The sequence below is a fragment of the Bombina bombina genome, chromosome 6, assembly GCF_027579735.1.
Source record: "Bombina bombina isolate aBomBom1 chromosome 6, aBomBom1.pri, whole genome shotgun sequence".
Lineage (NCBI taxonomy): Eukaryota > Metazoa > Chordata > Amphibia > Anura > Bombinatoridae > Bombina > Bombina bombina.
The window spans coordinates 1,096,107,512-1,096,179,600 of NC_069504.1; positions in this window are offsets into that span (position 1 = coordinate 1,096,107,512).

Below are 72,089 nucleotides of genomic sequence, written 5' to 3' on the forward strand. Positions count from 1 at the left end.
GCAGGAAGTGGCAAAGAGCACCACAGCAGAGCTGTATATATAGCTCCTCCCTTCCCTCCCAACCCAGTCATTCTCTTTGCATGTGTTAGTGATAGGAAGAGGTAAAGTGAGGTGTTAGTTTAGATTCTTCAATCAAGAAGTTTTTTATTTTAAAATGGTGCCAGTGAGTACTATTTTTCTCAGGAAAAAACACCAGTCTATTACTTCCTAAGAGGAGTGGAGACATCTTATTTTCTGCCCTGATGTTGATGATCTTAGCAAACGTTACTAAGATCCATGATGGTTCCCACAGCGCAACTGAAGGTAGTGTAAGAAAAATCTTCAGTGTGGAGAACGGTGCCTTGCTACAAGCAGCATTGAGGTATGTTTAGTCTTTTTTTTCTGGGGAGACTTGTTACATCAGAACAGGCTGACATTATCCCCTATATGGGGAGGGGTAAGCAGTATGCACTATATGTAAGGAAATGGTGTACCTGAAATCCCTTTATATTAATTGCCAAAGTATGTAAAATATATCTTTGAGGCTTATTCATGGGCTAGCTAGACGCTGGGAGCTGCGGTTTGCTTAAGAGCTGTAAAAAAATGTATCACTGACCTGAGGGAGTGCAGTGTTTTTTTTTTTATGATATTACCCTTGATATTTGTGGTGTATGCAAGAGGGGCACATGGGTTATTTCTTATTTGGATCGACATGTTTGTTTTTTATTGCGACCCATGCGGGTCTTAGTCAGGCTAGATTTACGCCCGCGATGGGCGGGGCCTATTTTTGCACGCTCAGACGCGCAGTATCACCCGGATCACATAGGCAGCAGAATCCTGGGCTCCGGTGGGGCCTAAGTTGTCTTGACTTTCGAAGGGTCTTAAAAGCTTCTCAAGCAGCAGCGGTGTATTCCGGGGGCAGGTAGCCTGAATAAATAAAAAGTTTTTTTTCAATAACTGTTTAATCGATTATATTGCTTTTTTACACATCTAAATAAGCAGATGCAATACTGTTAGAGTATTTGGGCACATTAAAATAATTTTTATTGCCACAAACGCTGTTTTGAAGATAACATAAAAATTGTTGCGCTTTTATTATTTAAAGGCGCAGTACACTTTTTTGTATTAACATTTTTGTCTATATAATTGAATTCAGAGCTCAATATTTTAAATAAAGAACAACTATTATTGCTATTGCTAGTCTGTTTAACATGTCTGAAACTGAGGGAACTCCTTGTTCTATGTGTTTAGGTGCCACTGTGGAACCCCCTCTGATTTTTTGTCCCTTGTGTGCCGAGAGGGCCTTTCAATGTAAAGCACAGATTTTATGTAAAGAAAATGTGTCTAAAGATGATTCTCAGTCTGAGGAGAATCAGGGTATACCGCCAAATTCTTCCCAAGCGTCACAACCTTTAACGCCCACCCAAGCGAAGCCTGGTTCTTCAACCGCGTCTAATTCATTTACTCTGCAGGATATGGCTCCAGTTATGTCAACTACCCTTACAGAGGTATTATCTAAATTGCCAGTGTTACAGGGCAAAGACAGCAGGACAGAAGTCAATGTGAATACTGAGTCTTCTGATGCTTTGTTAGCTATTTCCGATGTACCCTCACAGGGATCTGAATTGGGGGTCAGGGAATTTCTGTCTGAGGGGGAACTTTCCGATTCGGGAAGTTTGTTACCTCAGATGGACTTGGACGCCATGTCCTTTTAGATATAAGCTTGAACACCTCCATCTGTTATTTCAGGAGGTTTTAGCGACTCTATATGACTGTGACTCTATTGTGGTACCACCAGAGAAATTGTGTAAAATGGACAAATACTTAGAGGTACCTGCTTACACTGATGTTTTTCCGGTTCCTAAGAGAATTTCGGAGATTATTAAGAGGGAATGGGACAGACCGGGTATCTCGTTCTCACCTTCTTTTAATTTTAAGAAAATGTATCCCATATCTGACACTGTTCGGGACTCTTGGCAAACAGTCCCTAAGGTGGAGGGAGCTATATCTACCCTAGCTAAGCGTACAACTATTCCTATTGAGGACAGTTGTGCTTTCAAAGACCCTATGGATAAGAAATTGGAGGGTCTTCTAAAGAAACTGTTTATTCATCAGGGTTTCCTTTTACAACCGACGGCCTGAATTGTACCATTTACCACTGCGGCGGCCTTCTGGTTTGATGCATTAGAAGAGTCTCTTAAGACTGAGACTCCTTTAGAGGATATCTTAGATAGAATTAAGGCTCTTAAGCTAGCTAATTCTTTTATTACAGATGCCGCTTTTCAGATTGCCAAATTGACGGCTAAGAATGCCGGATTTGCCATTTTAGCGCGTAGATGTGTCATCTAAGTCAAAGCTTTTGGCTTTTCCTTTCAAAGGAAAAACCCTATTGGGGCCTGATTTGAAAGAAATCATCTCTGACATTACGGAAGGTAAGGGTCATCTCCTACCTCAGGATAGAACTGCTAAGCTGAGGGGTAAACAAAATAATTTTTGTTCCTTTCGGAACTTTAAAGGAGTCCCCTCTTCTTCCTCTTCCTCCAACAAACAGGAAGGGAATTTTGCTCAGACCAAGTTCGTCCGGAGACCCAACCAGGCTTTGAACAAGCTTAAACAACCCAAGAAGCCCGCTGCTGCTACCAAGACAACATGAAGGGGCGGCCCCCGAACCGGGACCGGATCTGTTAGGGGGCAGACTCTCTCTCTTTGCCCAGGCTTGGGTAAGAGATGTTCAGGATCCTTGGACACTGGAAATCGTGTCCCAAGGGTGTCAACTGGAATTAAAAAATTCTCCCCCAAGGGGGAGGTTTCTTCTTTCACGATTGTCTGTAGACCAGATAAAAAGAGAGGCGTTCTTACGTTGTGTAAAAGACCTCTCTACTATGGGAGTTATGTGTCCCGTTCCAATACTGGAAAAAGAGCAGGGATTTTACTCAAATCTTTTTGTGGTCCCCGAGAAAGAGGGCACGTTTCGTCCTATTTTAGATCTAAAAAGTCTAAACTAGTTTCTCAGAGTCCCATCCTTCAAGATGGAGACTATTCGAACAATTCTGCTATTGATCCAGGAGGGTCAATATATGACTACCGTGGACTTGAAAGATGCATATCTTCATATTCCTATCCACAAGGATCATCATCAGTTCCTAAGGTTTGCCTTCCTGGACAATCATTTTCAGTTTGTGGCTCTTCCCTTCGGGTTGGCCACAGCACCCAGTATCTTCACAAAGGTTCTAGGGTCCCTTCTGGCGGTTCTCAGGCCGCGGGGCATTGCCGTGGCGCCTTATCTGGATGATATTCTGATCTAGGTGTCGTCTTACCATCTGACAAAATCTCATACAGACTTGGTGTTGTCCTTTCTGAGGACTCACTGATGGAAGGTGAATTTAGAAAAGAGTTCACTAATTCCACAGACAAAGGTTCCTTTCTTTGGAACCCTGATAGACTCTATATCCATGAAAATTTTCCTGACAGAGTTCAGAAAGTCAAAGATTCTGAATACATGCCGAGCCCTTCAGTCTAATCCTCGCCCATCAGTGGCTCAGTGCATGGAAGTAATTGGATTGATGGTGGCAGCAATGGACATCATTCCGTTTGCTCGGTTTCATCTCAGACTACTGCAACTGCGCATGCTCGGACAGTGGAATGGGGATTATGCAAATTTATCTCCTCAGATAGATCTGGATCAGGAGACCAGAGACTCTCTTCTTTGGTGGTTGTCGCCGGATCATCTGTCCCAAGGGACGTGTTTCCGCAGACCCACTTGGGTCATAGTGACAACGGACGCCAGTCTACTAGGCTGGTTTGCAGTCTGGAATTCCCTGAAGGCTCAAGGTGTGTGGACTCAGGTGGAGTCTCTACTTCCAATCAATATTCTGGAACTGAGAGCAATATTCAATGCACTTCAGGCGTGGCCTCAGTTGGCTTCGGCCAAATTTATCCGTTTCCAGCCGGACAACATCACGACTGTGGCTTACATCAATCATCAGGGAGGAACAAGGAGTTCCTTAGCGATGACAGAAGTATCCAAGATAATTCGATGGGCGGAGGCTCACTCTTGTTATCTGTAAGGAATCTACATCCCAGGAGTGGACAACTGGGAAGCGGACTTTTTAAGTCGACAGACATTTCATCCGGGGGAGTGGGAACTCCATCCGGAGGTCTTTGCCGCTCTGATTCTCAGGTGGGGCAGACCGGAATTGGATTTGATAGTGTCTCATCAGAATGCCAAGCTTCCAAGATACAGATCCAGGTCCAGGGATCCTCAGGCCGAACTGATAGATGCCTTGGCAGTGCCTTGGTCGTTCAACCTAGCTTATGTGTTTCCACCATTTGCTCTCCTTCCCCGAGTGATCGCTCGGATCAAACAGGAGAGGGCTTCAGTGATTCTCATTGCTCCTGCGTGGCCTCGCAGGACTTGGTATGCCGATCTAGTGGACATGTCCTCTCTGCCGCCGTGGAAACTTCCATTGAGGCAGGACCTTCTGATTCAGGGTCCCTTCCAACACCAAAATCTAATTTCTCTGCAGCTAACTGCTTGGAGATTGAATGCTTGATCTTATCTAAGCGGGGGTTCTCTGATTCGGTCATTGATAGTTTGATTCAGGCACGTAAGCCTGTTACTAGAAAGATTTGCCATAAGATATGGCGTAAATATCTTTATTGGTGCGAATCCAAGATCTACTCATGGAGTAGAGTTAGGTTACCCAGGATTCTGTCTTTTCTCCAAGAAGGATTGGAGAAAGGGTTATCAACAAGTTCCTTAAAGGGACAAATCTCTGCTTTGTCAATTTTACTTCACAAGCGTTTGGCAGATGTTCCAGACGTTCAGTCTTTTTGTCAGGCTTTGACCAGAATCAAACCTGTGTTTAGACCAATTGCTCCACCCTGGAATTTGAATTTAGTTCTTAATGTTCTTCAAGGGTTTCCGTTTGAACCCATGCATTCTATAGATATTAAGTTGTTATCTTGGAAGGTTTTATTTTTGGTTCCTATTTCTTCTGCTCGTAGAGTTTCCGAGCTTTCTGCGTTACAATGTGACTCGCCTTATCTTATTTTCCATTCTGATAAGGTGGTTTTACGTACCAAACCTGGTTTCCTTCCTAAGGTTGTTTCTAATAAGAATATTAATCAGGAAATTGTTGCTCCTTCCTTGTGTCCTAATCCTTCTTCTAAGAAGGAGCGTCTGTTACATAATTTGGACATGGTCCGTGCCCTGAAGTTTTACTTGCAGGCGACTAAGGAATTCCGTCAATCATCTTCATTATTCATTGTTTTTTCTGGAAAGCGTTGGGGCCAGAAGGCTACGGCTACCTCTCTTTCTTTCTGGCTGAAGAGTATCATCCGTCTGGCATATGAGACTGCTGGACAGCAGCCTCCTGATAGAATTACGGCTCATTCTACTAGGGCTGTGGCTTCCTCATGGGAATTTAAAAACAATGCTTCTGCTGAGCAGAGTTGCAAGGCTGCAACTTGGTCGTATCTTCACACTTTTTACAAATTTTACAAATTTGATACTTTTGCTTCTTCTGAGGCTGTTTTGGGAGAAAGGTTCTTCAAGCAGTGGTGCCTTCCGTTTAGTTTCCTGTCTTGTCCCTCCCTTTCATCCGTGTCCTGTAGCTTTGGTATTGTATCCCACAAGTAAGGATGAAATCTGTGGACTCGTCATATCTTGTAAAAGAAAAGGAAATGTATGCTTACCTGATAAATGTATTTCTTTTACGATATGACGAGTTCACGGCCCACCCTGTAATTTCTAAGACAGGTATTTATTTTTATTAAACTTCAGTCACCTCTGCACCTTTGGCTTTTCCTTTCTCTTCCTAACTTCGGTCGAATGACTGGGTTGGGAGGGAAGGGAGGAGCTATATATACAGCTCTGCTGTGGTGCTCTTTGCCACTTCCTGCCAACAGGAGATTTAATCCCACAAGTAAGGATGAAATCCGTGGACTCGTCATATCGTAAAAGAAATAAATTTATCAGGTAAGCATAAATTTCCTTTTTCTATATAAAGCTGTGTGTGAAATATATGATATATATCGGTTGTATGGTTGTATATACTCTAGAACCTCCCTTTAATATTGTTTCTAGTTCTCCCTTTATTTAGTATATGTTTTCAATATAGCCTGCGTCTAATTCCCCTTAATCTCATGGTTTTTAACGCTTAGAGCTTTTTTAGCGCTTCCTCTGAATACATTTTTTTATTTTCCACGTTTTTGCCGAGGAGGAGGTCAATATAGAGGAGACTTAAGTGTTTTAAGTTCAGCGCTGTACACATATACCACACATTTCTATAAACCCCACTGTAGTTATATAATATCCAACATAACATCATAAATCAAGGAAAGAGTAGACGACTTACCGCTAGTATCACCACATACTCGAGACTCGCACTTTCTCTCACAGAAAATCCTCATACCTTATGAGTCGTAAGCGCTCTCTGTTCTCCGTATACGCACACTGTAGCGTGTAGATACTGCTGCGTACTACCTCTTCCTTGCGCCGATCGTATCCAATCAGCTTACGCCTTCACCTCCAACTGTCAAGGTTCCCCCTAGACCTCCGTATAACAAATCGCAACTTTTTGTTTGACAGTATTCAGGGTGTCTGGTGAGAATAGAACATCAGGTAATTCGGGACTTTGAAAAATAAAATTTAAACTTTATTCATACAAGCAGTACAAAGTCCAACATTAGGGCACAGCACACACAACACTGTTCACAGCTGACGCGTTTCACGCCCACACAGCATTTCCACAGAGCTGATTTGACATGTAACACACATGGCTACTTAATCACTGGGAGCTGGTTCACCACCTGTAACATGATGGGTCCTATTCACCAGGCTCAGTTATCACCAAGCTTACAAAGCTCTGACTCGGCTGAGTCTCTTTATGAGGGCTCTGAGGATGAAATCTCCTCTTTGTACTCTGATCCAATAAATAAGCCAGAGACTCATTCCAGTTTAGATTTAAATTGCTTCAAGAGGTTAGAATACCTTTGAATTATCAGAACCAAATCCAGAGGATTCCAGGCCTTTAAATAAGTTGATTCCAGTTTTTAAAGCTCCGCCCTAAGGCTTTTAAAGCATCAGACTTGGTTTCAGAATATATAGCCAAAGAATGGAAGAAACCAGGCATTCCTTTTGCACCTTCTAACAGGTTCAAAAGAATGTATCCACTTCCAGAGAATAATTTAACAGCCTGAGACATAGTCCCTAAGGTTGAAAGAGCTATTTCCAATTTAGCTAGACATACTACTATTCCTATGGAGGATAGTTCTTTGTTTAGGTATCCAATTGACTGCAAATCTGAGTCCTTGCTCAGGAAATTATTCTCCCAATCAGCTCTTCAGCTTAGACCTGTAGTAGCAATCACCTGTGTGGCCTCTGTGGCCTCCTTCTGATGTTATTCTCTTTCTCAGATTATTTCTGATCAATCCTCTGAGTATATTTCCAACTGTATTAATTTATTAATTTAATTAATTTATTGGTCTCTAAGAATAGACTATTATCAGTCATTTTTGAAGGGAAGATGCTTTTTGTATTGGAATTGGATTCTATTAACAAAACTGTCACTGGGGACAGTTTCTACCTCAGGACAAAAAGTTTAAGGAAAAGTACAAACAAACAACCAGAGGTCTGAATCCTTCTTGCCTTCCTGAAAACCTGGATATTCTTGGTCCAAGAACAAACAGACCAAAAAGCCCAATTAAAATCAGAAATTTGCATGAAGGGATGGCTCCCTGTTCAGAAGATCTTCTGGTAGGGGTCGATTAATTTGGTTTCAGAAGGCCTGGTCTCAATCAGTTCAGGATTCCTGGGTTCTCAATATTATATCCCACAGTTATCACATAGACTTTTGCACCAGACCTCCTTGTAAACGGTTTAATCTGTCTCATGTTCCAAAGGATCCTGTAAAGGCAGCTGCCTTTGTTCAATGTGTTCAAAAGTTACAGGACAAGGTATCTATTTAAACCTCTTCATTGTCCCAAAGGAGGGCACCTACCGTTCTATCCTGGATCTAAAGACTCTGAATAAATTTGTTTGTGTACCTTCTTTCAAAATGGAAACGATACAAACCATTTTGCCTCTAGTTCAGGAAGGTCAATTTATGACAATCATAGACTTAAATGATGCATATCTGCACATCCCAATTCACAAGAACCATTTCCAGTCTCTAAGATTTGCTTCTCTCAACAAGCATTACCAATTTGTGGCTCTCCCCTTCGGTCCGGCCACAGCCCTTGCATCTTCACAAAGGTATTAAGGGCTCTCTTAGCAGTGATCAGAGCTCAGGGAATCTCCATTGCCCCTTAGTTGGACTATATTTTGGTTTAAGATATGTATCTTTCTCTGGCTAGTACTCATACCTACAGAATGGTATCTTTCCTTCAGGAACATGAATGGGAAATCAATGTCCCAAAAAGTTCTTTATAACCAGCCACAAGGGTGTTTTTTTTCTGGGAGTGATAATAGACTGTTCAAATACGTTAATTTCTTACAGATTTGCAAAGAACCACACTTCAGACTGACTTTTGTTCCCTAAAGATGGCTCATTCTCCATCTGTTGTTCAATGTTTGGAAGTAGTGGGTCTTATGGTAGAAGCATCAGACACGTACCATTTGCTCGCTTTCATCTTCGTCTTCTCCTATTGTCCATGCTTTAACAGTGGTCAAATTATTGTTTCCATCTGGAACAGCAGATCAAGCTCAGTTCTTCAGTCAAAGAATCTCTGCCATGGTGGATGGAAAATCCATATCCGATCCTTGGAGCGTCTTTTCTTCTGCCTATAGAGACCGTAGTCACTAAGGACACAAGTCTGATCAGTTGGTGCACTGTTTGGAAGTCCCGAAGGGCACAGGGAGTATGGTTTCTTTTGGATGCGAGGCTATCTATCAACATTTTAGCTTTTGTGCAATTCTTCGGGCCATTTAATCTTGGCCCCTTGTCAAATAGGAAAAATCTATTTGATTCCGGTGAGATAACGTCACTAACGGGGCATACATCAATCATCAGGGAGGGACTCAAAGTCCCTTAGCTATGCAAGAGGTATCTCACATTGACCAATTGGGAAGCAGATTACCTAAATCGTCAATCCGTCCATCCAGGAGAATGTTCTCATCATCAGGACTTGTTTGATCAGTTAGTCCTGAGGTGAAGTCTTACAGAAATAGATCTCATGGCATTGAAATTGAACCTCAAACTTATGGCTTAATGCGCCAGATCAAGAGATCCAAGAGCTCATATGATAGATGCTCTAGTCTGCCCTTGGACCTTTTCGTCTGGCCTACCTATTTCCTCCGTTCTTTTTCCAAGAGTCATTGCCAGAATCAAATTGGAATTAGCTTCTGTAATTCTCATAGCTCCGGTGTGGCCTGCAGAACTTGGTATACGGACTTAATTTAGATGCTATCCCTTCCTCTGTGGCCTCTACCCCCTAAGGAAATATCTGTTGTCTCAAGGACCCTTGTATCATCCAGATCTCAAATATTTTAATTTAATGGCGTGCCGGTTGAACGCCTAGTTCTTAAAAACAGGTTTATCAGATTCTGTTATCTCTACTTTACTGCAAGCCAGAAAGACTGACATGCAGAGAATTTATCATAAGATTTGGAAAGCTTACTTTCTTTGGTGTTCTTTTAGAGGTTTCTCTTGGAAATCTGTTGGAATCACAGAATTCTTCAGTTCCTTCAGGATGGACTTGTTAAGGGTTTATCCTCTAGTTCTTTAAAGGGTCAGATTTCAGTATTATCTGTTTTGTTTTACAAAAAGCTAACTAAATTGCCTGTTTTTCAAAATATTTCTCAAGCCTTAGTGAGAATTCGCCCTGTTATTAGGCCCATTTCTCCCCTTCGATATTATATCTGGTTCTTTCTGTTTTGCAACCTATGCATTCTCTGGAACTAAAGTTATTATCATGGAAGGTTCTTCTACTAGTCATTTCTTCCGCTAGAAGAGTTTCTGAATTATCAGCTTTGTCTTCTAATCATCCCTTTTTGATTTTTCATCAGGATAATGCAGTTCTCCAGACTAAGGGGTAGATTTATCAAATGTCGGGCGGACATGATCCGCTGTATCAGTACATGTCTGCCCGATATCGATAAATGCCGACAGCATACGCTGTTGGCATTTATCATTGCACAAGCATTTCTGATTAAATATCCGATCAGGATGATTTCTGTCCGCTACCTCAGAGGTGGCAGAGGAGTTAAGAATCAGTGGTCTTACAACCGCTGCTTCTTAACTTAGGTTTCATGCGGAACTGAAACTTTGGGGGTAGATTACAGCATCCGCTGCTTGATAAATCTACCCCCTAATATAATTTTTCTCCCGAAGGTAGTGCCTTCTGAAAATATTAATCAGGAGATTGTTGTTCTTTCTCTGTGTTCAAATCCTTCTAACTCTGAGGAATGCCTACTACACAATTTGGATGTAGTCAGAGCCTTAACATTTTATCTTCAGGCTACTAAAGATTTTAGACAAAATTCTAGCTTATTTGTCCACACTGCAGATCCCAGAAAGCATCAAAAGGCTACAGAGGTGGCCTTAGCATCATGGCTGAAGCAGACTATCCATAAGGCTTACTTGGTTGTGTGAAAATCGCCTCCAAAAAGAGTAACTGCTCATTCTACTAGGTCTGTATTTTCTACTTGGGCCTTCAAAAATTATGCCTCCTTGGAATAGATGTGAAAGGCGGCAACCTGGTCTTCTCTCCATACGTTATCTAAATTTTACCATTTTGATATTTATGCTTCTTCCAAAGCTGCATATAGCAGGAAAGTTCTTCAGGCTGCAGTCTCTGACAAATAGGAACTGCCATCATTTTGTCCCACCTGTCCTTAAGATGGACCCTCAGCTTGTGTATTGTATCCCACATGTTATGGACTCTCGCCTTACAAAACAAAACAGAATTTATATTTACTGATAAATTTCTTTCTTTCAGGATGATGAGTCCATAGGATCCGCCCAGTTTTTTTTACTATACAGGAGACAGTTCTTATTTGCACCTCTTAACCCTGCTTTCTATCTTTCCTACTTTCTCTTGTTAAGTGTATTCAGTCCACGGGTCATCCATTACTTATGGGATTATATCTCCTTCCCAACAGGAAGTTGCAAGAGGATCACCCAAGCAGAGCTGCTATATAGCTCCTCCCCTCACATGTCATACCCAGTCATTCTCTTGCAACTCAACAAGATAGGACGTTGTGAGAGGTCTGTGGTGTTTTTATACTTAGTTTATTTCTTCAATCAAAAGTTTGTTATTTTAAATGGCACCGGAGTGTGCTGTTTGTTCTCAGGCAGTATTTGGAAGAAGAATCTGCCTGCGTTTTCTATGATCTTAGCAGAAGTAACTAAGATCCACTGGCTGTTCTCGCACATTCTGAGGAGTGGGGTAACTTTCAGAAAGGGAATAGCGTGTGGGGAATCCTGCAAACAAGGTATGTGCAGTAAATTATTTTTCTAAGGAATGGAATTGACTAAGAAAATACTGCTGATACCGATGTAATGTAAGTACAGCCTTAAATGCAGCAGTGACTGGTATCAGGCTGATGAATGTATGTACAATAAGTAATTTTCTAAGGAATGGAATTTGACTAAGAAAATACTGTTAATACTGAAGTATTGTATAAGCCTTAACTGCAGTAGAAGCGACTGGTAGCAGGCTTATTAATAACACTACCTAACTTTTAAAGTGTATGTTTAAAACGTTTACTGGCATGTTATTCGTTTTTTTGTGAGGTACTTTGGTGATAAATCTTTTGGGGCATGATTTTCCACATGGCTGTTGTTTATTTCTACATAGAAACGGTTAACTGAGGTTTCCCACTGTTGTAATAGGAGTGGGAGGAGCCTATTTTAGCACTTTTTTGCGCAGTAAAAATTCAGTTTCAGTCTTCCTGCTTCTTCCTCCTTGATCCAGGACGTCTCTAGAGAGCTCAGGGGTCTTCAAAAGTCATTTTGAGGGAGGTAATCAGTCACAGCAGACCTGTGACAGTGTGTTTGACTGTGATAAAAACGTTAATTGTTAAATTGATTATCCGTTTTGGGGTATTAAGGGGTTAATCATCCATTTGCTAGTGGGTGCAATACTTTGCTAACAATACATTTACTGTGAAAATTTGGTTGCTATAACTGATTTGGTTCATTGTTATTTCAACTGTGACGATTTTTTTGTGCTTCTTAAAGGCGCAGTAGCGTTTTTTATATTGCTTGTAAATTTATTTGAAAGGATTTTCCAAGCTTGCTAGTCTCATTGCGAGTCTGTTTAAACATGTCTGAAGGCCAATGTGGAGCCCCACAGAAATATGTGTACTAAATGTATTGATGTCACTTTGAATAAAAGTCAATCTATATCTGTAAAGAAATTATCACCAGACAACGAGGGGGAAGTTATGCCGACTAACTCTCCTCACGTGTCAGTACCTTCGCCTCCCGTTCAGGAGGCGCGTGATATTGTGGCGCCAAGTACATCAGAGAGGCCCATACAAATCACTTTGCAAGACATGGCTGCTGTTATGACAGAGGTATTATCTAAATTGCCTGAATTAAGAGGCAAGCGCGATAGCTCTGGGTTAAGGACAGAGCGCGCTGATGATGTGAGAGCCATGTCTGATACTGCGTCACAATTTGCAGAACATGAGGACAGAGAGCTTCATTCTGTGGGTGACGGATCTGATCCAGGGAGACCGGATTCAGAGATTTCTAATTTTAAATTTAAGCTTGAGAACCTCCGCGTATTGCTAGGGGAGGTATTAGCGGCTCTGAATGATTGTAACACGGTTGCAATTCCAGAGAAAGTATGTAGGTTGGATAGATACTTTGCGGTACCGGTGTGTACTGACGTTTTTCCTATACCTAAAAGGCTTACAGAAATTATTAGCAAGGAGTGGGATAGACCCGGTGTGCCCTTTTCCCCAACTCCGATATTTAGAAAAATGTTCCCAATAGACGCCACCACACGAGACTTATGGCAGACGGTCCCTAAGGTGGAGGGAGCAGTTTCTACTTTAGCTAAACGTACCACTATCCCGGTGGAGGATAGTTGTGCTTTTTCGGATCCAATGGATAAAAAATTAGGTTACCTTAAGAAAATGTTTGTTCAACAAGGTTTTATCTTACAGCCCCTTGCATGCATTGCGCCTGTCACTGCTGCTGCGGCATTCTGGTTTGAGTCTCTGGAAGAGGCCATTCGCACAGCTCCATTGGATGAGATTATGGCCAACCTTAAAGCACTTAAGCTAGCTAATGCATTTGTTTCTGATGCCGTTGTACATTTAACCAAACTAACGACTAAGAACTCCGGATTCGCCATCCAGGCGCGCAGATCGCTGTGGCTTAAATCCTGATCAGCTGACGTGACTTCTAAATCTAAATTGCTTAATATTCCTTTCAAAGGGCAGACCTTATTCGGGCCCGGCTTGAAAGAAATTATTGCTGACATTACTGAAGGTAAGGGTCATACTCTTCCTCAGGACAGGGCCAAATCAAAGGCCAAACAGTCTAATTTTCGTGCCTTTCGTAACTTCAAGGCAGGAGCAGCATCAACTTCCTCCGCTCCAAAACAGGAAGGACCTGTTGCTCGTTACAGACAGGGCTGGAAAGCTAACCAGCCCTGGAACAAGGGCAAGCATGCCAGAAAGCCTACTTCTGCCCCTAAGACAGCATGAAGAGAGGGCCCCCTATCCGGAAACGGATCTAGTGGGGGGCAGACTATCTCTCTTCGCCCAGGCTTGGGCAAGAGATGTCCAGGATCCCTGGGCGTTGGAGGTCATATCTCAGGGATATCTTCTGGACTTCAAAGCATCTCCTCCACAAGGGAGATTTCATCTTTCAAGGTTATCAGCAAACCAAATAAAGAAAGAGGCATTTCTATGCTGTGTGCAAGACTTCTTAGTAATGGGGGTGATCCACCCAGTTCCGCGGACGGAACAAGGGCAAGGGTTTTACTCAAATCTGTTTGTGGTTCCCAAGAAAGAGGGAACCTTCAGGCCAATCTTGGACCTAAAAATCTTAAACAAATTCCTAAGAGTTCCATCATTCAAAATGGAAACTATTCGAACCATCCTACCCATGATCCAAGAGGGTCAATACCACGGTAGACTTAAAGGATGCCTACCTTCATATACCGATTCACAAAGATCATTATCGGTACCTAAGATTTGCCTTTCTAGACAGGCATTACCAGTTTGTAGCTCTTCCCTTCGGGTTGGCTACGGCCCCGAGAATCTTTACAAAGGTTCTGGGCTCACTTCTGGCGGTTCTAAGACCGCGAGGCATAGCGGTGGCTCCGTATCTAGACGACATCCTGATACAGGCGTCAAGCTTTCAAATGGCCAAGTCTCATACAGAGATAGTTCTGGCATTTCTGAGGTCGCATGGGTGGAAAGTGAACGTGGAAAAGAGTTCTCTATCACCACTCACAAGAGTCTCCTTTCTAGGGACTCTTATAGATTCGGTAGAGATGAAAATTTACCTGACGGAGTCCAGGTTATCAAAGCTTCTAAATGCTTGCCGTGTCCTTCATTCCATTCCACGCCCGTCAGTGGCTCAGTGCATGGAAGCAATCGGCTTAATGGTAGCGGCAATGGACATAGTGCCATTTGCGCGCCTGCATCTCAGACCACTGCAATTATGCATGCTAAGTCAGTGGAATGGGGATTACTCAGATTTGTCCCCTCTGCTAAATCTGGACCAAGAGACCAGAGATTCTCTTCTCTGGTGGCTTTCTCAGGTCCATCTGTCCAAGGGTATGACCTTTCGCAGGCCAGATTGGACGATTGTAACAACAGATGCCAGCCTTCTAGGTTGGTGCGCAGTCTGGTACTCCCTGAAGGCTCAGGGATTATGGACTCAGGAGGAGAAACTCCTCCCAATAAATATTCTGGAGTTGAGAGCAATACGCAATGCTCTTCTAGCTTGGCCTCAGTTAGCAACACTGAGGTTCATCAGATTTCAGTCGGACAACATCACGACTGTGGCTTACATCAACCATCAAGGGGGAACCAGGAGTTCCCTAGCGATGTTGGAAGTCTCAAAGATAATTCGCTGGGCAGAGTCTCACTCTTGCCACCTGTCAGCGATCTACATCCCAGGCGTGGAGAACTGGGAGGCGGATTTTCTAAGTCGCCAGACTTTTCATCCGGGGGAGTGGGAACTTCATCCGGAGGTCTTCGCTCAACTGATTCATCGTTGGGGCAAACCAGATCTGGATCTCATGGCGTCTCGCCAGAACGCCAAGTTTCCTTGTTACGGATCCAGGTCCAGGGACCCGGGAACGGTGCTGATAGATGCTCTGACAGCCCCTTGGGTCTTCAACATGGCTTATGTGTTTCCACCATTTCCGATGCTTCCTCGACTGATTCCCAAGATCAAACAGGAGAGAGCATCGGTGATTCTGATAGCGCCTGCGTGGCCACGCAGGACCTGGTATGCAGACCTAGTGGACATGTCGTCCTGTCCACCGTGGTTTCTACCTCTGAGGTAGGACCTTCTAATACAAGGTCCTTTCAAACATCCAAATCTAATTTCTCTGAGGCTGACTGCATGGAGATTGAACGCTTGATTCTATCAAAGCGTGGTTTCTCGGAGTCAGTTATTGATACCTTAATACAGGCACGGAAGCCTGTTACCAGGAAAATTTACCATAAGATATGGCGTAAATATTTATATTGGTGCGAATCCAAGGGTTACTCATGGAGTAAGGTTAGGATTCCTAGGATATTGTCTTTTCTACAAGAAGGTTTAGAAAAGGGTTTATCTGCTAGTTCGTTAAAGGGACAGATTTCTGCTCTGTCTATTCTCTTACACAAACGTCTGGCAGAAGTTCCAGACGTCCAGGTTTTTTGTCAGGCTTTGGCTAGGATTAAGCCGGTGTTTAAGACTGTTGCTCCTCCGTGGAGCTTAAACTTGGTTCTTAAAGTTCTTCAAGGGGTCCCGTTTGAACCCCTTCATTCCATTGATATTAAGCTTTTATCTTGGAAAGTTCTGTTTTTGATGGCTATTTCCTCGGCTCGAAGAGTCTCTGAGTTATCGGCCTTACATTGTGATTCTCCTTATCTGATTTTCCATTCAGACAAGGTAGTTCTGCGTACTAAACCTGGGTTTTTACCTAAGGTAGTTTCTAACAGGAATATCAATCAGGAGATTGTTGTTCCATCATTATGTCCTAATCCTTCTTCAAAGAAGGAACGACTTTTGCATAATCTGGACGTAGTCCGTGCCCTGAAGTTCTATTTACAGGCAACTAAAGATTTTCGTCAAACTTCTTCCCTGTTTGTCGTGTACTCTGGTCAGAGGAGAGGTCAAAAAGCTTCGACAACCTCTCTCCTTTTGGCTTCGTAGCATAATACGTTTAGCCTATGAGACTGCTGGACAGCAGCCTCCTGAAAGAATTACAGCTCATTCCACTAGAGCTGTGGCTTCCACCTGGGCCTTTAAGAATGAGGCCTCTGTTGAACAGATTTGCAAGGCTGCAACTTGGTCTTCACTTCACACTTTTTCAAAATTTTACAAATTTGACACTTTTGCTTCTTCGGAGGCTGTTTTTGGGAGAAAGGTTCTACAGGCAGTGGTTCCTTCCGTTTAAGTTCCTGCCTTGTCCCTCCCATCATCCGTGTACTTTAGCTTTGGTATTGGTATCCCATAAGTAATGGATGACCCGTGGACTGAATACACTTAACAAGAGAAAACATAATTTATGCTTACCTGATAAATTTATTTCTCTTGTAGTGTATTCAGTCCACGGCCCGCCCTGTCTTTTAAGGCAGATTTAAATTTTAATTAAAACTCCAGTCACCACTGCACCCTATGGTTTCTCCTTTCTTGTCTTGTTTCGGTCGAATGACTGGATATGACATGTGAGGGGAGGAGCTATATAGCAGCTCTGCTTGGGTGATCCTCTTGCAACTTCCTGTTGGGAAGGAGATATAATCCCATAAGTAATGGATGACCCGTGGACTGAATACACTACAAGAGAAATAAATTTATCAGGTAAGCATAAATTATGTTTTTTCTGTCTCTCCTCTGTTTGGCTAAACGTAAACTGAGGGGGGAGAGGAGGTGAGAGAGATAAAGCTCTTGTGAGGGTTCTTGGCCTCCTCCTCGTGGCAGGAATTATATCTATGCATGTTATGGACACCTATGGAATCTCATCATCCGAAAGAAAGAAATTTATTGGTAAGTATAAATTCTGTTTTTAAAACCTTATGTTTTACATATTTTATGGTGCAACACTGCATATTAACCCCTTAGTGACCAGACCATTTTTCAGTTTTCTTACCGTTAAAGTGAAAGTAAATCCTGATTTACTATTGAAACAAATAAAGGGCACTTTCATTCATGAAGTATAAGATACTTCATGTAGAAAGCGCCTTTATTTGATTCAATCGATCGCCGTTTTTAGTTGCTACAGCAGCCCATGGCTAAAAATATTTTTGGCTAAGAGGTGACGTTTTCACCTCTTAGTCAATAGCCGTGCGGTAAATCTGGCTTGGCGCCCATGGGAGCCGGATTTACTGCGCAGCTATTGGTTTAGAGGTGAAAACGTCAGCTCTTAGCCAAAATATTTTTAGATGTGCTCTGCTGTAGGAGCGGCAATCGATTGAATCAAATAAAGGAGCTTTCTACATGAAGTATCTTATACTTCATGAATGAAAGTGCCCTTTATTTGTTTCAACGCTAGGATTAACTTTCACTTTAAGGACCAGGGTTATTTTTACATTTCTGCTGTGTTTATGTTTAGCTGTTATTTACTTCTTACTCATTTACTGTACCCACACATATTATATACAGTTTTCTCTTCCAAGGTGTTTCCAGTCCACGGATTCATCCTTTACTTGTGGGATATTCTCATTCCCTACAGGAAGTGGCAAAGAGAGCACACAGCAGAGCTGTCCATATAGCTCCCCCTCTAGCTCCACCCCCCAGTCATTCTCTTTGCCGGCACTAGGGTCTCTCTACGGGAGGGTAAAGTGAATGTGGTGTTAGGAAAATCTACCATAAGAGTAAGATTAGGATTCCCAGGATATTGTCCTTTCTCCAAGAAGGATTGGATAAAGGATTGTCAGCTAGTTCCTTAAAAGGACAAATATCTGCTTTTTCTATCCTATTACACAAGCGTCTAGCAGAGGTACCAGACGTTCAAGCATTTGCTCAGGCTTTAGTCAGAATCAAGACTGTCTATAAACCCGTGGCTCCGCCATGTAGTTTGAATCTAGTTCTTTTAGTTCTTCAAGGGGTTCCGTTTGAACCTTTACATTCCATAGACATTAAGTTGTTATCTTGGAAAGTTTTGTTTTTGATAGCTATCTCTTCTGCTCGAAGAGTTTCAGAATTATCTGCCTTACAGTGTGATTCACCTTACCTGGTGTTCCACGCAGATAAGGTAGTTTTGCGTACCAAGCCTGGTTTTCTTCTTAAAGTTGTTTCTAACAAGAATATTAACCAGGAAATAGTTGTTCCTTCTCTGTGTCCTAATCCATCTTCGAAGAAGGAACGTCTATTACACAATCTTGATGTAGTTTGTGCTTTAAAGTTCTATTTACAAGCAACTAAGGATTTCAGGCAAACATCTTCCTTGTTTGTTATCTATTCTGATAAGAGGAGAGGTCAGAAAGTGACTGCTACCTCTCTTTCCTTTTGGCTGAAAAGCATCATCCGTTTGGCATATGAGACTGCTGGCCAGCAGCCTCCTGAAAGAATTACTGCTCATTCTACCAGAACAGTGGCTTCCACATGGGCTTTCAAAAATGAGGCTTCTGTTGAACATATTTGTAAGGCAGCGACTTGGTCTTCACTGCACACTTTTGCCAAATTTTACAAATTCGATACTTTTGCTTCTTCTGAGGCTATTTTTGTGAGAAAGGTTTTGCAAGCAGTGGTGCCTTCCGTTTAAGGTACCTGTCTTGTTCCCTCCCTTCATCCGTGTCCTAAAGCTTTGGTATTGGTATCCCACAAGTAAAGGATGAATCCGTGGACTGGATACACCTTGCAAGAGAAAACAGAATTTATGCTTACCTGATAAATTACTTTCTCTTGCGGTGTATCCAGTCCACGGCCCGCCCTGGCATTTAAGTCAGGTAAAACATTTTTGTTTAAACTACAGTCACCACAGCACCCTATGGTTTCTCATTTTTCTTCCTAACCTTTGGTCGAATGACTGGGGGGTGGAGCTAGAGGGGGAGCTATATGGACAGCTCTGCTGTGTGCTCTCTTTGCCACTTCCTGTAGGGAATGAGAATATCCCACAAGTAAAGGATGAATCCGTGGACTGGATACACTGCAAGAGAAAGTAATTTATCAGGTAAGCATAAATTCTGTTTTTCTCGCCATTAAATGGACTTTCTAAAGATACCATTATTTTCATCATCCTATTAAATAAAAGGCCAAGTGTGTTTGTCCGAAGCTGTCATGCGCAGTAGAGACAGCACGAGGACAAACACAGCTGGACTTACCTGTCTATCCATGCTGTTTGCAGCGAAAGTGGGCGGGGCAGTGGGCGGGGCCAGTGGGACCTTGGGAGTGGCCGGATGGGACCGGACATGGTCGGGGACGTGGTCGGGCGCGGTCGGCGCGACAGAGAGGGGAGAGAAATAGAAAGAGAGGGGTTGAGACGAAAAGAGATAGGAAAGAGCTAAAGAGAGAGGGAAGAGCAGAAGAGAGGGGAAAGTGCAGAAGAGAGGGGGGAGAGAGAGCTAAAGAGAGGGGAGAGAGACAGAGCAAAAGAGAGGGGGGAGAGAGAGAGCAAAAGAGAGGGGGGAGAGAGAAAGCAAAAGAGAGGGGGAGAGAGAGCAAAAGAGAGGGATGGAGAGAAAGAGCAAAAGAGAGGGAGGGATGGAGAGAGAGAGAGAGAGCAAAAAAAAGGAGAGAGAGACAGAGCAAAAGAGAGGGGAGAGAGAGCGCAAAAGAGGGGGGAGAGAGAGTGCGAAAGAGAGGGTGGAGAGAGCGAGATCGCAAGAGAGGGGGAGAGAGAAAGATCGCAAGAGAGGGGGGAGAGAGATTGCAAGAGAGAGGGGGAGAGAGAGCGTTCAAAAGAGGGGGAGATAGAGCGCAAAAGAGAGGGGAAGAGAGAGCGCGCAAAAGAGAGGGAGAGAGAGAGAGAGATCGCAAGAGAGGGGGAGAGAGAGCGTTCAAAAGAGGGGGAGAGAGAGCGCAAAAGAGAGGGGGAGAGAGAGCGTGCAACAGAGGGGGAGAGAGAGCGCAAAAGAGAGAACGCAAAAGAGAGGGGGGGAGAGAGAGAGAGTGTAAAAAGAGAGGGGGGAGAGAGAGTGCAAAAGAGAGGGGGAGAGAGAGCAAAAGAGAGGGGGAGAGAGAGCAAAAGAGAGGGGGGAGAGAATGCAAAAGAGAGGGGGGAGAGGGAGCAAAAGAGAGGTGGGAGAGGGAGCAAAAGAGATGGGGGGAGAGAGCAAAAGAGGTGGAGCGAGAGAGAGCATAAAAGAGAGGGGGAGAGAGCACAAAAGAGGGGGGAAGAGAGAGCAAAATAGGGGAGAAGAGAGAGCAAAAGAGGGGGGAGAGAGAGAGCAAAAGAGAGAGGGGAGAGAGAGAGCAAACGAGATGTGGAGCGAGAGAGCGCAAAAGAGAGGGGGAGAGAGCGCAAAAGAGAGAGGGAGAGAGCACAAAAGAGAGTGGGAGAGAGCACAAAAGGGAGAGAGAGAGCAAGGGGTGGGACCGCTGTACTGCAAAAAATGGCCCGTGTGAACGGGCTTTAGGACTAGTATCTTATAATTTACTATAAAAAAATATATAAAATCTTATGAAAAAAACTGAAAAAAACACACTTTTTCTAACTTTGACCACCAAAATCTGTTACACATCTAGAACCACCAAAAAACACTTAAGCTAAATAGTTTCTAAATTTTGTCCTGAGTTTAGAACTACCCAATGTTTTTTTTTTTTGCAAGTTATACGGCAATAAGTACAAGTAGCACTTTGATATTTCCAAGCCATTTATTTTTTTCAAAATTAGCGATAGTTACATTGTAACACTGATATCTGTCAGGAATCCCTGAAAAACCCTTTACATGTATAAAAACAAATTTCAGTAGACAACACAAAGTATTGATCTAGGCCAATTTTGATATATTTTATGCCACCATTTCACCGCCAAATGCGATCAAATTTAAAAAATCGTTAACTTTTTCAAAGAAATAGCAGACATATATGGCATTGGCGTTGCTTTTCGGTAGTTAGAAGTCCGCTAAATGCAGCTGTGCACCACACTTGTATTATGCCTAGCAGTGAAGGGGTTATTTGGTAGCTTGTAGGGTTAATTTTAGCTTTAGTGTAAAGATCAGCCTGACGCATACCACCTCCTGTTCCCTCCCTGACCCCTCTTAAACAGCTCTCTTCCCTCCCCCACCTCACAATTGTCACTGCCATCTTAAGTACTGGCAGAAAGTCTGCCAGTACTAAAATAAAAGGCTTTTTCCTTCCTAAGATAGGCAGAGTCCACGGCTTTATTTCTTACTGTTGGGAAATACAACACCTGGCCGCAAGGAGGAGGCAAAGACACCCCAGCCAAAGGCTTAAATATCCCTCCCACTTACTCATTACCCCAGTCATTCTTTGCCTTTCGTCACGATAGGAGGTGGCAGGGAAGTGTCAGAAGATTCGGAGAGTCCTGAAAATGGGTATCTGCCCTTCGAAATAGAGTTTTAAGTAGTTATGTCAACCTCTCAGTGAGAGTACTGATGAAAGTTATAGTCTGGAGATGCAGGGAAAGTTTTTCTGCAAAACCATCCAGACTACTGCTAACAGCTCCTAAGCAATCAGTGTTGACTAGTTTCACTGCCTGCTTTCTCTCACTCAACTCCATGTCAGGAGCGCTGCTATAAGACTGTCACACTTTAAAAAGAGGCTGTGTTCAGTTCAACAGCATGGATCCTGGAGGTAAGATCCTTTAAATTTTTTACACATAAAACGCTATAACAGGGTAACAGTGTGGCTCCTTTATACCTTGATAGGATCCAGGGTTAATATCCTCTGAGAGGGGGTTTATTGAACAGTTGTGGTTAATTAATCAGTGTATTAATTGTTTACATGCTGCTTTGTGTGATTTTATTTTCTGGGTTTATAGACTGTTTTTTTTGGCTGAAACACTTTTTGAAAGTATTGCACAGCTCCTATTAACTTGCTTTACTTTTCATAGCATGTGGTCTATGTTCATTTCCTCCATTCCGGCTGAGACTTCAACCTGAGGAGAGCGTTTCCTCTGTTACTAGGAGGTGGTGAGTGTCCCAGCCATTGGGAGTATATAAAAAAAGTTTTTATTTGTGTCCTTCTGTGGGTATAACCTGAGCTATGGAGGACTCTGACATGTTAGAAAGTACTTCTTTACTAAATCATACCTGTTTATATTGTGAGGAGGCCATGGTTTTCCCGCTCACTCAATTATGTTCCACATGACTTAACACCGTTATAAAGTCTAAGAAGGGAGACAAGCCTGCTAATGCTATTAGTCCCTCTGAGCCGTCTACCTCTCAGGACTCAGCGTCCCGTAAGATTACTACCCTTGCTACATTATCCACTCCACTTGCAGTTCCCCGTAGCACATCTAATCCTCCATCCGCAGGGGGCCTCTTCCTGCCGACTTTGCCGCGCAGTTACAAGCGGCGGTGTCTGAGGCCCTCAGTGCATTACCTCGCTCTAACAAATGCAAGATAAATGTTAAACATAGCTCTCCTGACCCGGAGTCATCTAAATATTTATCGGATTTAGCTATTATGTCCCAGTTATCCGAAGATGAGTTAACCTCTGTAGCTTCAGAGGGTGAACTGTCTGGGTCAGAGTCCTTAGCGTCTAAGCCTCCTTCTGCGGAGGAACCGTCCTTTAGATTTAAAATTGAGCACTTGCATTTTTTATTAAAGGAGGTTGGTCTACGTTAGAGGTTCCAGAGGCCGCGCTGCCTAAAGAACCTATGATTCCTAAATTAGACAGAGTTTGCAAAGACAGGAAAGTTCCTTTGACTTTTCCTGTGCCAGTTAAAATTGCAAACATTATTAACAACGAATGGGAAAGAATTAGATCTTCCTTTTCCCCCTCGTCTAATTTAAAAAAAGTTGTTCCCGGTCCCGGACTCTGAACTGGATTTGTGGGGCTCCATTCCAAAGGTGGATCATGCTATCTCTACGCTTGCTAAACGTACTACTATACCTCTTGTGGATAGTTCTTCGTTCAGAGAGCCGATGAATTAGAAAATGTAAACCTTTCTGAGAAAGATGTTTCAACATACAGGATTTTTCTTTCAACCGGAGGCTGCAGTTGCCGCGGCTGCCCAGAGCGGCTACCTACTGGTGCGACTCTTTGTCGGAACTCATTGAGGTGGAGTCTCCCCTCAAGGATATTCAAGACAGAATTAAAGTTCTGAGAATTGCTCATTCTTTTATCTGTGATGCGAACATGCAAATTATTCGCCTAAATGTAAATGCCTCTGGCTTTGCGGTCCAATCCCGCCAGGCGCTCTGGTTGAAGTCTTGGTCTGTGGCTATCACTTGTAAGTCCAGACTCCTTTCTCTTCCCTTTAAGTGAAAGATTTTATTTTTTCCATACCTGGACTCCATTATTTCTACGGTTATCCGAACCAAGGGTGCCTTCCTACCGCAAGATAAGAAGAACAAGAGAAGGGATGACAATCTTCTAATTTCCGTTCCTTTCGTTCTGACAAATCCCAACGACAACAATCCTCCTCCGAGCCTGAGCAACCCAAGAGTACTTGGAAGCCGGCTCAGTCCTAGAATAAGTCCAAGCAGAATAAGAAGCCCGCCGAAAAACAAATTGACATGAAGGGGTGGCCCCCGATCTGGGGTCGGATCGTGTAGGGGGCAGTCTGTCTCTTTTTTCAGACATTTGATTCAGGGACGTACAGGATCCGTGGGTCCTGGAGGTCGTACTCAGGGATACAAGAATGGCTTCAAATCTCATTTGCCCAGGGGCAAATTCCTACTCTCGAACCTGTCTACCAGACCAGAAAAGAGGAATGCCTTTCTAGGGTGCGTTCGGGACCTATCCTCCTTAGGAGTTATTGTCCCGGTGCCTATCGAAGAAAGAGGTTTGGGGTTTTATTCCGCCCAATTCTGGACCTAAAGTTCTTAAACAAATTTCTCAGTGTCCCTTCCTTCAAGATGAAGACGATAAGGTGCATCCTTCCTTTGGTGCAGGAGGGCCAGTTTATGACCACTATAGATCTGAAGGACGCTTACCTTCATGTTCCAATCCACAGGGAACACTTTCAGTTCCTGAGGTTTGCATTCCTGGACCAGCACTTCCAGTTCATTTCCCTTCCGTTTGGCCTATCTACTGCTCCCAGAATCCTTATGAAGGTTCTGGGGGCTCTTCTAGCCATTGCCAAAACTCAGAGTATTGCAGTAGCCCCATAGTTGGAAGATATTCTGGTGCAAGCACCATCCTTTCGTCTTGCGGAAGAATTCTCGGAGTCCCTTCTAAATCTTCTTCGATCACATGGATGGAAGATAAACTTGGAAAAGAGTTCTAGGGTGGAATTCCTGGGTGCTATAATAGACTCCATATCCATGAGGATATTTCTAACAGACCAGAGACGTTGCAAGCTAACTTTGGCATGTCTTGACCTCCTTGAGTAACTCTGTGGCTCAGTGTATGGAGGTGATTGGTCTCATGGTGTCCTGCATTGACATAATTTCTTTTGCCAGGTTCCATCTCAAGCCTTTACAACTGTGCATGATGAGACAGTGGAACGGCGATCATTCTGATCTGTCTCTACAGATTGTATTAGACAGCCGGTCAAGAGAATCGCTCTCTTGGTGGCTCTGTCTAGATCATCTGTCCTGAGGGACGTGCTTCTTAAGACCATCCTGGTAGATTGTGACACAAGCCTATCCGGATGGAGAGCTGTTTGGGGTGCTAGGAAGGCACAGGGGTTGTGGACTCAGGAGGAGTCCTCCCTCCTGATAAATTTTGGAACTACGGGCAATCTTCAATGTCTTGAAGGCTTGGCCACTTCTGGGTTCATCCCAGTTTATCAGATTCCAATCAGACAATATATCCTCGGTGGCTTACATCAACCATCAGGGGGGAATGAGAAGTTCCTTGGCGATGAAGGAAGTACCTCAGAATCTGGAGTGGGCGGAGGCCCACAGCTGTTCGATGTCAGCGATCCACATTCCGAGTGTGGACAACTGGGAGGCGGATTTTGTCAGAAGGCAATCCATCTATCCAGGGGAATGGTCTCTCCACCCCAATGTGCTTGCAGAGATATGCAGCAAGTGGGGGACGCCGGAGATAGATCTCATGGTGTCCCGTTTCAATACCAAGCTACCCTGGTATGGGTCGAGGTCGAGGGATCCCGAAGTGGATCTAATAGATGCACTAGCAGTGCCCTGGAGGTTCAAACTCATATATATTTTTCCTCCATTACAACTTCTTCCTCGAGTGGTGGCCCGCATCAGGCAGGAGCGGGTATCAGTAATCCTGATTGCTCCATCGTGGCCACCAAGGATGTGGTTCTAGGATCTAGTGGGGGTGTCCTCATCTCCTCTGCGGAAGTTACCTTGTCGCATATACCTGCTAATACAAGGCCCATTTGTTCATCAAAACATAAATTCTCTGAAGCTGACTGCGTGGAGATTGAACACTTAGTCTTAGCCAAGAGAGGTTTATCTGAGAGTGTCATTCTTACTCTTATTCAAGCTCGTAAACCAGTTACTCTGCGTATCTACCACAAAGGGTCAAGGACCTACTTATTCTGGTGTTAAAAGCGTGTTTTTTCCTTGCACAGAGTTAAGGTTGCCAGGATCTTATCTTTTCTCCAGGATGGACTGGAAAAGGGCCTTTCTGCTAGTTCCCTGAGGGGATAGATTTTGGCCCTGTCGGTTTTGTTGCACAAGAGACTGGCTGAGCTTCCAAATGTGCAGTCCTTTGTTAAGGCTCTGATTAGGATCAGACCTGTGCTTAGATCTGGGGCTCCTCATTGGAGCCTAAATCTTGTTCTTCGTGTTTTGAGCCTCTGCATTCCGTTGACATTAAATTGTTATCTTGGAAGGTTATCTTTTTAACGGCTATTGCCTCTGCACGCAGAGTTTCTGAGATTTCTGCTTTGCAATGTGAGTTCCCTTATCTGATTTTTCATGCAGATAAGGCAATTTTACGTACTAAATTAGGTTTTCTTCCTAAGGTTGTGTCAGATCGCAACATCAATCAAGAGATTATGGTTCCTTCCTTGTGTCCTAATCCTTCATCGAAGGAACATTTACTTTACCTTTTGGATGTGGTTCGCGTCTGGAACGGGCCTTTAAGAACGAGGCCTCTATGGATCAGATTTGTAAGGCGACTACCTGGTCCTCCTTACATACTTTTTCTAATTTTTACAAGTTTTATGTTTTTGCTTCGGGTGAAGCAGCTTTCAGTAGAAAAGTTTTGCAGGCTTTGGTGCCCTCAGAATAGGGTCCACCTCTTCCTTTTTGTTCCCTCCTGTTATTCATTCAGTGTCCTCTGGAGCTTGGATATAGTTTTTCCAACAGTAAGGAATGAAGCCGTGGACTCTCCCTATCTTAGGAAGGAAAACATAATTTATGCTTACCAGATAAATTCCTTTCCTTCCAGATAGGGAGTTAGGGCGGCCCCTTATTATTTATCATATTTCTTCTGGCACCATTTATAACCTGATATTTCTCCTACTTTTCTTTGTTCCCTCGGCAGAATCACTGGGGTAATGAGGGAGTGGGAGGGGTATTTAAGCCTTTGGCTGGGGTGTCTTTGCCTCCTCCGGGTGGCCAGGTGTTGTATTTCCCAACAGTAAGGAATAAAGCCGTGGACTCTCCCTATCCGGAAGGAAAGGAATTTATCTGGTAAGCATAAATTATGTTTTTGGCTTTTAAAAAAAAAATAATTTTTAGTTTTTTTTTAATATTATTCTGCAGTGTTGAATCCCCCTTTAGCCCCCAACCTCCCTGATCCCCCCAACAGCTCTCTAACCCTCCCCCCTCTACCTTTTTGCTGTCATCTTGGGTACTGACAGCTGACTGCCAGTACCCAGTTTGCTAAAAAAAAAAAAAATGCTTTTTTTTTTTATAAAAAAAAAAATAAAAAAACTATTTTTCTGTAGTATAGCTGCCCCCCTCAATACCCTCCCCCAGATCCCTTTCTCAACATTTATTCCCCCCTCCCTCTCCCTTCTTCCCCCCTCCCTCTCCCTTCTTCCCATACATAGCATTAGCAGTGCACCTAATATTGATCGTGCACCCCCCCCCCCTTGCGCGCTCCCTCCCACTCGCGCACACTGGCACTGCATGAACAGGATCCAGAACTTTACCAGCGATGGGCCACCCACCCCCCTCTTTCGTATCCCTCCTACGCCACCAACAATCGGCACCATCGCAGGCCGATGCAATACCCTGAAAGTGGCTGGAAGCGATCATGATTGCTTCGAGGGCTTGAAAACCCTGAGGACGTGCAGGGTACGTCTTTAATCATTAATGACCGGTTTTTGTAGGACGTACCCTGCACGTCCTTGGTCGTTAAGGGGTTAAAGGAATATGAAACCCCAAAATTTTATTTTATGCTTTATATAAAGCATGTTATTTTAACCCCTTAATGACCACAGCACTTTTCCATTTTCTGTCCGTTTGGGACCAAGGCTATTTTTACATTTTTGTGGTGTTTGTGTGTAGCTGCAATTTTAAACTTACTCATTTACTGTACCCACACATATTATATACCGTTTTTCTCGCCATTAAATGGACTTTCTAAAGATACCATTATTTTCATTATATCTTATCATTTACTATAAAAAAAATTATAAAATATGAGGAAAAAATAGAAAAAAACACACTTTTTCTAACTTTGACCCCCAAAATCTGTTACATATCTACAACCACCAAAAAACACTCATGCTAAATAGTTTCAAAATTTTATCCTGAGTTTAGAAATACCCAATGTTTACATGTTCTTTGCTTTTTTTGTAAGTTATAGGACAATAAATACAAGTAGCACTTTGCTATTTCCAAACCATTTTTTTTTTTTTCAAAATTAGCGCTAGTTACATTAGAACACTGATATCTTTCAGGAATCTCTGAATATCCATTGACATGTATATATTTTTTTTTAGTAGACAACCCAAAGTATTGATCTAGGCCCATTTTGGTATATTTCATGCCACCATTTTACCGCCAAATGCGATCAAATACAAAAAATCGTTCATTTTTTCACAAATTTTTTCCCAAACTTTTGATTTCTCACTGAAATTATTTACAAACCGCTTGTGCAATTATGGCATAAATGGTTGTAAATTCTTCTCTGGTATCCCCTTTGTTCAGAAATAGCAGACATATATGGCTTTGGCGTTGCTTTTTGGTAATTAGAAGGCCGCTAAATGCACTGCGCACCACACGTGTATTATGCCCAGCAGTGCAGGGGTTAATTAGGGAGCTTGTAGGATTAATTTTAGCTTTAGTGTAGTGTAGTAGACAACCCCAACTATTGATTTAGGCCCATTTTGGTATATTTCATGCCACCATTTCACCGCCAAATGCGATCAAATTAAAAAAAATGTTAAATTTTTCACAATTTCAGGTTTCTCACTGAAATCATTTACAAACAGCTCATGCAATTATGGCACAAATGGTTGTAAATGCTTCTCTGGGATCCCCTTTGTTCAGAAATAGCAGACATATATGGCTTTGGCATTGCTTTTTGGTAATTAGAAGGCCGCTAAATTCCGCTGCGCACCACACGTGTATTATGCCCAGCAGTGCAGGGGTTAATTAGGGAGCTTGTAGGGTTAATTTTAGCTTTAGTGTAGTAGACAACCCAAAGTATTGATCTAGGTCCATTTTGGTATATTTCATGCCACCATTTTACCGCCAAATGCGATCAATTAAAAAAAAAAGTTCCCTTTTTCACAATCTTTTCACAAACTTTAGGTTTCTCACTGAAATTATTTGCAAACAGCGTGTGCAATTATGGCACAAATGGTTGTAAATGCTTCTCTGGGATCCCCTTTGTTCAGAAATAGCAGACATATATGGGTTTGGCGTTGCTTTTTGGTAATTAGAAGGCCGCTAAATGCTGCTGCGCACCACACGTGTATTATGGCTAGCAGTGAAGGGGTTAATTATGTAGCTTGTAGGGAGCTTGCAGGGTTAATTTTAGCTTTAGTGTAGAGCTCAGCCTCCCACCTGAAACATCAGACCCCCTGATCCCTCCCAAACAGCTCTCTTCCCTCCCCCACCCCACAATTGTCCCCGCCATCTTAAGTACTGGCAGAAACTTTGCCAGTACTAAAATAAAATGTATATTTGGGCTTTTTTGTGTTTTTTTTTTTTTAAGCATATTTACATATGCTGCTGTGTAGGATCCCCCCTTAGCCCCCAACCTTACTGATCCCCCACCAAACAGCTCTCTAACCCTCCCCCTCTGCCTTAATGGGCGCCATCTTGGGTACTGGCAGCTGTCTGCCAGTACCCAGTTTAGAAAAAAATGTGCTTTTTTTTTAGAAAAAATACCTTTTTCTGTAGTGTAGCTCCCCCCCCCCAAGACCAACCCCCCACCCCTCCAAGATCCCTTTGACTGCTGTTTTATTTTTTTATCTTTACCCTTTTCCCCCACATAGTTACATTCAACTTTTCTGTAGTATAGCGGTTCCCACCCGCTCCCGTGCACGTGCCCCGTGCGCGCCCCAATCAGCTCCGCCCGCCAATCCCGCCCCCCTCCACCTTACACGCCCATCGATGGCCGCCCACTCGCCTCCCAAGTCGGCTCCCAACCACCGATACCGGCCATCGATGTCCGGTGCAGAGAGGGCCACAGAGTGGCTCTCTCTGCATCGGATGGCCATATAAGGTTATTGCAGGATGCCTCCATATCGATTCATCACTGCAATAACCGGAAAGCAGCTGGAAGAGAACAGGATCGCTTCCAGCTGCTTTCCACACCGAGGACGTGCAGGGTACGTCCTCAGGCGTTAACTGCCTTTTTTTTTAGGAAGTACCCTGCACGTCCTTGGTCGTTAAGGGGTTAAACAATTTTCCAATTTACTTCTATTGTCTAATTTGTTTCTTTCTCTTAGTATCCTTTCTTGAAAAATACACCTAGGTAGGCTGAGGTGCAGCAATTACTGGGAGCTCACTGCTAATTGGTGACTGCCCATATATGCCTCTTTTCATTGGTTCATCCAATGTGTTCAGCAAACTTCCAGTAGTGCATTGCTGCTCTTTTAACAAAAGGATACCAAGAGAATGAAGCAAATTTGATAATAGAAGTAAATTTATTTTTTATTTTTTTTAAATTGTAGTTTCTATCCGAATCATTACATCAGTAACATTTTGGGTTTCATGGCCCTTCAAAAGGTAATCCATGTTTCCATTTGCCCTGTATTCTGTGAATATGAAAGGGTTAAAACAGTTGTATTTCCTTAGTATAAAATACTGTACAAATATCAAGTGTGTAGACAAACTAACTTTGTTCTGAAAAATAGGAAGTTGTTTTGGGGATTTCTTATGTAACTTCTGTTTTGTTTTTAATTTAAAAAGGGAATCATAACTTACTATTTATGTTTTAAATGTATTGGCATCTTTAATTACAAGTATATGATACGTGTGTAGTTATTTTTAAACAGATTTCTGAAGTACTGTATTTAGCTTTTTTTTCTAACCAAAAGTTTACACTGATTTTAAGATAAATTATATCAGCTTCAATTTATTTAAAGGGACAGTTAACTTCAAAAATGTTATTGTTTAAAAAGATAATCCCTTTATTACTCATTCCCCAGTTTTGCATAACCAACAGTTAATTAATATAATTTTACCCTGTATCTAAGCCTCTTCTGAAAGCCCCCTTATATCACATGATGTTTTATTTAATATCAATTGACTTGCATTTTAGCCAATTAGTGTTGTGTCCTGCAAAACTCCACGGGCGTGAGCACAATGTTATCTATATGGCCCACATAAACTAGTCTCCTATTGTTAAAAGCAAATAAAAAAAGCATGTGATAAAAGGCTGTTTGTAGTGGCTTAGAAACAGGCAGACATTTAGAGGTTTAAATGTTATAAAGTATATTAATATATCAATTTTGGTTTTGGAAAGGCTGGGGAATGGGTAGTAAGGGTGTTGTCTATCTTTTTACACAATAACACTTTTAATGCTGACTGTCCCTTTAATATAAATTCTTCCCTTAGTGGTAATATGAAAATAAAGGTGATTTATTGTAAAAAAATAACTTAATCACAACTGCAAACTCAACATAAGATTAATAAATGTATATCTGTAGGCTTAGTTCTAGGTGATTTTAAATAATTACTATTATCCTGAGACTTCAGTTTTGTATATTTGGGATTATTTTATAATTAACTAATCAAATTATTGTGAAAAAAAATATCAAATACATATATAAGGATGTGATATAATTATAGCATTAGGGTTGCCACCTGTCTAGGAATTACACGGACAGTTCAGGTTTCCATTTGTATGTCCGGGTTTGAAACTGAGTCAGACCCGGACATGGAAAAGGTGACATTGCGCATTTGTAATATACTGCACATGCATACAGTCATTTCTTTTGCAAGATGTACGGAGTCCACGGATTCATCCTAACTTGTGGGATATTGTCCTTCCTGACAGGAAGTAGCAAAGAGAGCACCACAGCAGAGCTGTCTATATAACTCCCCCCTTAACTCCACCCCAGTCATTCTCTTTGCTGTCTCTAAGCAGAAAGAGTAAAGAGACGAGGTGTTAAACTGTTAGTTTTATTTTATCTTCAATCAAGTGTTTTTATTTTTTTTTAAATAATTTTTATTTTAAAAAATAATATAATAACAATATAAAAGTATTCCTTTACAGACATGTGCAGTAACTGAACAAAAAGACATATAATTTTATATGTATACATATTAATGGTCACAGTATCGAAGTCATTCAATGCATTCTTCTATCTAGCTAGTGTATATAAAGATAGCTATGCTATTAGAAGTTGGTATTCTGAATCATTCTTTTAAGTTTGAATGATAAAATCCTATATGGCTAATGAGGCCATATGTAGTTACACCAACAGTTCAAACAAAGAAAACATTAAAAAAAAAGAAAAAAAACAAAAAAAAAACACCAGCACATACCAGTTTACAGAAAGCGAGGGGTAAATGTTATATTTATGGCATATGCAGCATGTGGGAGCAGATATTGAATTATTGGACAAAGTAAACTAGTGTTCCCTTGAATAGAGTGTGGAAGAAGGAAGGTAGGAGTATAGGGAAAAAAGAAGAAAGAAAGAAGGGGAACAGGAGTGGGGGGGCGGGGGTAAGACGGTAAGTGTGGGGAGAATGTACTGCTCCCCAAGGAGGGCACCCATAAACCTGCACACTGCGGCGCTCCCCCTAATTGGGAAGGAGGATTAAGTCTAGGATAGATCCCTATGGGCTTTGTTTCAGGTAGGCCTCCCAGGGTTCCCAGACAAGGCTAAATGTGGCTGACTGGTTCCTCATCCGAAAGACATAGTCTTCCATGGACTTAACATATTGTAGGTAATCGACTACCACCTGCCACCTTGGTGGCTGCAGTTTCTTCCAGTTCCTGGCTATCACCATTTTAAGTGCTGTCAGCAGGTAGATGCATAGGTATCTCTTATGTACCGGGAGTTTTTTAATCCCTATGTGGAGAAGGGCCAGGCTAGGATTATCTGGGATTGGCAGTTCTAAAACCCTACACACTGTACGCAATTTTGACCACAGCGGCCTAATTTTATCACAAGACCACCACACATGTAATGGGGTGCCTGTTTCTCCACAATCCCTCCAACACATAGGTGGGTGTCCAGTATACAAAGTCTGCAGCTTAGTCGGCACCAAGTGCCATCTAGTAATAATTTTAAAATAGAGTTTGTACATTGTGATGCAGTGCAAGGCGGATTTGGTCATTGTTATGGCTCTCGTCCAGTCAGGAATTGTGTGGGTTTGTCGAATTTCAGTCTCCCATGAAATCATGTGTCTCGTTTTAATAAGGATGGGGGGTCCTAGATGGGATCTATAGTGGGTAGATAGGGGTTTATATAGTTGCAGTCCCGCCTTCCACCTAACCTCCCAGATAGTGGGGGCCCTGATCTTATCAGTCAGGAACCCCCACGCCTTCATGAGGGATCGTAGCCTCAGATAATCAAATTCCAAGTACTGGGGGAGGGCAACTCTTGCGGTCATGTCTTGGGGAGAAAGAAGGTTATCATTCAGATAAAAATCCTCCAGAGATTGAACCTCTGATTCTCTCCCGCTAGCAATTCTTACGTTAGAAAGGCCTTGTAGAAGGGGCACCACCCGATGGACCGGGGATGGATGTGGAGCGATCAGCACATTGTGCCGCAACTGGAACCAAGTCAACTGGCAGTCCTTAATTAGATGATTGGAGATAACTATCTCGGATGCCAAGTGTGAGGGGACCCATAGCAGATCTGAAAGATCTATATGTGCCGGTAAAGATGCTTGCTCCAATTTCCTCCATCTGGTAGGTGGGAGATCTGTTCCCCAGGCTGAAACGTGGGAGATCATTGCCGCCTGATGGTATATTTGAATATTTGATAGGCCTAGCCCACCGCGTTCAATTGGGACTTGGAGGGTAGCAGCTGCAAGTCTGGGTTTCTTGTAGTTCCAGACATATGCATTGAACAGCGCTTGAAAATTCCTCAAGAGCCGCGCTGGAACAGGGACGGGAATACACCGCATAATGTAGGTCAATTTAGGGAGGATCATCATCTTCAGGGCTGCAATCCTGCCCATCCATGATATCTCCTCATATCTCTTTGATTTCAGTTGGGCCTCAATCCCCTTTAGGAGTGTGGTATAGTTGTCTTGTAATACCACCCCTTTGTCGTGAGACAAAAATACCCCAAGGTGTCGGATCCCTCTCAGTGACCACTTGAATGCATATAGCTTCCTAAGGTCCTTCTGTTCCTTCTGATCTATATGTGTTATATATGCCTCAGTTTTAGACATATTGACTTTGTAATTTGATATTCTGCTAAAGGAGTCAATGGTCTCCAGCAAGGGAGGAAGTGACACTACTGGGTTTGTAAGAGAAAGAGTGAGATCATTGGCAAAGAGGGCTAGTTTCTGGTGCGTGTTATGTATCTGAAGGCCTTGAATCTCGACATTTTTTCTAATTGCTTCTGCAAGTGGTTCTATGGTCAACGCAAAGAGGAGCAGAGACAGGGGACACCCCTGTCTGGTCCCATTTCTGATATAAATCTTAGGGGAACAGGCCTTTAACTACTGCGGGGAGGCATAGAGCACTGCAATCGCCGTGCTGAAAGATTGGGGGATCCCAAAGCGTTCCAAGACACTGAACATATAGTCCCAACCCACCCTGTTGAATGCTTTTTCTGCATCTAGTGACAGGGTGAGAAGGGGTAACTCCATATCAGCTGCCTCCATAAAAATATTTAACAACCTGCGGGTGTTGTCTGTACCTTGTCTACCCTGCACAAATCCCACCTGGTCCAGGTGGACCAGTGAGGGCAGATGTTGACCTAGCCTAGTCGCCAGGACCTTTGCGTAGTTCTTCACGTCCACATTGATAAGCGAAATAGGTCGGTAGCTTTCACAGAATGCGAGATCTTTACCCTCCTTAGGGATAGTCAAAATATTGGCTTCTAGAAATTCCAATAAGAAAGTCCCGCCTTTTGCCACCTCTCTGTAGAAACGGAGTAATAGGGGCGAGAGTGTCTGGGAGAGGGTACGAAAAAATAAAGCTGTGAAGCCATCCGGCCCGGAGCTTTATGAGGCTAAAGAGCTAAAATAGCCGCTTTAATCTCATCTAAAGTGAAGGGGGCTGTCAGATCGTCTATCGCATCATTACCTAATGTGGGGAGATCTAATTTCGTCAGAAATTGGTGAATCGCTTCTCCACGGGAGCCTACTTCCTGGGAATTACTGTCCAGGTTGTACAGCGAGGAATAATAATCGGCAAATGCCTTCCCTATATCTTTAGGAGTGTAGACTGCCCATCCCTTCATTTTGATGGTAGATATTCTAGCTTGGACCGCGCGCTCCTTCAGTTTCCTGGCAAGTAATCTGTCCGCTCTGTTTCCTTTATCATAATAAAGCTGTTTAAGCCGGAATAGGTTGGCCTGAACCCGAAGTTGTTCTCTCTTATTGATTTCTTCTCTCAGGGTACCTACCTTTTCAGCAAGAATGGGAGAGGGAGCTCCCTTGTTTGCTAGCTCAATCTGCCTTAAATCAGCATAGAGCTTGGTGAGGGGAATCTTAGTGGCAGCTTTCAGCTGGGCACTCTTCTTAAGAAATTACCCTCTAAGGTAGACCCAGCCTATTAGGCGCTTTGGTTCTTTTACCCAGACTTTAAGGGAGGCCCACAAGATCTCTAGACTTGTCTTACCTGTATCATTGTGTTTCAGGAAGTCTAGAATTACTTCTACCAACAGGGGGACCTCACCTTCAGAGAGAAATCCATCTGGGAGTTTCCAGGCGGGTTTGCTATCTGGGGGTCTTAGGGCTGAACAGCGCGCACTGACTAGGTCATGGTCTGACCTGGTGCAGGGTCTGATGCGTGGGGTATGGAACTTGACCAGGGTCCATGAGTCACACAGTAGGTAGTCGATCCATGAATAGGAGTTATGTGGCTTAGAATGGTATGCATAGTCCCTTTCCGTCGGTGCAAGGCATCGCGATATGTCATATAGGCCGTGTTGGTACATAAGTTTACGCAGTGCATTAGACTGAGTAGTTACATTTCGGTCCATTGGGTGTGAGTACATTGTTTTTTTTTATCTAGACTAGGGTCCCAGACTAAATTAAGGTCTCCCCCTATCAGTAGGTGGCCCCTCTTAAGTTCATCTATTCGTCTCAGGAATCCCCTCAAAAAAGGGATTTGCTTGGTGTTGGGGGCGTAAACAGAGGCTAGTGTATAGAGCACCCCATTTAATGTGCAAACTATGATGATGTACCTGCCTTCCGGGTCACGCTCCGCATACTTTACAGCATAGCAGACATCTCTATGTATTAGGATGGCAACACCTCTTTTCTTTTCCGAGTAGGAAGCCAATTCACATATCGGCTAATGGGTCGGGTTTCGAAACTGCCGCATATGCTTGTCCCAATTTGTCTCCTGTAGGAAAACTACGTGCAGTTTGTGGGAGGCCAGATAGTTAGACAACAAGCTGCGTTTGGTGGGGGAGTTTAGTCCCTGAACATTTAGAGTGGCTATGGTTATAGGAGCCATGAGTGTCTGTGGGGACGGGGGGGAAGAAGGTTACTAGAGGGACAAAGGGGAGGGAAGTAGTAGATAGGGGACACAACAGATATGATGCTATCTGCTCGTTTAATCTTATTCGTATGTCTCTATATTGAACTGTCTAAGGAATGGTGATGTGTATAAAACACTATCTCAATGAGTGCTCTCTCGCCTAATGCCGAGAGGACACAACTACTAAGGTGGGGGGGGGCAGGCACACGAGGCCAGCCCCCAGTCAGCCATTCTGACTCGTGCTTCAAATTATCTTTAAAAATGTTACGTTTTTACTTAATATCCATTACACTGCCCTGGAATATACTACATCAAACTAGTTCGGAACTAGTAGAAGGTGTGCAATACCATGATAATGTGTGTCAAAGTCTCTGTGGCGCAGCACAGTGTCCAAATTGAGTTCTACAGGGAATGCCTCTAGGAGGCAATAGTTGTGGGTGACATTGTTAACTGTCGTGGGCCCCAGAGGGAGTAAGGGGGTACCTAACTCAGGTGTTGGGATGTAGTACCACTAGCACGCATCATCCCTCCAACCTCCCCCAATACCCGCAAGTCTGTATGGTATGTTACATAGCTTAAGAAAAACATAGGTTACAACAGTACATGTACATTACAAGACATTTACCCTATGGTGTTACCAGGCAACCATTTCCATATCTTACCCTCTAATAATAGGGCGATCCCTAAAAGAAACTTATAAGCGTGAGAACAGGAGAAACAAACTGATTGAAATGGTTACCCTTTTCCCCCCCCACATAAACTTTTAAATAAAACAATGTAATTTAGTAATGGACTAACATTAACAGTTTTAAATGATTACAAGTGTAGTAAACTTAGCTAAACTCAAGTGCAGGTAAGAAAACTGGTCAAATACAGTCATCAACATTATCTATGCTAAATAACAGTGTTATAGAACAGAGTCCACGTTAATGGACCTCCTCACCTAACCTCCAGGACAAGAGGTTTTAGGTCCATCAGTTCAAGTGGTGAGATTCTTTGGGAGCAGTCCAAGACTTGAGAACAGCTACAGAGAGGTGACTGTTACCATGTAGTTCAAGAGTGCACATCTCTCACAGCCGGGTTCTTATCTTGAGGAAGTGTGGTTCTTTTTTGGGAGTTACTCGCCCTTTGGGGAAGACGTCGCCACTCTGGGGCCGATGCTATTAAGCCATGCCCAGCATCCCTGCTGCAGTGGGCTTCAGGCGGATCTTGCGGCAACATATTCCATCTTTGCAAGAGTTCTCTAGCTTGTTGTGGGGATGAAGCTGTGAATTGTTGTCCATCTTTTGTGATATGTAGCTTCACTGGAAACCCCCACCTGTACTTTATGGCTTTATCCCTCAGTAGCTTGGTGAAGGGTTCATAATGGCGGCGAAGTTGCAGGGTATGCGGTGAGAGATCTTGGTAGATTTGAACTTCAGCGTATTTCTCTGGAAGGTTGCTATAACCTGCAAGGGCTCGGAGTCACTTGTCTCTGAAGGTGTAATAATGGAGGCGAGCTATGACATCCAGTGGCTTATCACCTTTCGTCATTCTAGGCCTCAATGCCCTATGTGCTCTATCGATCAGCATTTCCTGACCATCTTCCGGGCCCAGTATAGTTATGAACAGCTCTTTTAGATATTTCTCCAGATCCTGGGGAGAGACGGTTTCAGGGATACCCTTAACCCGGATATTATTGCGTCGGGTTCTATCCTCCAAGTCAGCTAGCTTAACTTCCAAGTCGTTGATTTGGACTGCTAAACTCTGAGAATAGTCCAGGAGGGACGAGTGGTTCGCTATCAAGTCTTCCTGCTTGCGCTCCAGAGCATCAGTTCTCTCTCCAATCACTGCTATATCACGCTTCAGATCAGCGTGGCTCTTTTCAAATTTTTTAGATAGGGAGTCGTGATGAGAGGCCAAGAGTGCCGTGATTGAGTCCATCAGGTTATTGTTAGTATTTGTATCGGCACGCAGTGAGTGTCCCACTGACTGGATGAGAGCCGCTCCTTCATGTATCCCATTAGTGCTGCTCGCATCTGAGGCTTCCTCATCAGAGGCAACTTGGGAGCCTGAACTGGGTTTGGTAAAGTGATCAACAACTGTACGCTTTGGTATAGCGTGTGACTTCTGTTTTCTCTTAAACGCTTGAGGCATTTTGTGTTTCTGCATAGATACGCTGTATATGAAAAGGTAAAATAAAGCTCTATAATGGTCGGTTTCTGGTTGGCTGACTGGGGGTTTGGCGTCTAGGAGGGACTCACATATTTACCGTCTTCATATGCTTATCATGAAGGGAGGGCTGTAGCAATTATCAACTTCCCCTGCGGTAGGATTTGCAGTTGGGCCCTGGCGTAGATTAGGCTGTTAAACACACTATATGGAGAGGGGAGCGTGTAGTGGCCCCAGGGCTCAAGCTCTCCCTTGGATTGAATATGTTTCTGGTTTCTGGCTATTGATCTAGGTCTCCCCCCAGGGGATGTTGCCACCACAGGGCGATGTAGGAGAGGGATTGTGGATATGACCCACTGGTACCAGGACCAGCGGGAAATGGGGGGGAGAGACCAGTGTCCTGTTATATACAGATGTAGATGGTACACCAGGCAGTGAGATGGCCAGATAGCTAAAAAGTTGCAGTGCTGATCCTTTAGGTGTGTAAACCAAGGGCTGCACAGTGTTCAGGTCCCAGTATGAATGGAATTCCACAGGCCTCGCTGCTGGTGCTCTATGGAGTGTCCCTAACTCACTTCAGTGGTGAGGGTATTTGAGGAGTGGGTCAGGCCTGTAACTGGTGCTGGTTAAATATGAAAGGGCCTTCTCCAGTTCAGTTTATAAGCTTTATGGGACTAGTTGGGCTGCAGTATGGGTATGCTGAATTTGCAAATCCAGCAGCAGACTTAGTGGATTAAGGTGTGAAAGTCTATAGCTGGTGTACCCAATAAGGAAAGAGCAGGTCAGATTTAGGGAGTCTCACAGCTATCTTACGGTGGAGCTCCGCTATTAGGTCAGTTTGCAAGGCCCCAGATAGTTATTAAAGTTCCAGCGTTTTCTCTGGTACCACACAAGCACTGGCCTTATCCCAATGTATGGCTTTATTTGTCCCTGCAGGCAGTGCTACTAACTTATAATGCCCCATGTGTGCTACAAGTTAAGATGGCGGCCCACTTTCCGGTAACTGCGTAATGCTGAATATGCAGCTCCTCCGCCACTTGTATCTCACCTCTGGGTCTTGATCGGCTGTGAGGAGACTCTGTTCCACTGCTCCGCAGCTCCGGAGCGGATCGCCGACCCTGTTCCTGAGGCCTCATGTGTCTGCGGGGTGTCCTTAATCTGGATACAGTGCTGTGCTCAGGGCCCGGTTTAGTTATATGTACCCGGGGTGTCGGCGGCTAACGGGACCAGCTGGATATGCAACTCACCCGGTCCGGAGCGGATCCCCGACCCTCCGGAGCGGCTATCTATGCAGACTGTATCCGGCGGTCCCACGTCAATAGGCCTCTGCAGCTCCGTATCTCATTCACAGCCCGGTTCACACATTCAAGGGCTTACTGAGTGTAGGTTGCAGCTCCTATGTCTTGCTTTTCTCCCAGATGGATTTAGAGTGCTTTTTAGCTAAAAAAAAGTTACAATTAATAGGCTTATTTAACTTGTTAGCCTGCAGAGCTCCTCTAACGTGCGACTGTCCACACCAGCGGTTAACTCCGCCCCCCAAGTGTTTGTTATTTTTAAATCTTACCGGTGTTGTACTATTTACTCTCACGCAGGACATAGATGAAGATTTCTGCCTGGAGGATGATGATCTTAGCATTTCTAACTAAGGTCCACTGCTGTTCCCACATGAGCTGAGGAGTACAGGAAAACTTCAGTGTGAGGAACTGTTTCTTGCTATACAGCAATGAGGTATGTTCAGTCATATTTTCTGCAGAGACTGTGTTAACTCAGAAAGGCTGATAGTGTCCCCATTAGGGGAAGGGTAAGCAGTAATCCTAGTGTTATCAGAGGTTTTTACTAGCTTGCATAAAGGGTTAATTGTTTGTGGGCACTCAGTTTGTTATGTGAATTTGGGACAAACGTTTTTGTGTCTGGGAGTATCGTTTTCTGTTTTATGGGACATTTGCTTGAGGGTTCTTTGGGGTTGTTTATAACCCACATGGCTTTCAGGCAGGGTTTGTTAGTTTTGTGTAGGCCCCAGCAACATCGAGTGAGGTGGGCGGGGCCTACATTTACAAGCAGCAAGCAACTTCTCCTGAGGTCCTGAGAGTCTTCTGAGGGACTAATTGAAGCTTTAAACTCCATATTATCGCTTCCTAAGGGCAGGTAGGGCTACCGCAGAGCTTTGGCAAGGTGCTAACAGGGCACTTATCAATCCGTTTTTTTTCATTTGGGGGTCTATTGCTTTTTTACTTGTGGTGCAATCCTTCTAAAGCTTAGTGGGTACACTGTTAAAATTTCTGAATTTTTGAAGCAATTTTAACCTGTTTTGCAGTTTGTGTATGCCTTTTTTTCTCTTAAAGGTACAGTACCGTTTTTGCAAATTGTGTTTTTTTCATTAAATAAAGTGTTTTCCAAGCTTGCTTGCTTCATTACTAGCCTGTTAAACATGTCTGACACGGAGGAAACTCATTGTTCAATTTGTTTAGAAGCCATTGTGGAACCCCCTCTAAGAATGTGTCCCAATTGTACTGATATGTCTATAAATTGCAAACAGCATATTTTGACTTATAAGAATTTGGCATTAAATGATTCTCAGACAGAAGTAAATCAGGTTTCGCCATCTAGTTCTCCACAAGTGTCACAACCAGTTACGCCCGCACAAGCGACGCCAAGTACTTCTAGTGCATCTAATTCTTTCACCTTGCAAGATATGGCCTCAGTTATGAATACTACCCTCACAGAGGTTTTATCTAAACTGCCAGGGATGCAAGGGAAGCTCTGGGTTAAGAACAAATGCTGAGCCTTCTGACGCTTTAGTAGCCGTATCCGATATTCCCTCACAATGTTCTGGGGTAGGGATGAGGGATTTGCTGTCTGAGGGAGAGATTTCTGATTCAGGAAAGATGTTCCCTCAGACAAATTCAGATATGACGGCATTTAAATTTAAGCTAGAGCACCTCCGTTTATTGCTCAGGGAGGTTTTAGCTACTCTGGATGATTGTAACCCTATTGTCGTTCCAGAGAAATTGTGTAAAATGGACAAATATTTAGAGGTTCCTGTTTACACTGATGTTTTTCCAGTCCCTAAGAAGATTTCAGACATTTTTACTAAGGAGTGGGATAGACCAGGTATTCCGTTCGCTCCCCCTCCTGTTTTTAAGAATATGTTCCCCATTTCTGACACCATAAAGGACTCATAGCAGACGGTCCCTAAGGTGGAGGGAGCTATTTCTACTCTGGCTAAGCGTACAACTATACCTATTGAAGACAGTTGTGCTTTCATTGATCCTATGGATAAAAGTTAGAGGGTCTCCTAAAGAAAAGTTTTGTTCATCAGTGTTTTCTTCAACCTATAGTGTGCATTGTTCCAGTAACCACTGCAGCTGCTTTTTGGTTTGAGGCTCTAGAAGAGGCTCTTCAGATGGAGACCCCACTAGATGATATTTTGGACAGAATTAAGGCCCTTAAGTTGGCTAATTCTTTTATTACAGACGCCGCGATAAGCGTTATGGCTTAAGCCCTGGTCAGCTGATGTGTCATCTAAATCTCAGCTTTTGACCATCCTTTTCAAAGGTAAGACCCTATTCGGGCCTGCACTGAAAGAGATCATTTCAGACATCACTGGAGGGAAGGGTCATGCCCTCCCTCAAGATAAGTCAAATAAGACAAGGACCAAACAAAATAATTTTCGTTCCTTTCGAAACTTCAAGGGTGGTCCCACTTCCTCTTCCCCTGCTGCAAAGCAAGAGGGGAACTTTGCGCAATCCAAGCCAACCTGGAGATCTAACCAGGCTTGGAACAAGGGTAAACAGGCCAAAAAGCCTGCTGCTGCCACTAAGACAGCATGAAGGGGTAGCCCCCGATCTGGGACCGGATCAAGTAGGGGGCAGACTTTCTCTCTTTGCTCAAGCCTGGGCAAGAGACGTTCAGGACTCCTGGGCCGTAGAAATTGTAACCCAGGGGTATCTCCTAGATTTCAAAGATTCTCCTCCAAGGGGGAGGTTCCATCTTTCTCAATTGTCTGTAAACCAGACAATAAGAGAGGCGTTCTTACGCTGTGTAGAAGACCTTTTTACCATTGGAGTGATCTGCCCAGTTCCGAAAACAGAACAGGGGCAAGTTTTCTACTTCAATCTGTTTGTGGTTCCCAAAAAAGAGGGAATCTTCAGACCAATTCTAGATCTCAAGATCCTAAACTAATTCCTAAGAGTTCCATCCTTCAAGATGGAGACCATTCTGACTATTTTACCAATGATCCAGGAGGGTCAATATATGACTACCGTGGATCTAAAGGATGCATATCTACACATTCCTATCCACAAAGATCATCACCAGTTCCTCAGGTTTGAATTTCTGGACAGGCATTACCAGTTTGTGGCTCTTCCCTTCGGGTTGGCCACGGCGCCAAAAATCTTCACATAGGTGCTAGGGTCCCTTCTGGCGGTCCTAAGGCCGAGGGGCATAGCAGTAGCGCCTTATCTAGACGACATCCTAATTCAAGCGTCGACTTTCCAACTTGCCAAGTCTCACACGGACTTAGTGTTGGCCTTTCTAAGATCTCATGGGTGGAAGGTGAACGTGAAAAAGAGTTCTCATTCCTCTCACAAGAGTTCCATTCCGTTCCATTCGGTGGGCATGAAAATATTTCTGACGGAGGTCAGGAAATCAAAGATTTTAACCACCTGCCAAGCTCTTCATTCCATTCCTCAGCCGTCAGTGGCTCAGTGTATGGAGGTAATCGGACTTATTGTAGCGGCAATGGACATAATTCCGTTTGCTCGCTTGCATCTCAGACCACTGCAACTATGCATGCTCAAACAGTGGAATGGGGATAAAATATAAATATTCTGGAATTAAGAGCGATGTTCAATGCTCTTCAGGCGTGGCCTCAGCTGGCTTCGGCCGGATTCATCAGGTTTCAGTCGGACAACATCACGGCTGTAGCTTATATCAATCATCAGGGGGGAACAAGGAGTTCCTTGGCGATGATAGAAGTTTCCAGGAAAATCCGATGGGCAGAGACTCACTCTTGCCATCTATCAGCGATCTATATCCCAGGGGTGGAGAACTGGGAGGCAGATTTTCTAAGTCGTCAGACTTTTCATCCGGGGGAGTGGGAGCTCCATCCGGAGGTGTTTGCTCAACTGGTTCAGCTATGGGGCACACCAGAATTGGATCTGATGGCGTCTCGTCAGAACGCCAAACTTCCTTGTTACGGATCCAGGTCAAGGGTTCCTCAGGCAGTACTGATAGATGCTCTAGCAGTACCCTGGTCGTTCAACCTGGCTTATGTGTTTTTCCACCATTCCCTCTCCTTCCGTGTCTGATTGCCAGAATCAAACAGGAGAGAGCTTCGGTGATTTTCATAGCACCTGCGTGGCCACGCAGGACTTGGTATGCAGACCTGGTGGACATGTCATATCTGCCACCATGGACTCTGCCACTGAGATGGGACCTTTTGATTCAAGGTCCATTCAAGCATCCAAATCTAATTTCTCGGCAACTGACTGCTTGGAGATTGAACGCTTGATTTTATCAAAGCGGGGTTTCTCTGAGTCGGTCATAGATACCTTGATTCAGGCTTGAAAACCTGTCACTAGGAAGATCTATCATAAGATATGGCGTAAATATCTTTTTTGGTGTGAATCCAAAGGCTACTCATGAAGTAAGATCAGGATTCCTAGGATTTTGTCTTTTCTCCAAGAAGACTTGGAGACAGGATTGTCCGCTAGTTCCTTAAAGGGACAGATATCTGCTTTGTCTCTTCTGTTGCACAAGCATCTGGCAGATGTCCCAGACATTCTGGCTTTTTGTCAGGCTTTAGTTAGAATTAAGCCTGTGTTTAAACCTGTTGCTCTGCCATGGAGTCTCAATTTAGTTCTTAAAGTTCTTCAGGGGGTTCTGTTTGAACCCATGCATTCCATAGATATTAAGCTTCTATCTTGGAAATTTCTGTTTCTAGTTGCTATCTCTTCAGCTCGAAGAGTTTCTGAACTATCTGCATTACAATGTGACTCACATTATCTTGTTTTCCATGCTGATAAGGTGATTTTGCGTACCAAACCTGGGTTCCTCCATAAGGTTGTTTCTAACAGGAATATCAATCAGGAAATTGTTGTTCCTTCTCTGTGTCCTAATCCTTCTTCTAAGAAGGACCGTCTGTTGCACAACTTGGACGTGGTTCGTGCCTTGAAGTTTTATTTGCAGGCAACCAAAGATTTTTGCCAATCATCTTCTTTGTTTGTTTTCTATGCTGGAAAGCGTAGAGGTCAAAAGGCTACGGCTACCTCTCTTTCCTTTTGGCTGAAAATCATCATCCGTTTGGCTTATGAGACTGCTGGACAGCAGCCTCCTGAAAGAATTGCAGCTCACTCCACTAGAGCGGTGGCTTCCACATGGGCTTTTAAAAATTATGCTTGTGTTGAACAGATTTGTAAGGCTGCGACTTGGTCTTCGCTTCATACCTTTTCCAAATTTTAAAATTTTTATAGTTTTGCTTCTTCGGAGGCTATTTTTGGGAGAAAGGTTTTGCAAGCAGTGGTGCCTTCCGTTTAGGTTCCTGTCTTGTCCCTCCCTTCATCCGTGTCCTAAAGCTTTGGTATTGATATCCCACAAGTTAGGATGAATCCGTGGACTCGGTACATCTTGCAAAAGAAAACAGAATTTATGCTTACCTGATAAATGTCTTTCTTTTGCGATGTACCGAGTCAACGGCCCACCCTGTCTATTCAAGACATATAGTATTTTTTATGTAAACTTCAGTCACCTCTGCACCTTACAGTTTCTCCTTTTCTTTCTTGGCCTTCGGTCGAATGACTGGGGGGTGGAGTTAAGGGGGGGGGGAGCTATATAGACAGCTCTGCTGTGGTGCTCTCTTTGCTACTTCCTGTCAGGAAGGACAATATCCCACAAGTTAGGATGAATCCGTGGACTCGGTACATCGCAAAAGAAAGAAATTTATCAGGTGAGCATAAATTCTGTTTTCTCTCTTGTGTGTCTTTGTGTGTTTTTTTTCAGTGTGTGTGTGTGAGTCTGTGTGTGTGAAAGAGTGAGTGTATTTGAGTGTGTGTGTGTGTTATAGTTTGTGGGAGTGTGTGTTAGTGTGTGTTTGTTAGTGTATGTAAGAGTTGGAGTGTGTGTCAGAGAGTGTGTTAGTGTGTGTGTTTAAGATAGTGTGTGAATATCTGTGTGCGAGTATGTGTTTTTATGCTATTATACATAGTGTTATAATAATGTTGCTGTGCACGGCGCAAGAGAATGTGTGTTTGTGTGGGTGTGTAAGTTAGTGTGTGTGTTAGAGTGTAGGTAAGAGTTGGCATGTGTGAGAGAGAGTGTGAATATCTATGTGCGAGTATGTGTGTATATGCTATTATACATAGTGTTATAATAATGTTGCTGTGTGTAAGTTAGTGTGTGTGTTAGAGTGTATGTTAGAGTTGGCATGTGTGAGAGAGAGTGTGTGTTAGAGTATGAGTGTGTGTGAGAGAGAGTGTGTGTTAGAGTATGAGTGTGTGTGAGAGAGAGTGTGAATATCTATGTGCGAGTATGTGTTTATATGCTATTATACATAGTGTTATAATAATGTTGCTGTGTGTGACGCAAGTGTTTGGGTTTACCCTGAACTAAAGGTAACAACCCTTTAGTATATACCATAGAAGGTTAAGTGTCCTAATAGCCCAGAGGATAGGCCACCTTGCTACTTTAATGAAGTTCACATGTTCAAGCCTGGCACAATGGAGTTCATATTTACTTTTACAATTTTAATAGTATTAGACTAAACATTGTACATTGAATTTTGTTTATAATATTTCTCTACTATGTCCAATAAGCAATAGTGCTCTTGTAGTGATCAAGTAGGGCTAGATTTATCAAAGGCTTGGCGAACTCTGTATGTGCTTCGCCTGTAACTGCGCCCCAGCTCGCCTTCGGAGAAGCGCACATGTGCGCCTTAATTCATAAAAAAATAGACGTAACTTTGTGCAGGCGAGCTGGGGCGTAATAATGATAAATTTCGCTTGTCAGAAAAAGCGTTCCTCCCTATTTATCACAGTACATCCCTATAAATATTTACGCCGCCTTGTTTTGATTATTAAAAAAGCGTTTTTAGGTAACTATTTAGCTTATATTTATTTTATATAATGTTTCTGTGCTTTTTTTGCCATATGTTGATAATTTAAGATCGCAAAAATAAATATATCAATATATTGATATATATATATATATATATATATATATATATATATATATATATATATATATATATATATATATATATATATATATATATATATATATATAAAAACTGTTGGTACCCATATGCGCCTGTGGAAGCGCAAATTTCTGGCAATAACAGTCTTTTCTTGGTGCTGAGCCTTTGAAAAATTAGTTAAAAGAAGAAAGTACTGCATCACAAGATGTAAAAGCATGTATTATAATGGTGTTCGCCTCAGTCTGTATGGCGAAATATACAACACGCAATTGAAGCCGAAATTTCAGTTCCCTATCGGCGCAAAGCAATGATAAATAAGAAACTGGGCGTATTTGTAGGTCGGGCTGGTAAATTACGCCTATTACTAATGTATATTGTTGCACTCGGGAGCACGCCCGTGTGCCTAGGCAAAATAAGCAGAGTGTGAAGAAGTTTCTTTCAGATTTGCACAATTATAGGCGCAGAGTGCTTTGATGAATATGACGATCAGTTTGTATGCGCTATTTTAGATGGAATTAGAATGGCTTTGATAAATCTACCCCTAAAAAAAAAAAGTAAAATTACAGTAGATGCAGGCAAAATAAATAATTAAAGTACATTGACAGCAGTGGTCTCCACAGAAAACGTTGCCTACTGCGTGGCATTAAAATTAGGCCAGTTCAGGACAGTGTAATCCTTTCTAATATTATTACATTTTCTGCTAAACAAAACACAAAATAATTGCATAATTTATTCTAAATTTAATGATAATTTATGCTGTAAACATTGAAAAACGTTATCAGCTAATTTTAGCCTTGTTTTGTTAAGTAGAAGAGCTCCAACAAAATTGATCCAAATCATTTTTGACCACCTCATTAAGAGTAAGTGTGTGATGTACAAGTAATCTTTACCGCTAAGCTACATTGCATTTTTATGAGGCATATATGTATTTAAAAAATAGGGAAATTTAAAGTTCTCAGTGAGAAGTGAAAAAGGGGAAATATTCCTGGTTTCAGCTCTTTCTTTATCAAAATTGAAACTTAAACTGAATTCCTCAGTCACATAAGTGATTTAATGAAGACCTTTTGGGAAAAGTGGTGCAGATTTTTGTGTGGTTTCATGTAGCATGTTTGTAAATGTGCGCTGTTTAATTTAAAAATTCCTATTAATAGAGAGCTAAAATATGTAATTTCTTTGTATTTTGTGCTTAAAGTGATGGTAAATCCTAGCGTTTGTGAAACGCTAGGATTTACCATTGGAACAAATAATGGAGACTTTCAGTCATGAAGTATAAAATACGTCATAGTGAAAGTTCCTTGATTTGTTTGAAGCGTTCACCGCGCTGTGCTCCTCAGGCAGCCCGCAGCAAAATGCTATTTTGCAGTGAGGTGACGTTTCCACCTCTTAGCAAATAGCCGTCAGCGCCAAGCTGGATACCCCGCACGGCTATTGGCTAAGAGGTTGAAATGTCACCTCTCAGCAAAATAGCTCATGGGTATCTTAGTTTTTTTTTAGAGTTAAGTTGTTGTTTTTTTTTGGGGGGGGTTGGTTGGGTAGTGGGTTTTACTGTTGGGGGGACTTTGTATTTTTTTTACAAGTAACAGAGCTGTTTAACGTAGGGCAATGCCCTTACAAAAGGTCCTTTTAAGGGCTATTGGTAATTTATTGTAGGCTAGGGGGTGTTTTTATTTTTATAGGGCTATTAGATTAGGTGTAATTGTTTTTATTTTTGATCATTTCGTTTAATATTTTTTGTAAGCTTAGTGTTTTTCTATTTCTTAATTTAGTGTTTATTATTTTTTGCGATTTTAGATTTTTTTTTTTTCCGTAGTGTTAGGTTTTTTTAAATTTGTAATTTAGATATTTTAATTGGTAGTATTTTTTATTTTATTAGAATAATTATGTTAGGTTAATTTATAGTTTAAACTTACGCCTAGATTACGAGTTTGGCGTTAGCCTTAAAAAGCAGCGTTGAGAGGTCCCAACGCTGATTTTTAACGCCCGCTGGTATTACAAGTCCTGCAGGTACAGGTGTACCGCTCACTTTTCTTCCGCGACTCGAGGCTACCGCGAATCCCCTTACGTCAATTGTGTATCCTATCTTTGTAATGGGATTTACCTAACGCTGGTATTACAAGTCTTGGAAGAAGTGAGCGGTAGACCCTCTCCTGTCCAGACTCCTACCGCATTTAAAAGTCAGTAGTTAAGAGTTTTATGGGCTAACGCTGGAACATAAAGCTCTTAACTAAAGTGCTACAAAGTACACTAACACCCATAAACTACATATTAACCCCTAAACCGAGCCCCCCCCCCCACATCGCAAACACTAAAATAAAAATGTTTAACCCCTAATCTGCCGACCGGACATCGCCGCCACCTACATTATACCTATGAACCCCTAATCTGCTGCCCCTAACATCGCCGACACCTACATTATATTTATTAACCCCTAATCTGCCGCCCCAACGTCGCCGACACCTACCTACAATTATTAACCCCCAATCTGCCGACCGGACATCGCCGCCACTTTAATAAATGTATTAACCCCTAAACCACCGCACTCCCGCCTCGCAAACACTCAATTTTATTAACCCCTAATCTGCCCCCCCCAACGTCGCCGACACCTACCTACAATTATTAACCCCTAATCGTCCGACCCCAACGTCGCTGCTACTAGAATAAAGTTATTAACCCCTAAACCTAAGTCTAACCCTAACCCCCCCTAACTTAAATATAATTTAAATTAAACTAAATTAATTTAACATAATTAAATTAATTAATCCTATTTAAAACTAAATACTTACCGATAAAATAAACCTGATCCAATCAGCCAATAGGATTAACCTCGCTTTCTATTGGCTGATTGGAACGGCCAATAGAATGTGAGGTCAATCCTATTGGCTGATTGGATCAGCCAATCGGATTGAACTTCAAGGGACGCCATCTTGGATGACGTCATTTAAAGGAAACTTCATTCTTCGTTAGGACTTCGTTTGAAGAGGATGCTCCGCGTCGGCTGGATTGAAGATGGACCCGCTCCGGAAGGATGAAGATAGAAGATGCCGCCTGGATGAAGCCTTCTGCCGTCTGGAGGACCTCTTCTGCCCCGATCGGATGAAGACTTCGGACCCTCTGGAGGACCACTTGTGCCCGGCTGGGTGAAGACAGCTCAAGGTAGGGTGATCTTCAGGGGGTTAGTGTTAGGTTTTTTTAAGGGGGGATTGGGTGGGTTTTAGAGTAGGGGTGTGTGGGTTGTAATGTTGGGGGGTATTGTATTTTTTTTTTACAGGTGAAAGAGCTGATTACTTTGGGGCAATGCCCCGCAAAAGGCCCTTTTAAGGGCTATTTGTAATTTAGTATAGGGTAGGGAAATTTTATTATTTTGGGGGGCTTTTTTATTTTATTAGGGGATTTCTTGTAATTCTTTTTTTATTTTCTGTAATTTAGTGGGGCTTTTTTCATAATTTAGTTTATTTCATTTAATTGTAATTAATTGTAGGTAGTTTAGGTAATTAGTTTAATAATAGTGTAGTGTTAGGTGTAATTGTAACTTATGTTAGGATTTATTTTACAGGTAATTTTGTACTTATTTTAGCTACGTAGTTATTAAATAGTTAATAACTATTTAATAACTATTTTACCTAGTTAAAATAAATACAAAGTTGCCTGCAAAATAAAAATATATCCTAAAATAGCTACAATGTAACTCTTAGTTATATTGTAGCTAGCTTAGGGTTTATTTTATTGGTAAGTATTTTGTTTTAAATAGGATTAATTTATTTAATTATGTTAAATTAATTTTGTTTAATTTAAATTATATTTAAGTTGGGGGGGTTAGGGTTACGGTTAGAACTAGGTTTAGGGGTTAATTACTTTATTATAGTGGCGGCGGCAGATTAGGGGTTAATAAATGTAATATAGTTGCGGCGACGTTGGGGGCAGATTAGGAGTTAATAAATATAATGTAGGTGTCTGCGATGTTGGGGGCAGCAGATTAGGGGTTTATAAGTATAATGTAGGTGGTGGCGGGGTCCGGAGCGGCAGATTAGGGGTTAATAATATAATGCAGGGGTCAGCGATGTCGGGGGCGGCAGATTAGGGGTTAATAAGTGTAATATTAGGGTTTTTTAGACTCAGGGTTCATGTTAGGCTGTTAGGTGTAGACATATTTTTTATTTTCCCATAGGAAACAATGGGGCTGCGTTAGGAGCTTTTGCAGGTGTTAGGTTACCACTACCGTAAGCAAAGCTGGTATCGAGGTGAGATGTGGAGCAAAATTTTGCTCAACGCTCACTTTTCTGAGACTAACGCCAGCTTGCAGAAAACTCGTAATACCAGCGTTGTTTAAAGGGAGCGGTAAGAAAAAAAGGAGCGTTAGCCCCGCAAGCCTTACCGACAAAACTCGTAATCTAGTTGTTAGTTTTTTTTTATTTCACAGGTAAGTTTTTATTTATTTAAATATAGTTATATTTTAATTTAAAGTTGGGGGGGTGTTAGGTTTAGGGTTTAATAGTTTAATTTAGTGTTTTGGGTTGTGGGGGCCGACGGTTTAGGGGTTAATAGGTTTATTTAGTTGCAGAGATGTGGGAGGCCGGAGGTTTAGGGGTTAATAACTATTATAGTGTCGGGAAGCGGCGGAATAGGGGTTAATAACTTTATTATGGTGGCGGTGATGTTGGGGAGCGACGGAATAGGGGTTAATAACTATTATAGTGGAGGTGATGTTGGGGAGTGGTGGAATAGGGGTTAATAACTTTATTAAAGTGACGGTGATGTCGTGTGGCGGTATAGGGGTTAATAACTTTATTAATGTCGGCGATGTCGGGAGCGGCAGATTTATTTTTATTTTTTTAAATAATTTTTTATTGAGGTTTTTGCGTAGAACATACATAAAAAAACACAATACACCATTTTGTAAAAAGAACAAAATACAAAATACAAACATAGTTACCCGAAAAATTTCGGAAATCATACAATAGCTTGGTGAAAGGCTAATGAAACCTCGATTTTTTAATAATATATCACATATGACTGACCTGTTAGGAACAAAGATTCAGGCCCTATGGGCCACAAATATGAAAAATAATAGCTATCTGATGGTCAGGAGTCTAGCTCGCTAGGAGCTTCAAAGTATAACATGCGTAGCTGGTCTATGAGGAGCTTTGTTTTAGGCCCAATGGACCTAGAGTATAGGAAATAATAGATAACTGATGTCCAGAAATCTAGTTTTTTAATAGCTTCAAAAGGAGCATGAATACATACCTAATAAGTGGGGGAAGGGGGATATTCAGCGGATAAGCACCGCTATGTATATTAGGGAGAGAGTGGAGGGCGGAGCCATAAGAATATAGGAGTATAATAGGAGACTTGGAGGGGCCTATGAATCTTGGTAATGTAGCAGAGTAAATGGGCTAATATATCTAGTTACCCAGCTATAGCGGCAGATTTATTTTAATAGTCGCGATGTGGGTGGGCGGCAGATTAGGGGTTAATACGTTTTAAATATTGTTTGTGATGCGGGAGGGCGGCGGTTTAGGAGTTAATTGTTTTTATTGGTGTCAGCGATGTCGGGAGCAGCAGATTAGGGGTTAATACATTTATTTAATAGTCGCTATGTGGGTGGGAAGCAGATTATTAAGTTTAAAACATTGTTTGCGATGCGGGAGAGTGGCGGGAGAGTGGTTAATAGGTAGTTTATGGGTGTTAGTTTACTTTGTAACAGTTTAGCTATGAGTTTTGTGAAACATTTTTGTGGCGCAAAACTCATAACTACTGCTTTCAGATGGCGGTATGGATCGTAGCGGTATAGGCTGTGATGAAAGCTTTTTAGCCTCACCGCACAACCTGTAATACCGGCTCAAAAAACGTCATTTTTTTGAGTGTGGAATAGACGTTGCATTACAGGCTAAAATTGCGGTATAGCAATTCCGATACGACTTGCAATAGCTGCATTATTGCTTTTATGCTGAATTTGCCATTTTTTCAGCGTTAAAAGCAGTAACGCAAAACTCGGAATCTACCTGTTTGTTTTTAAATCTTAATAAGATGCAGCATTGCAGATTCATATAGTTTACAATCACTTTAACTTAATATATATAATTATTATTATAGTTTGTATTTATTTAAATATAGTTATATTTTAATTTTAATTTAAAAGCCCCATTGTTTCCTATGGGGAAATCGTGCACAAGCAAGTTTTGCCAGCTTACCACTACCGTAAGCAACGCTGGTATCGAGGTGAGATGTGGAGCAAAATTTTGCTCAACGCTCACTTTTCTGAGACTAACGCCAGCTTGCAGAAAACTCGTAATACCAGCGTTGTTTAAAGGGAGCGGTAAGAAAAAAAGGAGCGTTAGCCCCGCAAGCCTTACCGACAAAACTCGTAATCTAGTTGTTAGTTTTTTTTTATTTCACAGGTAAGTTTTTATTTATTTAAATATAGTTATATTTTAATTTTAATTTAAAGTTGGGGGGGGGTGTTAGGTTTAGGGTTTAATAGTTTAATTTAGTGTTTTGGGTTGTGGGGGCCGACGGTTTAGGGGTTAATAGGTTTATTTAGTTGCAGAGATGTGGGAGGCCGGAGGTTTAGGGGTTAATAACTATTATAGTGTCGGGAAGCGGCGGAATAGGGGTTAATAACTTTATTATGGTGGCGGTGATGTCGGGGAGCAACGGAATAGGGGTTAATAACTATTATAGTGGAGGTGATGTTGGGGAGTGGTGGAATAGGGGTTAATAACTTTATTAAAGTGACGGTGATGTCGTGTGGCGGTATAGGGGTTAATTACTTTTATTAATGTCGGCGATGTCGGGAGCGGCAGATTTATTTTAATAGTCGCGATGTGGGTGGGCAGCAGATTAGGGGTTAATAAATTTTAAATATTGTTTGTGATGCGGGAGGGTGGCGGTTTAGGAGTTAATTGTTTTTATTGGTGTCAGCGATGTCGGGAGCAGCAGATTAGGGGTTAATACATTTATTTAATAGTCGCTATGTGGGTGGGAAGCAGATTATTAAGTTTAAAACATTGTTTGCGATGCGGGAGAGTGGCGGTTTAGTGGTTAATAGGTAGTTTATGGGTGTTAGTTTACTTTGTAACAGTTTAGTTATGAGTTTTGTGAAACATTTTTGTGGCGCAAAACTCATAACTACTGCTTTCAGATGGCGGTATGGATCGTAGCGGTATAGGCTGTGATGAAAGCTTTTTAGCCTCACTGCACAACCTGTAATACCGGCTCAAAAATGTCATTTTTTTGAGTGTGGAATAGACGTTGCATTACAGGCTAAAATTGCGGTATAGCAATTCCGATACGACTTGCAATAGCTGCATTATTGCTTTTATGCTGAATTTGCCATTTTTTTTCAGCGTTAAAAGCAGTAACGCAAAACTCGGAATCTACCTGTTTGTTTTTAAATCTTAATAAGATGCAGCATTGCAGATTCATATAGTTTACAATCACTTTAACTTAATATATATAATTATTATTATTATTATTATTATTATTATTATTATGTGTAAAGTGGTCTCTTTTATAAGCATATATACAGTATATATAGTTACTGTTGCCTTTCTATCATCTCGAACAAGTCTGCACATTCTCCACTGAGCTCAACAAGGCATTTTCTTCCACACAACTGACGCTCATTGGATATTTTCTCTTTTTCTGAATATTCTCTGTAAACCCTAGAGATCAGGACCGTCTTTAACACAGGGCAAAAGGGGCAGCTGCCCAGGGCCCAGTCTTTGTTATGGGGCCCAAGAGTCCTAAAAAAAAAAAAAATTTTTTTTTTTTTTTTGGTTCATGCCAGACTGCTGATGTCAGTCCTAATACTGTCACAGTCAAAAGTTCCCTGCTTATATTTATTTGTGGGAAACTGTGCCAGACTGAGCTGGGATCATGTGACATGCCAAGCTAGTGCCATGTGCTGTTTTAGGTGTGCACTGTGCAGCACTGAATGCTAAGCCCTAACTCGGCATCCAACCAATCATACTGTATAAGAAAAGGTCCTACTGAGGTTACCAATGTTACCAGGTAACCGCTCTGGTGGTGGGGAATGTTTCTGGGTGGGGCTGACTGTAGGCGCATGCAGCAGAAAGCTGGAGCGGCAGGCATGTGAGGATTTGAACATCTGTGCAGCTGCAGACACTGCTCTCTTCAGTCTTGAGGCACACATACATTGTATTTTTAATATTGGATTATATATTGGAGTGTGTACATAAATTTGTGTGTGCTCTGTAGAGTGTGTTTGTGTGTACATGTATATGTGTATGCTCTGGAGAGTGTGTTTGTGTGTACATGTATATGTGTATGCTCTGAAGAGTGTGTGTTTGTGTGTACATGTATATGTGTATGCTCTGGAGAGAGTGTGTGTGTGTACATGTATATGTGTATGCTCTGGAGAGTGTGTGTGTGTGTGTGTGTGTACATGTATATGTGTATGCTCTGGAGAGTGTGTGTGTGTGTACATGTATATGTGTATGCTCTGGAGAGTGTGTGTGTGTGTACATGTATATGTGTATGCTCTGGAGAGTGTGTGTGTGTGTGTGTGTGTGTACATGTATATGTGTATGCTCTGGAGAGTGTGTGTGTGTGTGTGTGTGTACATGTATATGTGTATGCTCTGGAGAGTGTGTTTGTATGTACATGTATATGTGTATGCTCTGGAGAGTGTGTTTGTGTACATGTATATGTGTATGCTCTGGAGAGTGTGTGTGTGTACATGTATATGTGTATGCTCTGGAGAGTGTGTGTGTGTACATGTATATGTGTATGCTCTGGAGAGTGTGTGTGTGTACATGTATATGTGTATGCTCTGGAGAGTGTGTGTGTACATGTATATGTGTATGCTCTGGAGAGTGTGTTTGTGTGTACATGTATATGGGTATGCTCTGGAGAGAGTGTTTGTGTGTACATGTATGTGTGTATGCTCTGGAGAGTGTGTTTGTGTGTACATGTATATGTGTATGCTCTGGAGAGTGTGTGTGTGTACATGTATGTGTGTATGCTCTAGTGTGTGTTTGTGTGTACATGTATGTGTGTATGCTCTGGAGAGTGTGTGTGTGTACATGTATGTGTGTATGCTCTGTAGTGTGTGTTTGTGTGTACATGTATGTGTGTATGCTCTGGAGAGTGTGTGTGTGTACATGTATGTGTGTATGCTCTGTAGTGTGTGTTTGTGTGTACATGTATGTGTGTATGCTCTGGAGAGTGTGTGTGTGTACATGTATGTGTGTATGCTCTGTAGTGTGTGTTTGTGTGTACATGTATATGTGTATGCTCTGGAGAGCGTGTTTGTGTGTACATGTATGTGTGTATGCTCTGTAGTGTGTGTTTGTGTGTACATGTATGTGTGTATGCTCTGGAGAGTGTGTGTATATGGGTTAGGGGAGTTTGGTAGCATTCCCTTGGTATTCATAAAAGTGGTAATTTTGCTGTACAGTGGCTGTCTAAACAATAAATATGTAGTGAATATCCCAAAACTGGTGAGATGCTTTTAGGGGGGCCCAACATTCTTGTACCAGGGCCCTGTAGACATTAGGTCCGACACTGATTTTTACTATGCAATGCCGTGCCAACATTTAATTAATCAGTAAATATTTTAAATTAATCCACAGTGGAGGAATTTATATATTTATTTACTTATTAGTACTGCTTAGGTCGAGTTTCACATATTGCAATTTATTTCATATTTTTTTGAAAATTATTAGCCCAACAGTGGATGATCCACTGCTGAGCTAATCATTTTAAAAAAATAAAATAAAACAAATTGATTTAGTTGTTTTTTGGGGTGTTGGGGTGGAGAGCGAAATTGCATGGATGGGGGGGGGGGCAAGGAAATGTTTGCCCAGGGCCCAGTCAGTATTAAAGACAGCCCTGCTAGAGATGGTTGTGCGTGAAAATCACAGTAGATAAGCTGTTTTTGAAATACTCAGACCAGCCTTCTGGCACCAACAACCATGCCACGTTCAAAGTCACTTAAATCTTCCCCATTCTGATGCTTGGTTTGAACTTCAGCATGTCGTATATATATATATATATATATATATATATAGTTTTATATATATATATATATATATATATATACAGTATAATATTTATTAAAAAACAGAGCATTTTGTATGTGAAGAACATTGGAATGTGAAATATGAGTAACTCACGTTGGATTGGGTGCACTTGGTCTAACACGGTGTTGGGTTTGCTTGTGAGCGATAAGTGTTAGTTTTGTTTTTTTCTATAATCTGCTCCATAGAAGTCTATGGGGCAAATGCGTTAGCAGGTTCACAGTATCCAAAGTCTTGAAGTTAGCTTGCATCAGGTTTTACTTTTAACTTGTAATACACGTGCAAACCCGCACATGTTAAGTTTACTTCTAGCGATGTTTGCACACAAACGAAACCGCTAAATAGTGAACCACTTGTAATCTGGCCCAATATATTACAATCTCATAGTGTTTACTGTACCTTTAAATCCTTTAATAGGGAACATTTAAATTAATTACAATTTGATGATAAACATTTTTATAACAGCTTTATAATATTACTTATTTTAAGAGGTTTCAGCCACCATTACTATCGTTTTAGAATTTACCATGTGAAAACTGAAATCGTCTCGTATTTTTTTATTACAAAAAATCCTGCATGAACCATCTTAAAAAAACCTCTCCTATTACAAATTGGAAAATACTCCATAGTGTGCTTATTAATATTTTTTCTGATTTTATTTTTTTTATTTAAAGGGTCATGAAACCCAAAATATTTCTTACATGATTCAGATAGATAATACAATTTTAAACAACATTCCAAATTACTTCTATTATCTAATTTGCTTCATTCTTTAGATATCCCTTGTTGAAGAAATAGCAATGCACATGGGTGAGCCAATAACAAGAGACATCTATGTGCAGTCACCAATCAGCAGATACTGAGCATATTTAGATATGCTTTTCAACCAAGTATATCACGAGAATGAAGCAAATTAGATAACAGAAGCAAATTAGAAAACTGTTTAAAATAGCATGCTCTTTCTAAAGCATGAAAGAAAGTTTTGGGCTAGAATGTCCCTTTAACATTTTTTATTGGTTTTAAATATAAAAATAGACATGGCATTGATATCTTGGAATGTCAAAGGTATACAATAAGTATGCGGTAACAATTGCGACACGCAGGTCTCAAAGTTTCAACGTAAACTTTAATACTGTTTGTCACATAATAAACTCTTAGTTCTGTCTACAACGAGTTAGATGAAGGAAAAGAAGAAGAGGGGGAGAAAATAGTTGAATGGGTAGGGTGGAGATAAGGGGTGAAGGGTTTGAGGAATCCTTTTTTGTACATGGGAGTAGCATTATGGGATGCAAACCCTGACTCATATTTATAATAGTGCTGGTGGGAGCCAGGTTGGGTTAAATTGGGAAATCCAGTCAGCCCAGATCATTTAGAATAAGTCAGATTGGTTTAACACATAGAAGACACTTTTTTCCATAGTGTAAATGTAGACCATAGTATCTGTAACTGATGACCAACTCGGAGGGAGAGTTTTTCTCCAGGCTTTAGCTATGGTCAATAAGAATATATATGTATAGATAACTTTGGTGTTTAGGTAGGGTGTGGAGGCCAACATGTAGAAGGGCTAATTCAGGTGTTTTGGGAAGCTGTAGACCAAATTTAGCTAGGATCGAAAAACATTTGCACCAAAGGGTTTTAATTTTGTTACACTCCCACCACACTCGCCAAAAAAAGTGGAAAAGTGTCTTTGGACATTTTCGCTAAGCGGGAAAGTACATAGTACCAGTGGGTGAGTCATTTATAAAAGGTTTCAAATAAGGTGACACAGTAGATGGCTTTTTTAGTTACTGTGAGCGTTTGTTGCCAAAACTTTGGTGGAAGATTAAAGTGTAGGATGTTTTCCCATTTGAGTAAGTAAGGGGCTTTCGAGTTAGGAGTAGCACCATCTATTAGGGTGTAGTGGAAAGATAAGGGTTTGTATACCTTGCCCCTGAAGTTCCATCTCGTTTCCCAAGGAGTTAGGTGACAAAGGGTCGTCTTGAAGCCCCAACTTATTTTTAATTCACTTTTTCAGTGGAAAAAATATGTCTGACACTATATGTAGCTTATGAATTGTAGCTCTGCTTCTTGTTGACGTGATTGGTACTAATAGATAATTCTAGTCTATGAATCATGGAAAATAATTTAATCATACGGTCATGCCAATGTAGTATGGAATTTAAAAAACGTCAACCATTTAATGATTACAACAAATGTTCTTAAGGTGCTCAATCACTGTAAAAACATGAGCACTGATAAAGGTGAGTTAATATTCAGGGGCTGACAGCACTAATAAGTGTACTTGATGTGTATGCTCTTGTGAATGACTGACAGCTAAGTACTCACCAACCAGCTTGGAGATTAGCAGATGTAGACCCATAGCCCTATGCCCGATGTGCTTAGAAGAATATGCATCTCCTCGGGTTAAGACTAGCCATATAACAAATATGCTTTGGTTCATTACCTGGTTGAGCTGTTACTTAAACTTTTGTGAATTATAATTATAACCCTTGGGATTAGTCTTTCTAAGGGTGATAGGGGGGGCGGCAATCTGGTGTGGACTCATTGCTTAGAAATAGTTGCACCTTTACTGACCAGGCACACACAAGACCAAAAATACATCTGTAGTTGCTATGTCTCTCGTTCAGAGAGGAATTTCCTGACCTATGCTGTTTAGGCAGGACTCAACTGATAAGTTGCAGGAAAGTTACTCTGTGAAAGGTACATTCTGGGCAAAAGAGTCTGCTCCTGTTATTTTGGGTAACCATAGTACAAGCTAGTATGATCTTATTCGGTCTCTCTCTTTACCAATTTAGTGTAGGCTGGAAGATCTACACTGGGTGTGTGCACAAATTACCGATCTAGGTATGAGCAAAGCTTGAAGGAGCCTATTTTAATATATGTTGGAGAGAGAGTTAAAACAGTACACTAGCTAAAAGCAATCACTGAGATCTTAATTTAATACCCAGCCCCAAAGCAGAAAACGCTGTGATCTGAGATGTAATTGCAGGAAATGCAGCATGCCTGCATCAAGATTGGGACACATGTAGGAATTGTTGACACTTTCTCCTTTCAGCGCTGCTCCACATTAGGCTGTTCTCTTCAAAAAGTATTGTGCTCTGGCTGCACTGTGTAAGTTTTTTTTTTTTTTTACTCAGTTCAGCCAGAGTGAAGGGCTGTGTAAAGAGATCCGTTAAATACGTAGCAGCGCTGCAAAGCAGCATCACATTGATGAGTCTCACAGGGATTTTTTTTAACACCTCCCCCTAACCTTTCCCGGTCTGCAAAACAGTGACTCTTGAATGTAAGATGTTCTTGTGAGCAATGCACCTTTTTATTACTATGTTTTTATCTTATAATTATGTTATGTTAGACCAAGAATAAAGGAAACAATTTGATTTAAGAGACATTTCTCCAACATTGGTGTGTCCGGTCCACGGCGTCATCCATTACTTGTGGGAAATATTCTCTTCCCCAACAGGAAATGGCAAAGAGCACAGCAAAAGCTGCCCATATAGCCCCTCCTCAGGCTCCGCCCCCCAGTCATTCTCTTTGCCGCTCTGAACAAGTAGCATCTCCACGGAGATGGTGAAGAGTATGTGGTGTTTAGTTGTAGTTTTTTATTCTGCTATCAAGAGTTTGTTATTTTAAAATAGTTCCGGTTTGTACTATTTACTCTAAAACAGAAAGGGATGAAGAGTTCTGTTTAAAAGAGGAGTATGATTTTAGCAGCAGTAACTAAAATCAATTGCTGTTCCCACGCAGGACTGTTGAGCCCAGAGAACTTCAGTTGGGGGGAACAGTTTGCAGACTTTTCTACTTAAGGTATGACTAGTCCATTTTCTAACAAGACTGTGTAATGCTAGAAGACTGTCATTTCCCCTCTTGGGGATCGGTAAGCCATTTTCTTAGACTCTTAACAGAATGAAGGCTTATTATGGGCTATACACTGGTTGACACTCTTGTGGGCTAAATCGATTGCTTTATTTAAGTTTTTTATGAAGTTTGAAGTGATTTCTAAAACTTTTATTGTTGGGGGACGTTTTTAGGCGCCAGGCAGTCGTTTAGACACCTTTCCAGTCAGGAAGGGCCTTTCACTATAGTAGGCAGAGCCTCATTTTCGTGCCATAATTATGCAGTTTCTTTTGGATGCAGTGCATGCAGCTGCATGTGAGAGGGTCTGGTGATCATTGAAAACGTTCCTGGAAGGCTTAATTTGGTATCGTATAACCCCTAAGGACAGGTGAAGTCGCAGCAAACGCTGTGGCTGGGACTGTAGTGGGGTTAAAAATTGTTTAAAATTGATTAAACGGCTCCGGTTTCCTCATTTAAGGGGTTAAAAGCTTGAAAATTGGGGTGCAATACTTTAAAGGCATTAAGACACTGTGGTGAAAATTTGGTAAAGATTGGATATTTCTTTCATAGTTTTTCACACATTCAGAAATAAAGTGTGCTCTGTTTAACATTTAAAGAGACAGTAACGGTTTTGTTTAAAAACATTTTTTTTGCATTATTAGCCTGTTTAAGCCTGTCTAACATGTCTGTACCTTCAGATAGAACATGTTCTGTATGTATGGAGGCCAAGGTGGTCCCCCCTTCAAATGTATGCGATAATTGTGCCATGGCGTCCAGACAAAGTATGGACAGTACTGTCACATTTAATAAGGTTGCCCAAGATGATTCCTCAAATGAAGGTAGTGGGGATAGTTCTTCATCCTCTCCTTCTGTGTCAACACCAGTTATGCCCGCGCAGGCGACCCCTAGTACATCTAGCGCGCCAATGCTTGTTACTATGCAACAATTAACGGCAGTAATGGATATAATTCCATAGCTAATATTTTATCCAAAATGCCAGCATTTCAAAGAAAGCGTGATTGCTCAGTTTTAAATACAGTGGAGCAAGAAGGCGCTGACGATAATTTATCTGTCATACCCTCACACCAGTCAGAAGTGGCAGTGAGGGAGGGTTTGTCGGAGGGAGAACTTTCAGATTCAGAAAGAATTTCTCAACAGGCAGAACCTGATGTTGTGACGTTTAAATTTAAGTAAGAGCATCTCCGTGCATTACTTAAGGAGGTGCTAACTACACTGGATGATTGTGACTCTTTGGTCATTCCAGAAAAATTGTGCAAGATGGACCAATTCTAAGAGGTCCCGGTGCACCCTGATGCCTTTCCGATCCCTAAAAGGGTGGCGGACATAGTGAATAAGGAGTGGGAGAAACCAGGCATACCTTTTGTCCCACCTCCTATATTTAAGAAATTGTTCCCCATGGTCGACCCAAGGAAGGACACATGGCAAACAGTCCCTAAGGTTGAGGGGGCAGTTTCTACGCTAGCCAAACGCACAACTATTCCCATTGAGGACAATTGTGCTTTCAAAGATCCTATGGATTAAGGGTTTGTTTAAAAAGATTTTTGTTCAGCAAGGTTACCTCCTCCAACCAATTTCGTGCATTATTCCTGTCACTACGACGGCGTGTTTCTGGTTCGATGAACTAGAAAAGTCGCTTAATATGGAGACTCCATATGAGGAAGTCATGGACAGAATTCACGCACTTAAGTTAGCTAATTCCTTTATTTTAGATGCCGCTTTGCAATTAGCGAGATTAGCGGCGAAAAATTCAGGGTTTGCAATTGTGGCGCGCAGAGCGCTCTGGCTGAAGTCTTAATCGGCGGATGTATCTTCCAAGACAAAATTGCTTAATATCCCTTTCAAAGGTAAGACCCTTTTTGGGCCAGAATTGAAAGAAATTATTTCAGACATCACTGGGGGGAAGGGCCATGCTCTCCCACAGGATAGGCCTTTCAAGGCTAAGAATAAGTCCAATTTTCGTTCCTTTTGTAATTTCAGGAATGGACCGGCTTCTAGCTCGGCAACCTCTAGACAAGAGGGTAACGCTTCCCAGGCTAAACCAGCTTGGAAACCAATGCAAGGCTTGAACAAGGGTAAACAGGCCAAGAAGCCTGCTGCTGCTACCAAGACAGCATGAAGGGGTAGCCCCCGATCCGGGACCGGATCTAGTAGGGGGCAGACTCTCTCTCTCTTCGCTCAGGCTTGGGCAAGAGATGTTCCGGATCCCTGGGCACTAGAAATAGTCTCTCAGGGTTATCTTCTAGAATTCAAGGAACTTCCGCCAAGGGGAAGGTTCCACATGTCTCGCTTATCTTCAGACCAAATAAAAAGACAGGCATTCTTACATTGTGTAGAAGACCTGTTAAAGATGGGAGTGATACACCCAGTTCCAACTGTGGAACAAGGTCAGGGGTTTTACTCAAACCTGTTTGTAGTTCCCAACAGAGAGGGAACTTTCAGACCAATGCTGGATTTAAAGATTCTAAACAAATTTCTCAAGAGTTCCATCGTTCAAAATGGAAACCATTCGAACAATTTTACCTACAATCCAGGAGGGTCAATATATGACTACCGTGGATTTAAAGGATGCGTACCTACATATTCCTATCCACAAAGATCATCATCAGTTCCTAAGGTTCGCCTTTCTGGACAAACATTACCAGCTCGTGGCTCTTCCGTTCGGTTTAGCCACTGCTCCCAGAATTTTCACAAAGGTGCTAGGGTCCCTTCTGGCGGTTCTAAGACCGAGGGGCATTGCAGTGGCACCTTATCTAGACGACATTCTAATTCAAGAGTCGTCTCTTTCCAAGGAAAAGGCTCATACAGACATTGTTCTAGCCTTTCTCAGATCTCACGGGTGGAAGGTGAACGTAGAAAAGAGTTTCCTGTCTCCGTCAACAAGAGTTCCCTTTTTGGGAACAATAATAGATTCTTTAGAAATGAAGATCTTCCTGACAGAAGTCAGAAAGTCAAAGCTTCTAAACGCTTGTCAAGTTCTTCACTCTATTCTGCAGCCTTCCATAGCTCAGTGCATGGAAGTAGTAGGATTGATGGTTGCAGCAATGGACATAGTTCCTTTTGCTCGAATTCATCTAAGACCATTACAACTGTGCATGCTCAATCAGTGGAATGGGGACTATGCAGACTTGTCTCCACAGATTCAAGTAGACCAGGTGACCAGAGACTCACTCCATCACCTGTCTCAGGGAATGAGTTTCCGCAGACCAGAGTGGGTCATTGTCACGACCGACGCCAGTCTATTAGGCTGGGGCGTGGTCTGGGATTCCCTGAAAACTCAGGGTCTATGGTCTCGGGAGTCTTTTCTTCCGATAAACATCCTGGAACTGAGAGCGATATTCAATGCTCTCCGGGCTTGGCCTCAACTAGCGAAGGCCGGATTCATAAGATTCCAGTCAGACAACATGACGACTGTACCTTACATCAACCATCAGGGAGGAACAAAGAGTTCCTTGGCGATGAGAGAGGTATCTAAGATTATCAAAAGGGTGGAGGATCACTCCTGCCATCTATCTGCAATTCACATCCCAGGAGTAGACAACTGGGAGGCGGATTATCTGAGTTGTCAGACTTTTCATCCGGGGGAGTGGGAACTCCACCCGGAGGTCTTTGCCCAGTTGACTCAATTATGGGGCATTCCAGACATGGATCTGATGGCGTCTCGTCAGAACTTCAAGGTTCCTTGCTACGGGTCCAGATCCAGGGATCCCAAGGCGACTCTAGTGGATGCATTAGTGGCGCCTTGGTCGTTCAACCTAGCTTATGTGTTTCCACCGTTCCCTCTCCTTCCCAGGCTCGTAGCCAGGATCAAACAGGAGAAGGCCTCAGTGATTCTGATAGCTCCTGCGTGGCCACGCAGGACTTGGTATGCAGACCTGGTGAATATGTCATCGGCTCCACCATGGAAGCTACTTTTGAGACAGGATCTTCTAGTACAAGGTCCATTCGAACATCCAAATCTAGTTTCTCTGCAGCTGACTGCTTGGAAATTGAACGCTTGATTTTATCCAAGCGTGGGTTCAAGCCAGAAAACCTGTGACTAGAAAGATTTACCATAAAATATGGAAAAAATATATCTGTTGGTGTGAATCCAAGGGATTCTCCTGGAGTAAGATTAAAATTCCTAAGATTCTCTCCTTTCTCCAAGAGGGTTTGGATAAAGGGTTGTCAGCGAGTTCTCTAAAAGGACAGATTTCTGCTTTATCTGTTTTGTTACACAAACGACTGGCAGCTGTACCAGATGTACAAGCTTTTGTACAGGCTTTGGTCAGAATCAAGCCTGTTTACAGACCCATGACTCCTCCTTGGAGTCTAAATTTAGTTCTTTCAGTTCTTCAAGGGGTTCCGTTTGAACCTTTACATTCCATAGATATCAAGTTACTATCTTGGAAAGTTCTGTTTTTGGTTGCTATTTCTTCTGCTAGAAGAGTTTCTGAATTATCTGCTTTGCAGTGTGATCCACCTTATCTAGTGTTCCATTCAGATAAGGTTGTTTTGCGTACTAAACCTGGTTTTCTTCCAAAAGTAGTTTCCAACAAGAATATTAACCAGGAAATAGTTGTTCCTTCTCTGTGTCCAAATCCAGTTTCAAAGAAGGAACGTTTGTTACACAATTTAGATGTGGTCCGTGCTTTAAAGTTCTATTTAGACGCAACAAAGGATTTCAGACTAACTTCATCTTTGTTTGTTGTTTATTCTGGTAAGAGGAGAGGACAAAAAGCTACTGCTACCTCTCTTTCTTTCTGGCTGAAAAGCATCATCCGATTGGCTTATGAGACTGCCGGACGGCAGCCTCCTGAACGAATCACAGCTCACTCTACTAGGGCTGTGGCTTCCACATGGGCCTTCAAGAACGAGGCTTCTGTTGATCAGATATGTAAGGCAGCGACTTGGTCTTCTCTGCACACTTTTGCCAAATTCTACAAATTTGATACTTATGCTTCTTCGGAGGCTATTTTTGGGAGAAAGGTTTTGCAAGCCGTGGTGCCTTCCGTTTAGGTAACCTGATTTGCTCCCTCCCTTCATCCGTGTCCTAAAGCTTTGGTATTGGTTCCCACAAGTAATGGATGACGCCGTGGACCGGACACACCAATGTTGGAGAAAACAGAATTTATGCTTACCTGATAAATTACTTTCTCCAACGGTGTGTCCGGTCCACGGCCCGCCCTGGTTTTTTTTTTTAATCAGGTTTCAAAAATTTCTTTCTCTATACACTACAGTCAACACGGCACCCTATAGTTTCTCCTTTTTTTCTCCTAACCGTCGGTCGAATGACTGGGGGGCGGAGCCTGAGGAGGGGCTATATGGGCAGCTTTTGCTGTGCTCTTTGCCATTTCCTGTTGGGGAAGAGAATATTTCCCACAAGTAATGGATGACGCAGTGGACTGGACACACCGTTGGAGAAAGTAATTTATCAGGTAAGCATAAATTCTGTTTTTAAAAAAAAAAAATTCTCTGCAGCTAATTTGCTACTGCTGCAATATATTCTAAAACTTTAAAGGGACATTAAACACTAAATAAATGCTAAATAGAATGATGAATTCAAATTAAAGATTGGTCTAAGAATAACATGTAGATGATTTTTTAAAGTTGTTTAAAGTTGACAAAATAAGTGTAAAGTTTTACAGTCTATAATGAAATGGGTGCTGCAATTTTGTAACTTAGGCTTCTTTCTCTGCTGAGGCCAATTAGAGACAGTTATACATAAGTCACTAGAGTGTGCAGCCAATAGCTATGTGGACTATAAAAGTGTTCTGAACTGAAATGCACAGATTGTCAGAATAAAACAATTGGAAAACAGGACAAAATAATTAATGCCATTTTTTTTATATGAACAATTTATCATTTTATATTGCTATCTCAAATTGTCCCTTTAAAATGGCTTTATTCCCCAGTTAATCAACACATTACAATGGAGCTAGGGCTTTAGTGCCAATTTAATTTAATTTCAATATGACCTACAGAAACATTTTTAAATACAGGGAGAGTCAACAGGTGCATTCATTACTTGTGGGAATACAGAACCAGGCCACCAGAAGGAGGCAAAGGCACCCCAGCCAAAGGCTTAAATACCTCCCCCACTTCCCTCATTCCCCAGTCATTCTTAGCCTTTTGTCACAGGAGGTTGGCAGAGAAGTGTCAGAAGTTTTTTCAGAGTAGTTCCTTATGAGGAGTTCCTGCCTTTTGGGATGGAAATGGAGTTTAAGTAGTCTTGTCAGCATCTAAGTGAGAGCATTGATGACAGTTTGAGTCTGGAGATGTAGGGAGAGTCTCTGGAACCATCCAGACTCAGATTAACAGCTCCTATAAGCAATCAGTGTTGACGAGTTTCGCTGCTTGCTTTCTTCACTCAAGTCCATGTCAGAGGCACTGCTACTATCTGTCAAACTTGAAGATCCGTGTTGCTGTTCCATGGATTGGATTCCGGTAATATTGTTTCATTTAATACACACATGTTAACGATAGGATAGAAGACAGGGTCTCAGTGAGACTCCTTTATCTTTATGAAATCAAGGGTTAATATCTCCTGAGGGGAATTATTGAACAGTTTGGTCTTTTTAATCATGTTTGTTATGTGATTTTGACTGCGTATGTGTAAGGAGACATTTTAGGCTCTTAGGCTGATACGGAACATACAGTCTACAGAGCTGCGCAGTTTTATTGAGCTGGTGCGCTTTTCCTAGCAGGGAGCAGTCCTGCATGAGGCACCATGTGACTGGGTGTAGTCACGTCTTGTTTTCCATTTCCGATTGACCAAGTGGCTGCGGAGAAGAGTTCATTTCTCTACCTGTTTGGGTCATAGGAAGTGGTGAGTGCCCCAGCCATTGGGGGTGTAGGAGCCAGTTTATTTATTTGTCTAAAACTCTTATTTAAAATTATGGAGTTGTCTGATATTCTAGAGGATTCCTCTGATACAGATTTTCATACCTGCGTATGTTGTGAGGAGGACCGGGTAGACCAGCCTGCTCAATTATGTTCCGTATGCCGCAATAGGGTGTTCTCTTCTAACAATGTTGAGATGTTAGAGACCACTGAGCCGTCTATCTCTGAGGATTCCTCGTCCCATGAGGTGTGTTCCCTAGAATCCTATCCTACACATGCAGTACCCCTAAGTGCCATTACTCCTTCGTTTGAGGGAGACTTTTTTCCACCGGAGGTTACTGCACGTTTTCCATGGCCATCTTTATGGCTTTAGCGAGTTTGCCTCTTCCGCCTACGAAGCAGAGGGTTTATCCGTGCTCTCCTACACATGGGCCGTCGTGTAAAATGACGATTGTGCCAGATCTGTCTTCTGGGGGTGCGGTTCCCTCTGAGGCTTCAGAGGTAGAACCTCCGGGGTCGGAATCACCTGATTTGATTCCTCCTACTGAGGAAGATTTGGCTTTTAGACTTAGAGTGGCACGCCTACGTTTACTCCTGAGAGAGATTTTGGCGATGTTAGAGGTTCCCAGTCCTGATCCGACAGGTGGATCTCAGTCCTCTATAGCAGATAACGATCTTGATTAGATGAGTGGAGAGGGTTGGATCTTGACAGCAATCCATTCTATGAGCGTGCTCTTCCGGGACGGATGTTCCTTACTATCATCCGTTTGATCTGACTATCCAGAAGTTTTCAAATGTTTATCTGAAGAAAGCAGATCGCTTTTCTCAGGTGAGGTCCGCTGGACTAAGGGGCCGAAGGGATTATTCCCGGGCCTAGCAAGCTGTCGGCTTGGAGTCTGAATTCTGCTGTGGCAGTTTTCTTAATTCTGAGGAGATCTATTTTAACCTTCTCCTTTTCTGCCATGTCACACTTTTTCGAGGATGGCTTGATTCTATTTGGAGTGGGTGTCTGTGAGACTGTTGCTCCATTTTTGTCCGTGGGTTCGTAATCACGGTTTAGAAGCTCGCTGTCATGAGAGTTCCCTTGTTGCAGGGTCTACCGGGTCAGAGTCTCTTTTCGTCTGGGATTTTTTCTTCTGGGGCGTTTTGCGAGGGGTCGCTTGGATCTAGCTGAGAGTTTTTTTTCTGAAGGGTTTGGTCCTTTACTTCAGCTCGTATCTGGTCCCTCATCACCTATTTTAGGCGTGGAGGACTCCATCTCTTTTTGCTGGAAGGAGCTAGCTCGTATCCATTGTCCAAATGGGAAGAGAATCTTCTTTTTTTGGGGAATCTTTCCTTGAGGTTCTGTCAAACTTCCTCAGAGTAGTCAGTTTTGACTTTATGTTGTTCCCATCCAGGGAGTGTAAGGTTTGGAAGCTGATTAACTTCCTCCTTGTTAGTGGATGAGAGTTTTTCACTTGCTCTAGGAGACAGCGGAACATGAGCCTCCTCAGAGGTTTATGGCTCGTTTCGAGTGCAGTGACATCTTTTTGGGTCTCTGACATGAGATCCTATGGTTCTGGTTGTTGGGCCGCTGCTTGGTCCTCCTAACATTCTTATTATTTTTATTTTTTGCTTCTATCAGGAAGCTTTCGGGAGTTTGGTTTTCTTGCAGGCTGTGGTGCCCTCATGTTGGGCATCCTCTTATTTGTACCCTCCCATTCGCATTCAGTGTCCTCTGTTGCTTGGGTATAATTTTCCCACAAGTAATGAATGCAGCTGTGGACTCTCCCTGTATTTAGAAGGAAAACATAAATTATGACTTACCAGATAATTTCCTTTCTTTTTTAAGACACAATGAGTTCACGGATTATCTTAATTACTAATGGGATATTCACCTCCTGGTCAGCAGGAGGCGGCAAAGAGCACCACAGCAGAGCTGTTAAATAGCTCCTCCCTTCCCTCCCACTCCAGTTATTCTCTTTGCCTGCGTTAGTGATAGGAAGTGGTAAAGTGAGGTGTTAGAATAGATTCTTCAATCAAGAGTTTATTGTTTTTAAAGTAGTGCAAGATTGTACTGCTTTGTTCTAGGGCGTAGCCGTAGTCCATATCAGTCTCTACAGTAGAGCTTTGGTGGCTTTTAGAGCAATAGGAACTTGTGGGACATAACTGCGCCTCCCATATATTTTGCTGCCCTAACCCTGAAAACCTGAGGAATACTTATTCAGGAATTTCTTTCACTTCACAGGTCCATGTGGGGGATAGGACCCCTCAAACCTGGTAAACTGCCTTAGCTGTCAGGCAGATATATAAGGTAAATGTTTTGTTATTTTCCTGGAGAACACTGTGAGGAAAAGGAGCACTTTACCATATACCATTTATTACCATTATATAAAGGGCTTATATATTATGCACTTTATTAAGGGACATAGCTCTCAGTGTCTGAGAGAACAAGACAGCGTTTTTTTTGCAGGCACTGGGGTTGGGAGAAAGCATTTTTGAGGGCTGGTGTTTTTCATGGCGTTAGAGTTTAATTTAAAATAACGTCATTACAGGAGTCTTGACAGTTAGCCACGGCCACGATGGGCGGTTCTCCGGTATTGCGCGCTTTTTCACTGCTCCTCAATCTGTAGACTCAGTCAGACACGGATATGAGTCAGATGTTTTGTTCTGCCTAGAGACGCTTGTTTTTGACAATAAATCAAGCGTTTCTAGTGCTGGAGTGGAGCTGATGAGATCGTTATCGAGTCCGGATTACTGGCCAGACAGGGGAGTGATTTTTCCGGTCTTGCAGCAAGGTAGGCACCTCAGCACAGCTGCTGAGGTGTAGGGGTGTACTTTTTTTTATTAAAGTATAGTTGTTTGATCACGTTTTTGCAACTCTCAGTAAAAAAAGTGACACTTTAAAATTTAAAGATACAGTAACGTTTTTTCTTGCATACATTTTTTTTGTCAAAATTAAAGTTTTTATTGCCTAAGTATTCTATTGTGATTCCGTATGGACCAAGGAGACTTGCAAAATGTTACTTGCTTCTTGTGTTTTAATGCAAATGTGCAACCACCAATCCCTTTCTGTCCCTCATGTATTGAGAGGACTTTAAGTTATAAGGAAAATATTTTTCCTGAGCAAAACTTTTCAAAAGGGGATGCTATCCAAGAGTTTAATGTTGAGATTCAAGGTATGCCGTTGCTTTCTCCAGGAGCGTCCCAAATTTTACCGCCCACACAAGCAGTGCCCTGCACTTCTGCTCTAGCGCCCGCTAGAGTTACTTTAAGAGACATAGCTTCTCTCGTCTTCTACAATCTCTGATGCATTGTCTGCTTTCCCAATGTTGCAGGGCAAGCGTAAGATGAAAACCAGACATTCAGTAAGTTCTGATGCAATTGTTGCAATTTATGATGTACCCTCCCAAGGACACGAAGAGGAGGGTACTGCTATAGTATCTGAGGGGAAAATCTCAGATTCAGAAAGTCCTTTGCCTCTGACGGATTCGGAGGTCGTAACTTTTAGATTTAAACTAGAACACCTCCGCCTATTGCTTAGGGAGGTTTTGGTTACGTTGGATGACTGTGACTCCACAGTTGTGGTTATCCCTGAGAAGTCTAGTAAATTGGACAGATACTTTGAGGTTCCTTCTTACTCATACGTATTTCCAGTTCCAAAGAGAGCTTCGGAGATTATTACTAAAGAATGGGAGAGACCAGGCATTCCCTTTTCTCCCTCTACTATTTTCAAGAAGATGTTTCCCATAGCTGACTCTTTTAAGGAAGCTTGGCAAACAGTTCCTAAGGTGGAAGGGGCCGTTTCCACCTTAGCCAAGAGAACTACTATTCCCATAAAGGATAGTTGTGCTTTCAAGGACCCTATGGATAAGAAGTTAGAGGGTCTACTTAAGAAGATTTACGTTCACCAAGGTCTGCAATGGCAACCAGCTACGTGCATTGCTACCGTCACTAGCACGGCGGCCTATTGGTTTGATGCACTGTCTGAATCTCTCAGGACTGAGACTTCCTTGGAAGAGATCCAGGACAGGATAAAGGCTCTATCCTAGCCCACAGAGCTTTATGGTTGAGACCTTGGTCTGCGGATGTGTCTTCCAAGTCTAAGCTTCTGGCTATTCATTACAAGGGGAAGACCTTGTTTGGACCTGGCCTTATGGAAATGATCTCTAATATCACGGGAGGTAAGGGTCAACTTCTTCCTCAAGATAAGAGAAACAAACAGAAAGGATGACAGAGTCATTTTTGTTCCTTTCGAAATTTCAAAGGAAATTCTTTCTCTTCCTCCTCTAAGCAGCAGGAACAATCTAAACCTGCATAAAGACCTAACCACTCTTGGACTAAGGGAAAGCAGTCCAAGAAGCCTGCTATTGAATCCAAGACAGCATGAAGGGCATGCCCCTGATCCGGGACCGGATCTTGTAGGGGGCAGACTTTCCTTCTTCGCTCGGGTTTGGGTTCAGGATGTTCAGGATCCCTGGGCAATAGAGATTGTGTCCCATGGATACAAACTAGAGTTCAAAAGTTTTCCTCCCAGAGGCAGGTTTCTACTTTCAAGGTTATCTGCAAACCAGACAAAGAGAGAGGCGTTCTTAAATTGCGTAAGAGACCTCTCTGCCCTGGGAGGATTGTTCCTGTTCCAGTTCTGGAACAGGGTCAGGGTTTTTATTCCAATCTGTTCATGGTTCCCAAAAAGAAGGGACTTTTCAGACCAATTTTAGACCTCAAGAGTCTAAACAAATTTCAAAGGGTTCTGTCCTTCAAGATGGAAACTATTTGTTCCATTCTTCCCTTAATCCAGGAGGGTCAATTTATGACAACTGTGGATTTTAAGGACGCGTACCTACATGTTCCGATTCACAGGGATCA